This window comes from Meriones unguiculatus, chromosome 11, assembly GCF_030254825.1.
Source record: "Meriones unguiculatus strain TT.TT164.6M chromosome 11, Bangor_MerUng_6.1, whole genome shotgun sequence".
Lineage (NCBI taxonomy): Eukaryota > Metazoa > Chordata > Mammalia > Rodentia > Muridae > Meriones > Meriones unguiculatus.
Window position 1 is genome coordinate 60336579 of NC_083359.1, and position 71295 is coordinate 60407873.

At 42.8% G+C, this 71295-nt stretch overlaps 2 protein-coding genes across 11 annotated transcripts; both read right to left on the minus strand.

The window, feature by feature from the left end:
- Positions 1 to 10119: 10119 nt before the first annotated feature.
- Lhx9 (LIM homeobox 9) lies at positions 10120 to 33389 on the minus strand. 8 transcript variants are annotated; one of them, XM_021649454.2, is made up of 8 exons: positions 33220 to 33388; positions 32224 to 32330; positions 31946 to 32009; positions 26685 to 26803; positions 24750 to 24952; positions 23379 to 23734; positions 17545 to 17747; positions 10120 to 13605 (listed from the first exon to the last, which is right to left on the minus strand). In XM_021649454.2, the coding sequence occupies exons 3-8, from the start codon at positions 31971 to 31973 to the stop codon at positions 13549 to 13551; spliced, it is 966 nt and encodes a 321-aa protein (XP_021505129.1). In that variant the 5' UTR covers positions 31974 to 32009; positions 32224 to 32330; positions 33220 to 33388; the 3' UTR covers positions 10120 to 13548. The 8 variants fall into 8 exon arrangements, with proteins under 8 accessions (XP_021505129.1, XP_021505128.1, XP_060220372.1 ...); XM_021649453.2 differs by having other exon boundaries at positions 26685 to 26918; XM_060364389.1 differs by lacking the exon at positions 10120 to 13605 and adding an exon at positions 15839 to 16491 and having other exon boundaries at positions 23379 to 23731; positions 26685 to 26918; positions 33220 to 33389.
- Positions 33390 to 35628: 2239 nt separating this feature from the next.
- Positions 35629 to 41440, minus strand: C11H1orf53 (chromosome 11 C1orf53 homolog). 3 transcript variants are annotated; one of them, XM_060364390.1, is made up of 3 exons: positions 41226 to 41439; positions 38301 to 38402; positions 35629 to 36003 (listed from the first exon to the last, which is right to left on the minus strand). In XM_060364390.1, exons 1-3 carry the CDS (start codon positions 41415 to 41417, stop codon positions 35761 to 35763), a joined length of 537 nt encoding a protein of 178 aa, XP_060220373.1. In that variant the 5' UTR covers positions 41418 to 41439; the 3' UTR covers positions 35629 to 35760. The 3 variants fall into 3 exon arrangements, with proteins under 3 accessions (XP_060220373.1, XP_060220375.1, XP_060220374.1); XM_060364392.1 differs by lacking the exon at positions 35629 to 36003 and adding an exon at positions 36557 to 36758 and having other exon boundaries at positions 41226 to 41440; XM_060364391.1 differs by lacking the exon at positions 35629 to 36003 and adding an exon at positions 36557 to 36758 and having other exon boundaries at positions 41063 to 41439.
- Positions 41441 to 71295: the final 29855 nt, after the last annotated feature.

Here is a 71295-nt window from a genome sequence, read left to right on the forward strand (position 1 = left end):
TATTCAAACATATAAGCCTACAGGGCCACTCTCCTTCAAGCCACCACGGTGGTATAGCTGTATTATGGCTTACAGTCCTTACAAACAATAGTTACCTAGCAGGGGGACACTCAGTTTACAATGATAAAATGTTCATGAATAAACACAGTCATAAGTTTCAGATGCTCATGATATGATAACAATGTTCAGGACAACAGCAATGTCACACTGCTGCTTCCTACTGAGTCTACCCTCAACACAAACACAAATTTCACATTTTTTTTTCCAGTACGCTCTGGCTTCCATGTAATAAGCCCTCCTTTTTTTTTAGATCTTTATTTTCCCTCCTTCTACCACCTCAGAGGCTAAGAGTCCCCAGGCTGCTACACAGAACCTCCACAGGGGTCATAGAGAGAGGTGAGGATGAGCAGGGTCGTGGTTCCCCACTGTCTCTCTTCCACAGCAGCCAGAGAAGATTTTTCTTATGTCAGAGAATACTGACATTTCATAGGCTGGGAGCATTCCATGGTAGAGTATTCCATGGCAATAGCATTGCCACAACTCCTATCTGAGCCGGGGGAACTTCATGGGTCCATATGAACGTGTACATTTTCTTCCTCCCGTATTTTACTTCACAGGTTCATATCAGCTTTCAGACAGCGAGTGCCATTTCTATTCTAATTTTTGCTATTACTGCATTTTCTGTCCCTCCCAGCTTTGTGCCATCTGCAGAGGTGACCCACCTGACAGCTCCATCCGCAAGCTAATTCCGTAATAAAAACGTTGAAAATTATTCAATCCGTGAGAAAGCCCCTAGACACCTCCCACAGGTGTGTTAATTCATTCAGTGGCACAGAATGGGGACTGACTGTCCAAATCAGTTATCAGCCAACAGAACTACGCACACCAGCCCTCTTACCTGGAGCCTGAGGCGGATGCAAGCGAGTCTGGCAAAAGGGACAAGCCCGAGAAGAGAAAACTCGCAGGAGTCAGGTGTCTAGGAACTTCCGGCTGGGGTCTGAACTGGTTGTGCGACCGAACACCTTGCTATGACCAAACACCTGACCAGAAACAAGTCAAAGGAGGAAGAGTTTATCTTGGCTCGCGTTTGAAGAGGAGACAGCCATCCTGGGCGGAAAGCACACAACAGGCAACTCTGTGGTGCAGTAGGGTGCGGGCCTCCTCAGCACCTTTCTCGTCCTAACAGGAAGCAGAGTGGCCAGGACCTGAGAACCACCTATAAACAGGACTCTGTTTCCCTCGCAAAGGAGCCGTCTCCCGAAGGTTCCAGCACCTTACGAAACAGCACCACCCACCAGGGCCCAAGTGTTGAAACACATAAAAATATGTAGAATATTTCACATTCAGACCACGAGAGGAATGAGGAAGGACACTGTACGCAGATGCCAGGCGTAAAAGGGCTGGAAAAAGAATAGCTTTCATTTCTTCAGACTCTCCTATTTCCACAAAAAAAAAAAAAAAGCCTTATTCTTACCTATTTCACATATTCTCTTCTGTGAAAAAAGTTCACCAAGAAAGGTTTCTTGCTTTAAAAAAAAAAAAAAGAAAAAAGAAAAAAGAAAAAAAAAGGAGGGGGAGAGGAGTTTGAGAGCTAGAATTTTAAAATATTCCCCTCTGTAAGCTTGGTTATATTTTAAAAGTTCACCTGTCTAAAACAAAACGCTTCAGAGCCTCTTATTTTAAAGTTCATTCCCTGTTCATTAATCCCCACAGCTAGCAACGTCCTCACATATTTATCTAAAGGTCATATTTATTCAATTAATGTAGAAATGACCAATTATATTGGTCACCATGTATCTCAAAGAGGTCATGCTTAATAAGGACTATTAGCTTCAATTTGGTAGAGGAAATTAATGCCTGTTTTTTAATGTGAATAACGCAAAATCAACAGCAATCCTTGGGAAAACAATGGGCTGCAGAGGCAATGAGCTGCTGCAGGGGTGGGGAGGGGCCCAGCAAGCACCTGCCCAAGCACAGCAATTCTCAGCTAAGATGCTAAGGCCTGCAGACGCGCTGCAAGGACTTCGCGGCTATGCTTGCACTCATTAAAGTTTGATGCCAATGTTTGGTCAATGTGTAAAAATTTCTGTTTTTTTTCCTGTGTTATATATTGATATGCCAATGCTGTTGGTTTGAGATTTTGTGGTGTCAGCTAACACTTGCTGCAAATTGGGAAGGGTCAAATGTAGTTTAACACTATCCTGGTACCCAAGAAACGTTTATGCCTACTGAATACACAGGAATGTGTATGCCTTATGAATACACAGGAATGTCAACTTGAGGAAGCCCAAAATCTCACTCAAACCAGTGCTCATGATTGAAGGACAGAGATGCTAAGAAATAACTACTAAATGCCTCTGTTGTTGATGGAAAGCATGCAGCAGTAGTGAAAAACCATTTAGGTTTTGGTGGGATGGTTTGCTTTTTTTTTTTATTAGTATTATATTTTTGAGACAGGATTTCTCTGTTTAGCCTTGGCTGTCCTGGAACTCACTCTGTAGACCAGGATGACCTTGAACTCATAGAGATCTGCCCTTCTCTGCCTCCTGAGTGCTGCGATTAAAGGCACGTGCCACCACTGCCTGGCAAAACGCGTAGTCCAGCTTGGCCTTGAATTTGTGATCCTCCTGCCTTCACCTCCTTCAGCAAATCCTACTAGCGTGCACCACCACAACTGGCAATTATCACTATTGTGCCTTAATGTTTGTCTGAGTCTTACTTTTTTCCAGTGAGCCTCCAAAAGTCTACAGAGGTAAGAACCCATTAAAAAGAAAAGAATTAGCAGGTGGTAGAACTACTAAGATTTAAGACAATGAGACGCTGCCTCTCCTGTAAGAAGACTGAGACTAGCCATCGAAATGTGACACTGTCATCCATGACGAATAATGAAGCACTTACTGGCGTTAGAGACATCATCAAGAAGGGTGAGTGCCAGCAGGAGAAAAAGAACACATCTTCTGTCACAAGAAAGCTACTGGGCTAGGGATGTAGTGCAGCTATCACAGTTCTGGCTAGCATGCCTGAAGCCCTGCGTTAGAGTCCTTGTACCACGGAAAATGGAGTGTGCTGGTGCACAACTGCAGTGCGAGGCAGAGGACCAAAAGTTCAAGTTTCCCTTAGCTGCATAGCAAGTTCACGTCAGCATGAACAACATGAGCCTCTGCCTCAAAAAAGAAAAAAGGTATGTTGTAATATTTGGAAATTCTTAGAAAGTGATTAGACTTGTGGTATGCCTATGACGAAGGCCCATTATTACTCTTGTCACAATGTTGTGAGGAGGTCAGGAAGGAAGGCTTGTGTTGATGGGAAGTGTTGATGGGACAATTTTCGTGATAAAAAGAATGAAGGTAAATGATGGACGCTTTGGAGATTCTAAGTCAATTTGCACTGATTGCACTTTTAAGTTGAATACCAGACTACCAGCTTTAAAATACATGACCATGATTTTACTTGAATAGAACTTGGAAATTGTATATGGTATATACTTATATATAAAGTATTTTAATGTTTTATTATATAATAGAATTATACTGCTATAATATATAATATATAGTATAATAATATATAATGAAATTAAACAGTATATAATATATACTTATATATAATTTATATTATATAAATTGGGAGGAATTGTTGGTGATTTTTTTCCTAATTTTTTCATTATTAGTATCCTATATGCAGAAAGTAATGAAAAAAAGAAAAACTTGGAATCCTGTGTGATGGTAGAACCCTGTAATTCTAGCATTTGGAAGACTGAGGCAGGAAGATCATGAGTTCTTTTGGCTACATAGTGAGCTCCAGCCATCTTGGCTAAGAGGGGAAAAGAAGAAAAATGTGTAAGATAAATTTTGGTATATGAAAAATAGTGTAAAGTGTTTCATAACTAGAGAAGATAATGTGTATAAAAACAGGACTAAGAAGCAGTGTGATATGACATGAACAAGGAGAGTTAGTGCTGGGAAGGAATGCACAGTGGCCTGGAAAGGCAAGATGGTAATCAAGGAAGATCCCTGAAAGTCTCAGAAAGGTACCACAAAGGCAGAGTCACCAGAGAAAAATCAAGGAGTTGAATCAATCTACCTAATGTCAGAGTACACAATTTTATAAAAACAAATGTTATTAAATATAAATGAAGAGAGAGGACCTTACAGTGGGATTTCAATGGCTCTAATTGACTCAACAGGCATTTACAGAATGAACATTCTCTTCAATAGCTGCAGAATACATGTCTTTATTAAAATATGGTCTTCATAATAGACCACATATTAGGCTACAAACAACCCTTAAGAAATTCAAATGCTCTGAGATCATATTTTGTCTTTTTTTCTCATCACAATGGAAGGAAACTAAACATCAACAACAAAAGAAACTGTAGAAAGCATAAAATAAATAAGAATGAAAAGGTGAATCATTGACGAAGTCAGAGAAAAAAAATATGAATCTTCTCAAAACAGATGAAAATGGATAAACAACTTAGCAAAAACTTAGGGACAAAACAAAATCAGTAGTAGGATGGAGATTAAAATGCCTCATTTAGCGCCTCTTACCGAAAACAAAACAAACAAACGAAAAAAAAAAAAAGGAAACAGAAAGACTGAACTGAAGAGATGGCTCTGTGGTTAAGAGCTCTTCCAAAGGACCTGAGTTGGGTCAGTTTCCAGCATGAAAGTCAAGCAGCTTAAAACCAACTGCCGTATCTCCACTTCCAGGGGGATCAGATGCTTTTAGCTTCTGCAGTATCCAAAAATTTTTTTTCTAAAAAAGGGGAAATATATTTCAAATAAACAACCTAACAATGTATCTCAAGGAATTAAAAAAAAAAAAAACAAGAATAAACCAAACATAAAGTTAGAAGGAAAGAAATAATAATGATCAGAGCAGAAGTAAGCTGATGAGAGTTCCCCAACCATCCCCCCACACACAAAAAAAGGAAATCAAACAAAAGATTAATTAAGTAAAAAGTTGGCTCTTTGAAAGCATAAAATGAATAAACGTAATTAAGCTACAAAAAAATGCCCAAACAAACAAATTTAGAAATAAAAAAAAAATCAATTTTAAAAGAAATAATACAGAAATAAAAAGAATCAGGGATTATTTCAGATAAATATTTGCTAACAAATAAATGAGTTACAAGTCATTTGATAGAATCCATGATAAAAATTCTGCAAGAAAAAGCCCAAGGCCAGCTAGCATCTTTACTGAAATTTTACCAAACTTTTAAATTGTTAATGTAACACTTAACACCAGCACCAAGCCAACACTACAGCACCAAGCCAACGGAAGAAGGGAGAGTACAAACGTGAATAGGGAAATAAACTGCCATGATTTGCTAGTGACAGAACTTCTAATATAGAAAGAAAACCAAAAAAAAAAAAAAAGACTGAACCAAAAGATCTCTAAGACTAAGAAATTCAGGAAAGATACAAAATAAACATACAGAAATCATAGTTTTTCTATACAATAGCAAATTTACTAAGAAATCATGAGAGCAATCTCATTAACAATAGTTGACAAAAAATTTACAACTAAATAACTAAGACTATGTTTAACTGAGGAGATAAAGAAATTCCAGAACATGAAATTATACATATTCATGAAAGAGATTGAGGAAGACCTCAGCACAGTAAACCAAAGCAGGCATTGCAGAGTGAGGGGGGCTCTTCCCACAAGGTTGCTGCCAGATGAAGAAAGTGGTCCACAGGGAGCAGGCATCCACCAGAAGCAGGGAGCGTTGGCCACCTCTTCTGACACAGCATTTGTGTATTGGCTTAGGGTCCTACTACAGTGATAAACACAATGACCAAAATCAATGTGGCAACAAAGGGGAGTATTTGGCTTACCTGTCTAGATCACACTCCGTTACAGTGAGAAGTTGGACAAGAACTCAGGGCAGGAAACCAGAGGCGAACCGAAGCAGAGAGCAGGGAGAAATGCTGTCTTGTGACTTGATCAGTTTGTTCCTTGTACATGTGTGTTCTTTGGGGGGGGGGGGTGCACGGTGTAGTGTGTGCTTGAGACAGGGTCTCACTGCATAGTCCCAGCTGTCCTTCTATGTAGACAAGGTGGGCCTTACAATCACAGAGATGCCCCAGCCTCTGTCTCCTGAGCGCTGGGATTAAACACACGTGCTACCACACCCAGCACAGCCCTTCCACATCAATCATTAATCAAGAAAATGGCCTGCAGGAATGCACACTTGTCAATCTTATGGAGGCGTTTCCCAGATTAGGATCCCTCCTATAGATGAGCATGGTTTGTGTAAAGCTGACAAAAAAAGGAAGTGGGAATATTTCCTATTCAGACCGTATATGGGACTCAATAACTTAACAAAAAAACGAACTCAATTAAAAATTGAAAAACAATTTAAATAGTCACTTCTCAAAATGGCTAATAAATATGTGAAAATGATCAGTATCATTAGCTACTGTGGAAACGCAAATTAAAACTATCGTGAGACCATCTCAACTCAGATAGAATTACTATTACCAGAAATAAATAAATGACAAATGTTGGCGAGGATTTGGAGAAAAATGAATTCTTATACACTGTTGGTAGGAATACAAATCAGGACAGTTTTTATTAGAACCACCTATGGTCTGGCTTTCCCGTTCCTGAATAAGGGAAAGTCACAGGCAAGCATAATATGGGTCCCGTGGGCAGATGAGGGCTTGCACCAGAACCGCAGTGAGAGAGATAAGATGCATACCCAGGTCTGTCTCTCTGAAGCCTTGCAAGTCTTCTTCACAGAGTCTGCTGCCGACAGATAGAAGCAAAAATCATCCTTGGGCTTACTCTACTTAATCTACCTTCTCCACAGAAGTAGCCTTAGAACTTGGGCACACTACTGGGAGGTCTGTCTGTGACCCTAAACTTCCCCAAAGCAGGGGGCTTTACATTGCTAATTCAAGCAGCCATTGTATTGTATTGTATTGTGTATTTGCCTTTGTTGGGATACGGATTAGTTGTTACTTGTAGACAATGGGGGGACTCGACATCACTTCCATAGAACCCATTCAAAACCTCTAGCCATTGGTTTTGCTCTCATGAAAAATCAGAATACGGGAATTCGGAGCACCACATGTCTCAACAAAGTTTACAGCTTCAAAAGGAGAATGTCTTCCCAGAAGCTGGAGAAAGCGTAGCCCTGTGGGTAAGATGGCCAGAGGTGCTGTATCCTGCATGATTCCAGGAAGTGGCCTAACTTGTACATGGAGGGAATGAAGAAATGACATACATATGGACACTGGGATCCGGTGGCCTCGGCCGTCTGATGGAGAAGCAATCTCAGTGTGTTTGATATCCACAGTTGAACAGGGAAGGAGGCATGGTTCTTATACACAACCGAACAAGGAGGTGAGGCTATTACATACAGATACACATGGAGGCAGTGCTAGTACATATAGCTGAACAAGGATGCAATTTTAGGTTATGTATGTAGGAGCACTCTTTGACAAGAGTAGTCTTCAGGCTGGAGGGAGAAAACTGTGAAGATCATTTTTCTACAGGAAGGTCAACATTTACTCTCAGACCCAATGACAGCTTTGCCACCCCTCTGAGCCTCACCCAGGGTTTGCCATTTTCATGGGGCTAAGGCATATGACTGCTGATATCAAATACTATGCACTCACTCAAGACTTCACTTGTTCCCTACAAAAAGGACTGGCCAAGCACAGATGGAATATGACCAGGGTCAAAGATATTCGATAAAGAATGAATAGGATCTGGTAAGTGAATGAATGACAAGAAATGGTTTTAATAGGAAAAGGGGGAAAGAGAATGTTACAGAGAAGTTGTCTACTTTTACTCTGGGTGATTAAAGGAAACTTCAGAAATACCATTAGCAGAAATGAAAAAGTCCAGACATTTCCTAAAGAGAAAACATGAGCTGAATTTCACCTATGCTGCCCTTAAAGCAATAGCAGATATGTTAGATGGAAATGTCCCAAAAAATATATTTGGAGTCATTACTGAAGAGTTGAACCTTTTGGAAAGAATGTGGCTTTCAGGGACACTCCTAGGCCTGACTGGTGGGCTGGCTCCAAGTCAGCAGAGCTGCAGGGGGAAGCAGCAGGTGCAAGGCCTGAAGGAGAGTAGTTCTCAAGAGAAGCAAGTCATGGGGTATAAAATCTGGCACAAGAGATAATGTAAATAAATATAGGGAAAAATGCTGCAAGGAAAGATCTGAAGAAGGCAGTTTTCACAGTGCAGTAGGAATAGAAGCTAAAAGCAAGATCAAAGAATTTAGGAGAAAATGATGGTCATGGATGTGCTGAATAAAGGCTGTAGAAAAGTCTATGAAGTAATAACTATCTATGCTTTGCAATAATCATGATCTTTCCAAATTGGGCTAGTCATTTGTTTGCCATTCCCTTGATCTTTACTCCATCTTTATCCCTACATTTCTTGTAAGCAAGACAAATTTGGGGTGAGAGGTTTTATGGGTGGGTTGGTATCCCCCTCCCTCTACTGGGAGTCTCACCTGGCTACAGGAGGTGGCTACTTCAGGCTTTTTAACCCCAACTACTGGGAGTTTCAGCTGGGGTCACCCCATCAACTGTTGGGAGCCTCTTTTGTCCCAGAGATGCCACCCATCCACCCCACCCCTACCAATTTCCATTCTCTCTCCCTCTCTCAGTCCTCCCTCCACCCCAGTCCTGCTCTCCCCAACCTAATCCCTACCCCTGTTACCCTCCCAAGCCTCCTCTTCCACTCAGTTTGATTTCTCTTTCAAGAAATGAGAGGAGGCAAGAAGCTTCAACCACACTGGTGTGTGCTTGCTACATACATAATACCTGGAACAGGGATGAATGCTTGTAATTCCAGCACACTGGGAGCAAAAGTAGGAGAGTCACAGGATCAAGGTAATTCTCAGCTATAATTCAACTTTGAGGCCATCCTGGGAAATATGAGACCCAGTCTCAGAAAGGAAGAAAGAGGTGGGGGAGGGATGGAGGAAAGGAAAGGGGGAAGGAGGGAGAGTGGGAGAGAGGGAGAGAAGGAGAAAATTAGAGAAAGAGAGATGAAGGAAGGAAGAAAGGAAAGAAAGGAGGAAGGAGGGAAGGAAGGAAGGAAGGAAGGAAGGAAGGAAGGAAGGAAGGAAGGAAGGAAGGAAGGAAGGAAGGAAAGAATTTGAACCAACCTAGTAAAGCACCTTTCAGCACTCAGAATGATTCTATGAATTTATCCATATCTGAGTAAAAAAATAATAAAACTAAACTTCAGCCTGGCCTGCTGGCCAGGGTAGCCTGAAGAAAGACACACAAACAAGTTACTTAATAAAATGTAGGCTTGTTACTGTACCTGAATCAAGTAATCCCCATTATTTACCGGTTTGTTTGTTTTTTTTTTTTTTGCTTTTACTTAACAACAGGTTTTAATAGATATTAGGAAGAAAATATTCAACGCATACACATGCACACAACAGGCTAATACTGTTGAGTTTAAGAGGAAAATCAAATTAACAATTAACCAGTATCATTAGAAATATAAACACATCCTTGTCATTAAAGTGTTCAAATGTGCATACAAAAAATAAGGCAACTTTATGATAATGTTTTATAGCGTAAACTATCCCAACTTTTGGTGTTGACAAATGTCCCCATTTAATTATTTACTTCACAACATGTTTGGAGGTCTTTAAAAAATGTCTACAGCCTCTAGTTTACTCATGTAAAATGCTATGAATATTACATTGAAAATAATTTCCTACCGTTTTTCTTTTAAGAAAATATTCTCGCTTGCAGAATTCAAACAACTGAAATTCTAAAATACATGTCTGCTTTTCAAAAATCACACTTCATAAAGTGCGTTTACTCTATAGAATTAACGTTTACTGAATAACAAATCTAACTTTAAGTGATAGACGTTGTCAAAAGCATTAATATCAAAGCTAAAGCTGACAGCTTGTCATGGTTTTGCTTCTTTGGAAAAGGAAAAGAAGAAAATGATCAAGTAAAGGCAAACTCACTTTTGATTTTCTTCATTTTTGTCTATTTGTCAAAAACAACAATTTAAATATTTATCTTCAAATGTTAATGTTTTCTGGTTTTATGTGAAAGTATAAAAAACAATTCTTTCATGCATGATATGAAACAACAGAGACCAGAGTGCCTTATTTGTAGCAAATTTTATTTCAAATAACCATAAAAGGTATCCAGGTACTCTTCCGAGTAACTTATGAGATCATGCATGTGTAAACAGAAAAGTCCAAAGGAAAGAAACATTCCCGATGGTTCTAACAAGTGAGCTGAAGGGACAAAGAAACAGACACTAGAACTTTCTATCCAGGGCTGATGCCTGCATCTTCATCCCTGTCTGTTACTTGACATTTCAGCATAAGATAAAATGTAATATAGAGAAGCAAAACTCAACAGTCCAGGAGAAGAGAAACTTGCCAGTGGGATACATGTTTGTGGTGGTTAACTCTTTATCACTGTTCACAGAGAAATGTAGCAAGCAGGAGATGGTTTCTGAGGGAAACATCTAGTTTGCAACACAGTTAACAAGGAAATAAATCCTGGCAATCATATCGCTGCTGCTTATATCCTATTCAGAGATCTCCTTGAGCATCATGCACAGTTCTGAACTTTTTTCTTTTTGCTACAACATCCAGCCAAATAAAATAGAAATGCTTCCAGAATACATTAAAAAGAATATTTTAACTTGGTATTTTATTTTAAAAATAAAGGAAATCATATTAATTTCAAAAGAATTACAAAGACAAAATAGATATGACTAAAAAAAACACCTAAAAATCCATAGTAAAATCTAAAGAGATTAAGCTCCAGTTTTTTGACATTGCCTGTAAAGCAAAGAATTGTACATCAGAGATTTGTTGTTTTGTTTTCATTTCAGTCTTCAGAATTGACTTCCCCTTACTAGAAACAGAAAATAGACTCACCCACAGGCCAATGCAGGCCTTCTCTACATGCACAGTTTCAAAGAAAATGCAACATTACTTCCTTAGTTTAGACTAAGCCACAGTGTTCTTACTGTACCATGATGTCTAGTGACCATAAGGTGTAAAAGGTGTTAAATCTCCTTGACAGTTCATAATTTTCCTACACGTGAAGAAGCTACTGTGCTAGCAACACAGTTAAAAATGGAATAACAAAACTCCATTCAACACGTATTATTTTGATAACAACAGCATTATCTCTTGTATTTCCTTAAAAGCCTAAAATGATAAAATGCCGTGTTTCTGTCCCAGCACTTCCCACTTCTGATAATTCATACCACAGCGTTCTTTGCAGACATACTGCAATAGAAAACAATGCTATTTTAGATGTGGCTAATAAAAGAGACGTCGACTCTGAAAACTGAACAGCAAATTCCACTGGGATTCAGCTAAGTAAAGCTATTGACTTTTTAGGTAATGAAAATCACCAAGGCTTTAAGAGTCGTGTGCTTTGGTTTCTCTGTTATGAAGTTTTGCCCTATGTGAAGTATCAAAAGCCTACCTACTAGGTGAGCCAGTATCACGGTGGTATTCAACCGCGGTTCACAGACACTGTCGGTAAGAATTTGTGTGCCTAGGATCAGTTTGTCAGAAGGTACACCCATCTAGGCATTTGGGGAGGTAGAAGCTATAAAATCTGGTACCCTGCACCCATCTAAAACATCCTCAGTCTTCCAGTCTACACCAAGCAATCAATCTGCTGTTGCCCGGGCTGAAGGCTGCCATCCATCACAGGAAAGTGTGTTGGACTCTCCAAGTCTGCCTCACGTGATTTTTCCTCTTCCCTCTCACATAATTAGTGTTCTTTTCCTCTCCTTTAAAAACAAATGTGCCTGTTTCAAATTTGTATTATTTTTTTCAGATGTCTAATTTCAGCTACGTTCTTTCTCTCTTTGGTCTCTTCCCGCACTTCACATACCAGACAAATAGTTAAAAGTCTGCAAAACCAGGCAAACTTCCAAAATATTTCAAAATGAAACTGCCCTCTAGGTGACAGAACAGGAAAAGAAGGCAGAGCTTACAGGACCAAGATTTCAACACTCTGGCTGAAAATGGGTTGGAAAATCCATTCAGGCTGCAAGCGTCATGGATGAGAGCTCGATGAGGCAGAAACATCCAAGGGACTGACAAAACCAACATGTTCCATGGTCACTCAGAGTAGTCCACTTGTCATGGTGCATTGTGAGTAAGTTGGTACCTGTCCTTTAAACTTTTTTCCCCCTCTTGTTTGGCATTCAGGAAGTGAGAGTATTTGAGAAAACATTCAAAATTCTGAGAATAAATATAGGTGAGGTTTTTTTTTTTTCTTTATGTCTGTCATTTGTAAAACTTACACCCTTTACATAGGGATTATTTGTAGGTAATAAAAATTTCATAAGGAATTTTTTTCTGGAAAGTATTCTATATGCTAATTTGTTTAACATGTGCTTTGGATATATAGCTAAGGAAGGGGAGCTTTACAAAATTCTTCAAGTATTCCCTCTAACAGTGAAAAGAGACCTCCTCCCTAAATAATTGCTCTTCTCTCTCATTGATCCTTTGTTTCTGATACCATATGCAACCTGAAGTACACAAAGATCAAAATGTCAGCATTCAGAATATACTCATATACTTCAATAAATTTGTTCATTGCATAGTGAACATGTAAACTCACAGAGAATCTATAAATGTTACCATAGAATCTAAAAAAAGGGTTGCTGGAATCTTACATAATAATTTTATTTTTGTTTTATTCTTGTTATAATTTGGGCTTACTCTTTTATGTTCATCCATGTGTCAACTAAATATAGTAAGTGGAAAATAAGCCATAAAAAGTTAAAATCAAAGAAAACAATTTCACCTGATTCTCTAGTCTGGACCTTTGTTCCTGGGCATAACAGGCTGCAGGTGTGCTGTCCTGCCTCTTTCATACAGTGTTCAAAATCAACTTCAACAGTGTGTGCTTAACATAAAGTTAACTATGTTTGCATCAAGTAAAATGTTTATTAATGAAAGCTATTTATCATACAGGAAACAGCAAGGTCATCATTACAGAGGTGTACACTGGAAGTGACAGATGCAAACGTGCATGCAGAGCCTTCTGGTTAAAAAGGAAGTATAGACAATAATACTAAAATTACTGGGTTTGATCCCTATCCTCTCGTTAATGAGTAAACGTTATTCTTTGAATTTACAACTGGAAAAATGCCATTAACAGATAGGACTGATACACATTAGCAAGCAGATGAAATGGATGCTTTTGGACTTTATTTTACAGCTATTTTGCTTGACAAATGTGTGGAATTGTTTCGATAGTAATTTTCTCCAAATGTGGGGAGGGCGTATTAGTGCCAGGTTGCTCTGGGTTTAGCCACGATTTATCTCGCTCTTTTGTTAAGCCACATGAGGCTAAGCCTTCATTTGCGTCAGACATCATAAAAACAGAGGTTTTGCTAGCATTCAATAAATGACACTTAAGTCTCACTCTCTCTTTCTCTCTCTCTCTCTTTTGGTTCAATAAACTTTTAAATGTATGATTATCATAACCTAATAGTGTCTTTGTCTTCACTGCAGTGGATTTCCGATCAAACTTTTCCCCTTCTTTTAATACTTTAGGGAATTTTCAAACGTCGGGATGTTTGGCTGTAATGCCCCAAGATTTGTTCTCCCTGAAAAAAAATCATAGTGACAATTTATTAACTACAGAGCAACTTGGCTTTTAGGGGTCTGCAATTTCTATTTAGTTTTACAAATATCCACTTGTGCTCAATAGACCTGCTATTAAATCTTAATCATCTTTAAGGTTTCTTTTCATGCAACTACAGATATGCTAATTTATTTTTATTCTAAAAATTGAACTGAGTCAAATCATTGGGGCATTTCTTTTATTATAAGCAAGAATATTTAAGGGTAATTCAAGATTGAATCACATTTTATATACAATGGTGTGTGCATTTAATATGAATCAGAAGTTTGGAAACCTAAGAACTTATTTGTTTGATTTTTTTTTAATTGCACAGCTATTTCTTAGCTTTTACACAAAGATATTGAAAACATACTAATACAAGTTAAACTTAAATAAAACTGGTGGGAAATAAAACTCCTTAGATTCAAAATGGTTTATTCACACAAATTTAATAGGATATATCACAATTGTTTGGTCCATAAATATTTAGGGGAAATAGTTTCTATACAATGCATTTATCAATAAACAAAGGAACATGGACAATTTTGCTAGACCACTTACTGTACTATAAACACGAAGCTCAATATATAAGATTATTGAATTTATCAACTATATTTGAAAGAGTGCACAACTGCTTTCTATGACATGTTTACCCCTCTAACAGGATACACCATAAAAAGAGTTTCAGAAATAAGAGGTAAAACAGTACAAAACTAGTGAGGTGTCAAAAGGGCTTAAAACAGTTAATTTAACAAACAACACATATATCCTGATTTTTCACAAACTTACTTCCAAGTTATATCATAAGGCACATAGGAGAACTGAGTTATAATTAGTCTACTTAATAAAGTAGGTCCGTAGTACCATATATTGTTCTGTCAAAGAACAAAATTTATAAGTATTGATATTTTACCTGTAAAAGTGTGTTAATAAGATCTCAGCCTTACCAAGGTTGTTTGGTCTGGTTAGTGGTAAATGCCCAAAATGTAAGAGAAATATGAAAAGTCAAGATTTAAGCTCCATAGAAGATGACCACGCTTGCGAAATATATAATGGCGATCACACTTTTCTTCTGTTACAGTGTTAACTTCTCTTCCATCATCTTTTTTTTTAAAAAATAAGCTACTTTCTGTGCTAATTTTCTAAAGACCCTGAGCGAAAGTTACAATAATGCACTTTAATGTGGGCAGTGAGCTGTCAATATGTAACCACACGTTTACACAGCCAGAAGGGCACCTTTAAAATCCAGTAAGTCGCCACTTCCACCACCAGGGGAGATTTAAGGGGTGCAAAAAAGTGGACAGCATGTGCAAAGTTATTCTTAACAATTCAGTAAAGCAAGACATAGATCTTGACTTCTTTTTTTTATTATTTTAGGAAATCCACAATCTAGTTGGTTTTTTAACTACAACAGAAGCAGATAGATGAACATTCACCACTGCCCAGACCATTAAGATTTCACCTTAAATTAAAAGGAAAAAAAAATGCTACTGTAAACTAGGAAATATATTCAGCTCTACACCCACAAGGCTTCTGAGTTTATCTACTTTAAGAGTCATACTTTCACATCTGTAAAGTTAAAAAGATTTCATACATAAATCAACCCGTGACAAAATAAAATAAAGAAAAACCAAATAATTCTCATTGTTGGTATTTGTTTACTAAGTTGGTTTAAAAAAAAAATAAGAAAAGACATTATGTAGAATGCCAGATACAATATCATGGTACAGCTGAAGCCAACTAATTAAATTATGCCAATTATTTTTACTTCTTAAAAAATTATATTTTGCTTATTTCCATTTCTCTAGGAAAAATGTTAAAGTAGAAAGAATAGTTTCAGAGAGGCTGGCTGAGTTTCTCCTTTCTTATGTTTTAGAAGGTCAATATAGAATTTCACTTTACACTTAAAGTGTAAATTTCACAGATACACAAGGAGTTTAAGGTTTTGTTTTGTTTTTTAATTTTGAAAAACAGTAAAAAGTTAGGGGGCAGTTGTACATCCCTAACATCAGGAAAAGTTACATTAAAAGTAACTTTAAAAGTCAATCATTACTTTTTAAAATTGATATTAATGTTTTTGTTTAATCATATCCTTCACTCAAATTAACAGTTCAAGTTTTAAAAAGACAGTAATAATACATTTGTTTTTAATTTTTTAATATGAAAAAATTTAGTTATAGGATTTAAAAAAAACAACTAATTAAGTGTCTGGTTAATTAATAACCTAATCACAGAAACAGGAATATAATTTGCCCATCATAATACCATTTGTTTGGGGTTTTTTTTCCCCCCTTCGAGATTCTGGAAATAAGTAACATACAATTTTAAGAGGCACTTATTAGAATGATTCAAAATCTCCCCTTACCAACTGAAAAAAAAAAACTGATTAAAGAAAAAAATCAAATACATCTTGCAGACAAAATACGTTCACTTAAAAGCGACAATACTGTAAACTCATAGCCAAGTGGTGCGGAGGTACACACCAAGCTGCTGTTTGATTCCCCAAATATCTTGTGGGTTAGAAGAAAAAAAAAAGTCTTGTAAATAATAAAATAATAATATTAGAATAATAATAAAAAGAGGAAGAATCCTTTAAAAAAAAAAACCAATGTTAGAAAAGGTTTGTTAAGGTAGTTTGTGAGGGGCTTCCGGATTCGTGGCTGTCCATGTTAGAGGTCACAGTTGTCACTACAGTGACAGTGGGATTGGTCAGGTCTGTTAAAGTGGTCGCAGTGCCGGGTGGAGGGAGAGCGCCGCTGTCTGCTGAGGGCGGGGCCGGAAGCGACGTGCCGTCAGCTTTATCAACACCCCCATTCTCCTGCCGCAAAAGGTTCCTTCTGAATTTGGCTCGTGCGTTTTGGAACCAAACCTGCAAACCAATCCCAATTGATTTCTTTATCGATTTTTTTAAGTTCTTTTCTCTCTTCTTTTTTCTTTCTTTTTTTTTTTTTCCTTTTCTTTCCTCTATTTCTCCTTTTAAATATTTTTTTTCTTGGAAAGAAAGTGGACTTTTTCTACTTCTTTCAAATGAAGTAATTCAAATAGTAGAATAGATTTATTCTCTCTTAATTGTACATATTCCTGCATTAAATGTGCCACTTCGGATAAGTGATGCTGGAGCAAAGACACCACAGAACAAAGCCATGGAGACTAGGGGAAAGTAAACCATCCCCGGAAAGAATAGGGAAAACTGGGTCACTAAAAATGTCTCAAAGCAGGAACTGCTCACTTGAAGGGAACAGCAGAGAGCTTAAGCTGTTTGGTGCTAGTCTGACACCAGGCAAATGATCCACAGATAGTAAACTCTTCCCAGCCACAGACCCCAAACAGCCAGAGAGACACTTGAAGGCTATTTGTCACTGAGGACAGGGAAATCACAGGTCACTCACTGCAACCTGGTATAATTTTGTAATTCTTACCATAAGTTTGGGAAAGCCAATTCAACACCAGGAAGAACTTGGGGTTTTTAACTACAGCTTGGTAAAATGGAAAAAAGATCTTGCTCTAACTGCTTGCTCAGGAGCTTACTTTCAGCTGTTCAAGAGGTGGGGGCCGGCCACCTGAATTTGGAAGGTCATAAGGTATGAGTGGGCTGCTGAGAGTTTGTGGACATGGGACAGCAGATCCTTAGAAAACAGTACACTTATCCCAGTGTGAGTGCACATCTCTACAGGCAATACATGTTTATATAAAATGAATGCCATTTATACAGCAGTGAGTCTTTGGAGCCCGCGTCTCCATCTGTAGGGAGAACGTGAGTCCTGGATGCCTCCTTCAGTACCCTCCAGAAAGCCCCTGTAGGAAGATAACTAAAAAAGGAGACAACTCCGTAGCAAAATAGGAAATAGCCATATCCAGGTGATTCGGGAAGAGAACTAGTCGCTGTCAAGGGGAGGACACGTGAACGATGGATAGGTCTTACCTGCAAAACTCTTTTGGTCAGGCCTGTTTTTTGAGCAAGCTGTTTGAGGTCCTTGGCATCGGGGTTGTGGTTGATGGCAAAGTAGGATTTCATGGTCCGGAGCTGGTGGTGCTTGAAGGAAGTTCGCATGCGTTTGGTCTTCTGTGAGGGTGGGTAAGGCTGCTGGTCCCGGTCCAAGTGGTCTGCCTCGTTCTCATTACAACCTGTTGCAGTAACAGTGAACAGACAAGCGCTCAGTGGAAACTTTTACATTGGCTTGAAGGGTGGAGGGTGTGTGATACCGCTGCTGTCCTCCTAAAGCAGAAGGCTGTCAGCCCAGTGGCGAGCGGTAGACAGGAAGACAACGGCTACAGCCAGCTAGCCTAGGCTCTCTGGACACAGGTGGTTTACATACTAGGAGAGATGAGATAAATCCTTTCCTCTGCTTGCTGTTCACTAGAAAACCTTGGGGAAAGGTAGGAAGTCAGAGTAAGAGCAACCTCAAAAAATAAAATAAAAAAGGAAGAAATCCTTTTGTGGTGGTTTCTGTGGAACTGCACCCAGGTGTCCACAGTCACATGTTTTGTTTGTATGTTTGTTTTTTGTTTTTGAGACATTTTTGCCTGTTTCTTGAATTCCATGTTCTGTGTGAAGGCACTGCTCTTTATCCTGATGAATATAGCACATGTATATTTCAGGTCTCAAGTTTCAAGTTATCTACACACGCATGAACACACACAAACACACACACACACACACACAAAACTAAAGGAATAATCTAAACCATTTTCTTATATCCGTGGAGCTTTCTCGAGCAGGAAAAAAAAAAAAAGAACATGGTTGGAAAAATGAAGAGACGTGAGAAAATGACTTTTTTTTTAATGTCTTAGAGAATCATAAAAGCATTGTATTTGAAGAGTTTTAGCTGTAGCTGGTCAGTCTGGGCTATGCCAGGAAGAAAGCACTTTTCCCTTGGAGTTATTCTAATAAATATTTCTGAAAGAAAATGGCCCAGCCTTCTCATTCACTCGTGCCTGAAGCACTCCCCTCAGCTCACTGCTGAGGCTTACTGATGCTTTCTCTCCAGCTCTGTCCCCTGTGCTCTGGATGTGTTTGAGTCAGGTTGTGCCACGGACTGTCCTGGCAGTGAGAGGGCAGACTCTTCTCTGCTCCTGGAAAACCCTCCTTGGCAGCAGGGGTGAAATAAGTCAGACTTTAAAACCAGGGGGAAAGTCCTCATCCTCAGGATGTAAGAGTTCATCATATTGAAAGCTCTTCTCTGGTTCTACGCAAGACATATGACTACAGATGAAAACATTTTACCGAACTGACTTAGTCACCTCTGTGAATTCAAGGACATGGCCGTCTTTGGCTCTTTCAACCCTAATTTCATATGTTTATCAGATGTGTTTTCACATCTGACCACCCTGTGCTTCAATGAATTATTTAAAATGAGCCTGATCTTGTCATTCTGAAGGAAAAGCTTAAATCTTGGCGGGGTGGGGTGGGGTGGGGTGGGGCATCTCTTAATAGTACTCCTCTCCCTCTGCTTTTTAAAATGTCCTCTGCCTGCCTGGCTATGGTTGGAATTCCTTTCAATTTTTTCTAGAAAATCAGTATGTATATACACACATAAGTGCTCAGAAAACAACATATATGCAGTTCTGCAGTCATCAACAGGAAAACCTACATCCCAAATATAATAAAATGAATTATGAACTTCTGTGTGCCCTAAAACAAAACTGAGAGGCCATACAAGAGTGCAGTCATACAAAAGAGGAGGTGTCCATGAGCTCTCTGAGGGAAAGGACTGTATCATGTTCTTGGGATAGTTTATTGATTTGGGATTCCCCAAGTCAAAAATAAGGCTATAAACTCAACAACTATGATCTCAAGTTTTTTGTTCACCAGGGAAATTATAAGTGCATGTTAATACAAAGTCAAATCAAATTGTGATGGTGTCCGAGTCAGACATGTATTGCCAAACGTTGAGCTTAAGCTGCTCAGGCCGGTCAGAAGGGAAACATATACCACAGATAAGAGAGAGAATATGTTTTACATTTTACTCTATTTCATCTCAATGGGGAGATGTCAACCTCAAACAGTCCGCACAATTGCACTTTCAGATCCTCAAATGGATAAACCAGCATCTGGTGACTAAAAAACTAGGTTATCTCCAGTAAACTGAGCCATATTTCACAGCCAGATTACAAATATACCCTCAGCAAATGGTCAAAGAGGATCATTCCAGTCATTGGAGGTTTCTTCAAATGAGACATCATGCCTAGCCTGTGAGAGCAACTTTTCCTGAACAACACATCAATTGTGACAAGAGTACAAACTTGATGTTTAAATAATGCACTTACTTATTCCATCTCTCCCAGGATAACATTTTCTAGAAATGAATATGATTCTCAACCTAGCTATCTAGCTATTCATCATTTGAAATGAATCTAAGGAAAAAATAATAATTAAAATACAAATTGAGGAAATTGCTTCTCTGACTATGTACTTCCTTTTTGGTTTTGCTCATTGCAAATTCAGGATAGCAGTTTAGAAATTAGAAAGAATCGTTGGGTTTGCTGTCACATACCAATTTAGTGTGTAAGAACACAGGTATCAGGTCTTTCTCACAATACATGATTTTCATGTGGCTACGCTTGCACCTACATCATGCAACTTGATAGAGAGATCAATTTCTGCCACAATATAAGTCAGCTTATCACAAATTGCTTGTGTTTAATGACAAAAGCTTTGTGTAAAATTGTCAATTGTTGTGTTTTCCCCATTGCTAAGCTTTTGGGACATTTCTTCCTGAATTATAAGAACAAATAACTCCCTTTAGATTGCTTCACATCTTTACCTTCAGCCGCACATGTGTTGCTACTGAAGTTATCGCAGAGAGATAAATGTTTTCCGTTGGCTTACTTGGGAGCCGGTCACCTGCCTAAAATGAGGCTCTGTTCTTAAAGGTTCAGAACCCTCTGAGAATTAACGAATTCCTGGGAGACCACTAGGGGTCAGTGCCAGGCTAATTTAACAAGACGAAATCTTGCACATTTGGAGGAAAGAACCTCAAGAGGGAGGTTTTGAGAAGTAGCAGAAATCCATTTTCTTAGTTAATGGTCAATTACCCATATAGGACCTGTCTACCCTAGGCTAACTCCTTTTGGCTCTAGAGGGCTTTATTTAAAAACCAACATTTCAGATAAGTTATCTATGCTTCTTCCAAAAATATCAGCCTGAAATTTTTGATTAATATGTACAAAGAGGTAGGAACTAAACTAGGAACATTCTCGTTGAGAGGTACTAACCCTATGGCAGGCCCTAACAGTCTTCAAATCATGAGCATGTTTTGTATATGTGTTTTTTAAAACTCATCGTATGGATTTATTTGGACCTCATTAATGCTCTTGCTTATGATGCTTTATACAGAAACTGCAATAGAAAACCCAGAGAATGCTAAAACCAATGGGCTTAACATATAGGTGACTTGTATGTGCTATATTTTAATATGTTTTAAATTTACTGACCTATGCACCCCTGTTCCATCGGATTGTGTGCAAAGCTAACATTAGAATCATAAGCACTTTTTGTAAAAGAAGGTGATTTTGATTAAGTTCCTTTGATTAGATTCTCTTCACCTAATCTTAAAGAAATGTGCACTATTTGCTCTTGCCTCTGGTAATGTCCAGGAAAGGTAGTGCATGTCCAGAAGCTGTAGAATGTTAGGCAGCCTGGGCCACTTTTCTGTTCCAGAACAGGAAAACTTACTCAAAGACTGGGTGGCCTTAGGGAGCAAACTAGTAATCTAAGCAGCTCCCCCTCTCCCCCCCCCCCCCCGCCAACTCTATTTGTCCTCAGGAAAGTTAAAAAAAAAAAAAAGTGAAGAAGTGAAGCCAAATTCTATTATTCTGAAAGTTTCTCGGATCTGTCTAACATAACATAAGAACCAAGGCAAAACCAAGTTTAGCTAATTAGATTAAATTAAACAAGCAAACAGCTGAGCTTGCTCCCAGTTCGACTAGAAATCCCACTGCTCTGGGTTTCATGGGGTACAGGCATCATTCTTTCCCTACTAGTTGTATATAACCCTGTCTCCCTCTCTCCCCTTCCTGTTCCCCTTCTCCTCCCCTATCCCCTTCTCCTCCCCTATCCCCTTCCCTCTCTCTTTCTCTCTGGTCTCTCTGGTCTCCGTAGGACAGTCAGGTCTTGGTGAGTGGCTGGAAATTCCAATGTCATCTTCTATCAATAAAAAATAATTAGTGTCCTGCCTGCCTTGTGTTGAGGGCCAGGCATGAAAGAATATGGACTGGGCAACTGGACCCTGGGCAAAGCCCTGCCTCAGCTTAGCAGGGGCCCTGGCGCCAGGCAAAGCCGCTAATGCCCTTGTCCAAGCCCTGGGCTGAGCCCTTAGCCTCTTTGTTGGTCTCCTTCCCTTACTCCAGCCACTGCCCAGATGTGAACTCCCTAGAGACAGATGTGGCCTCCTTGGGCTACATGTTCCTCCTTTTCTCTCTGAGATCCCATCTCTCTCTGATTCCTCTAAATTGGGAAGAGAATTCCATTCTGGGAAAACAATCGGGCAGAGCACTTTGGAGCTCTCTATGCTCTAGGGAGCACCTGAGAACTGGAGTCAGAGAAGGGCTCTCAGTTCAGATGTCCTCCATGTCTATGACCTCAGGGCAGATCACCTAACTAGGATATTTTCCACTATCATTGAGCTACAGGTCACATACCACACCAGACACTGAAAACCGGAAGGGGACAAGTAATGGATACTCACACTTAACTAGTGTGGTGCTTCCAGTAGCTCAAGTCCCCTGTATGCTGAGCACCCAAGTAGGTGTGGGTCAGAGCATGGGAAAGCAGAACAGTCAAGTTCCTTGGGCTCCCTCAAACCAGTCTGGCTTTTCTGGAAACCCCTTTTCCTCTGTGCTTACTCTGAGCAAGAGCTCAGGTCTTCAAGGTCTGCCAAAATTCTGACCTCGAGTATGGGAGGTGGGGATAGGCTATCAGCAAGCAGAATCCTCACTGGAGTGTGAGACAGATTGATAATAGATAGGCGTGTCCTCCAAAGCAAGGACATCTTTTCGGACTGTGGCCTGTACTTTCTTTAATGGGGAGGAGGCTGGCAGAGGCAGGGAAGCCACGTGGGACAACACTAAACCACCCCAGCAGACTTCCCTGGGGTCTAAGTGACGGGACAATCTACCTGGCAGGCAGGGAGGCTCAGGGAGGGAGGCGCAGCTGCCTCAGCTGCCCAGAGTGAGACCCCACCCTACAGTTGCTCTTTGCAAAGATCAGAGATTCAGCTTTTCAATACCCTCGCCAGCCATGTTGCTGATTAACTTTGGGCTGGTGACCACAGCCTTTGCCCCCTCTAGACAGAGTGGAGCTAGGCTCTGAAGTCTTTCTTTCCCCCCTATTAACTATTTAGGAAAACCTCCTCCAGGATCTATAATTTGGCTCCAACAAAGGAATTGCCCTGGGGCTGTTTTGCTCCAACTGAGAGCCAGAAACTAATGGGCTCATTAACTAATGGGCAACAAGGATTTGGCTTTGCCTGTTTGGGGGAAGTCACTTCAGCACCATGGCCATATATATATATATATATATATATTTTTTTTTTCCACAAGCTCAATAACCAATAGCCCATCCTCTCTCCCCTTCCATTCCTTGACTCCTTTGACTCCTTTCTCTTCTCCGACTGAGAGAGGAGTGTGGTGAGAGCAGGGTCAGCTTAGGAAAAGCACTGTCTTGGCGACCTGGTCTTGGATAGAACCGGCACTGCCAAATCCTTCTCCAGAACTGTGAGATCTGAGTTGTCGGGGTGGGTAAGGTTAGGGGCCCACCTGAGTTGTAATTCACGATGTCCACTCCCAGAGCTGGGCTCTTTCGCTTCCGGGGCCGCCCCTTCTGCACCGTGCCAGTGCCATTGAAGTAAGGCAAGGCCAAGCCGCCGCTCTTGGCTGCCAGCTCGGTGTAGCTCAGCTGAGGTGGATATTCCCCTTGCAAGAGGGTCTCAAAGTGTGCGCGGCAGTACACCAGGCTGTCCTTCATACCGAAATGGTCGCCCGTGGTCAAGGTCTTGTTGCAAGTGGAGCAAGTAAAGCAGCTCAGGTGATAGACAGAGTCTCGGGCGCGCATGACCATCTCAGAGGCGGAAATGCCAAGGTGGCAGCGGGCACATCTCTGCACAGAGAACCTTCTGGAAGCAAAAAGGAGAGTCAGGGAGCCAGCTGGTACAAGGAGGACCTAGCTCCCATTCGCAGCACCGGGGCCCAAAGACTAACTCGGGAGTGCTGACTGAGGGCCACTTTGGATATCAGCTTCATTTGCTCAGTGACCTATTCTGGTTCTGGTGAACCGAAATAAAAGCATCCTTACATTAAAGTCCAAGGAACCAGGAACTAACCTTCGATGTATTTTTTAAGCCAACAAAACAAAACTCTGAACTGCCTTACACACGGAGTTTTTGAAGAAATACTAAATTGCAACGCCAAATGGGAAAAAAAAAAACCTGATTTTATTGATGAGCAAAGAACCCCACTCCTGCGTGTACGCGCGTGCCGGGCAATCCCCGAAAACGGTCATTCCACAAAGGAAAGGCTAGGCTTTTAGCGCTCCTCCCGTTTCTGCTTAGAGAGGAGCGGGGTCACCTCCACCAGCTCAAATCTTTCCCAGCTTGCTGAGATGTGTTTGTTGTTTTCCTTTGCTTGTTTCTGCTTTGTTCTGCTTTGTTGACTTTTGTTTTCTTCAGTCTGGTTCTGGCTAGCCGTTAGGGGGGCAGTGGCCTCTGACTTTTTCATTGTCATCGACCTGGTTGCTGCTGCCCGGGCGGGCAGCGGGGAAGCTGACCAACTCGTATCAAGGGGGACCAACAAAACAAAACAGAACAACAACAACAACAAGAAAAAGCTTGTCTTATTTGGCCGAGACACGTTCACCTTCTTGCAGACTTCTCCCGGGGAGCAGTGAGGAGCTAGTGACCCCACTGAAGCCCTCTGCACCCTGGGAGCCCTCCCGCCCACGCCCACCCTCACCAGTGGCTATGCACACTTTCAAGGCGTACGTAACGAATTTCCCCCAACTCAGATATAGCTAGACCATGAAAACAATGGGGACAGAGAGGCGACCCGACCCGGGATTCCCGCAGGGGGCTCTGACCAGGAGTCTCTGACCAGGTCAGGGGAGGCTGTGAGGGGGGCGGGGTGGGAATATACCTGTAGTAATCCTCCTTGCAGTAAATGCTGCCGTCCTTGGCGAAGCAGGTGAGCTCGGACTCCAGGGCCAGCTTACATTCACAGCACTTGAGGCACCTGAGGTGCCACTGCTTGTCCACGGCCAGCAGGTAGTACCTGTCGGAGATCTTGCCCCCGCAGCCTGCGCACAGAGCGGGTTTCTCGGGGCTGAGCGGGGGCATGCCCTGCGAAGCAAACACAACGAGGCTGAAGGGGGCTGTGGCGACGCCCCACAACCCGGGACGCCTTTGGCAGAACGAACCCCCAGCGCAGAGCCGGGCGCACCGACTCCAGGGGCCACAGCACACAAAAGCAAAAGTGGGGGCAACATCAGCCATTTCTCCCTTTTCTTCGAGCAGCTCCCCTCCTTAGCGTCCCGGTCCTCCTGGCCTGAAACCCTAAAAATATCTTGACATGTTTGGGGCTTGCTTGGAGCCTACAGGATGTTTTGATAGGCGGCCCCAGAAGTAGAACAACTAAGGCTAAAAAATTGTGACTTTCAAACAATATACAAAATAAAACTGCAGGAACTGTTTCCGAGAAGTAGAAAGAATCCTTAAGTACACGGTTGTTGTTGCTTTTTTTACATAAATGATTCTATACTTCTATTTTTCAACTTGTTTTACAGACGGAATGATTCGGCCGGCATTGTTGTGATTGGACAGACTTAGCAGCTGTTGGTGTTCCCGCAGCTCAAGGCCGTGGCCCTGTCCCTGGTAAGGAAGTGAAGATGCCGAGGACGGACCCTCGGCCAGCCCTTTCTGCATAGCAGCTCTTCTCTCTAGCCAGCATAATCAGCACAAACATTTCTCTTGAAAGTTTGATGCCCAAACTAACTGAGGCTAGCTAAGGCGGTAAATTTCACTCTGAGGGTCCCAGGCGGGTTTGGTCGCTGCTTTATTTTATTTTAAAAATAAAATAGCCGCGAAACTCGCCGCCAGATCTTTTCCTCGGACTAACAGAGTTAGTCCGGGCTTCCCCTGCTACGTTTGGGCGGCATGGGGGAAGGTTAACCTTCGCCTTTGACTCCAGTACTGGATTATCACTAAATTAACGGTTCAAACGGCGAGAGTGGGCTGTTTCAGGAGACCCCAGACCTCGCTGACCGCTGGGGCCGCTCTGCTCAGTCCGAGCTGTAGTCCCGGCTAGGCTACGGAGGGTTTGCACAGCATTTCACGCGGAACCGCTTCCGCAGACCGCTGCAGCTTCCTTCCCTGCGGTCCGTAGGTGGAAAGGGGACACGCTCAGGCTGCCGGGGACTTCACGAAGACGAAAGTGCCAGTACGGACAGTACCAGCACTCGTGGGTGATTGCTTCTCTCTGAGGGTCGCGGAGTTCGTGTTTTTGCTTTTAGACTACGGGCCGCTCCTTCTCATTTTTATTCCATTTCCCGCTACACATGACACCCGCCCCGCAAGGAAGAGAGACGCAGATTTGTGAGCAGGGGAGCTGACCCGGCATGCCAGGGCCCCTTCCAGTAACCTCTGCTCGCGGGGAATGAGACGGAAAGGGACCAGCGCGTCGGGTTCTACTGCGAAGGTCTGGCCTTCCACCCCAGGGACTGGGCAGTCTCGGGCACCAGGCTGTGCCGGACGCGGTGCCCTCGCCCGGCCCCGAGGCTGGCCCTCGGGGCGGCGGGGCGGGCCGGGCGGCGGGAGAGGGCGTCTGGGGTTGCCGGGACGCGCGCCCGCTCCCTCCGAGGCCCGCTGCCCGCCAGCTCGCCGCCAGCCCCGGTACAAAGGCCCGTGAGCCCCGGGCCGCAGCGCCCGGACGCCTCGGTTCCGAGGGGAGCCCTGCCTCGCGAGCGCGCCCCTCGACGAAAGCCAGCGGCCTCCCAGCCGGCGTCCCGGGCTCCGCCGCCCAGCCCGGGGGCCGGGGACCCGCTGCCCGCCGGCGCCGCGCGGGCTTCGTCCTTACCGCGTCGCGGCCGTTGAGCTGGGTGCCTTTGGCCAGACGGGCCTCCGTCTTGGATCTGCGCTCCATCTCCTCCATGATACCTTGGATGTGGCCTCCGGAGATTCCGTGGAAGAGCATGGCTGGGGGGCGGAAAGGACACGAATTGTTTTCGGCTCGGCACCCCACTATTTCCATAAACACACGCCTGGGGCTCTCAGTGCATTCGAGTGAAGAAGCAAAAGCGGCCGCAAAGCGCTGCGCGGCGGCGGAGCGTGGAGACGCGTGGAACAGGGAGAAGAGAAGAAAAAGACAGGGTGGAAATAGATCTACTTAGGAGGAGAAAAGATCGGGGGGGGGGGAAGCGACGGGGAACGGGGGGGGCGGTGTCCAGGGTTTTCCAGAAGGAGATGTGCAGAAAACAAACAAACGCGGACGGAAGGGAGAGCAGGCGAATCTTACTGCAGTGGGAGATCGAGTTACTAATGGGAAACAACTGCCGCAGGGTGGGGAGGGGAGAGAGAGAGAGAGAGAGAGAGAGAGAGAGAGAGAGAGAGAGAGAGAGAGAGAGAGAGAGAGAAAACAAAATCTAAGGAAGAAAGAAAAATAGTTTGGAACACAAAGGAAGAAAACGAAGAGCTGTATTCAGCGGTCCCTGGCTGCCGGCAAGTTCCCAGTGCCTGTAGGTTGGGTTGGGGACTGCTTCAGCCGGAGCTGTGTCCAATTTGTTAAGAGACTAAAGCCAGCCCATTTTTGATAATTTAGTAGGAGGAGTCCTCTCCCCGGAGCTGCCACGGATTTTTATTCAGACAACAAAGACCTGTCATACCTCCTCTCAACCCCCTGGTGACGGGCAAGCAGGGACAAACATTACAAAGGGGGGGTCTGGGGGGGGAGGCAGGAGGAGGGGAACCTTGCCCCCACCCCACACGCGCGCCTGCACACACACACACACACACACACACACACACACACGCACACGCACTCAAGAACACATCCTTCCAAGAGTTCTCAACAGCCGTGTTTTAAAGCGGCAAGGCAGCCCTTATTGTCCGGGTCCTGGATGGAGCAGGAGGCAGGGCCAGCTTAACTTGATCCTAGTTCATCAGCCCCCAGCGCGCAGAAGATCAGCTCCGAACCTTAGGTTTCCTTCTCGTCCACAGACTTTTTAAAATCCCCGGTTTACAAGGCTGACACCAGAAATGTATAAAAACCCGCAGACTTTGAAACTCTCCACAGAAACGGTGGTTTTAGTGTGTACCCATCCTCTTCCTCTCTCTCTCTCTCTCTCTCTCTCTCTCTCTCTCTCTCTCTCTCTCTCTTTCTCCTGACAGTTGTCTGCCTGTCTCACCTCCCCGAGGGCAGGAGGTACGCCAAGCTGTGAAGCTCCCTCCAAACTGAAAAGGGGCGTGGAGAACCTACTTTTCTGGGTAATACTTTTGGAAGGAAATATGTTTTTTTCCCCCAGAAATTTTCGAGTGTAGAGGCCAGGGCATGGTTTCGTAGACCTGGATACTCAACAGAACCTCGTCCGTGGAGGTTCGTCCATCTGTTGCTCTTTTACTTAAATCTAGATGGAAGGTAAACTCTAGGACCTCGTAGGGTCCCGTTTGGAATTGGTCAGCGTGCGCCGAGCTGGGCGCCTGAGCCGGGGAGGACCGGACAGTGGCCGCCTGCACTCCGCGCACTTCGGGGAGTGTGGAGGAGGCTGGGGTGGAGGCGGGGAGGTGAGAACGAACAGGCGGGGTGGCAGAGCGCTCCTCACAGGAGATGGTATTGTTCTGGCGTCCTCTGTTCTTGATGGCCGGGCCCTTCCCCTCCCTCTGGACCCGTTAACAACTGTCCACAGTACCCCGATAATGTGGATTCACTGACACAACCTGAGAAGTCCTAGGACGGTGGGAGCTGTAACACGAACTTAACCCGAAAGAGAAGAAAGCCTGGGCGCCGCCGCCCCTCTCCTCGGCTTCGCCAGCCTCTGTTTCCCCATCGCCCTGCCGCCTGGCCTGGGTACAGCGGGTTTCGGTCTGGACGCACGAGCGGCGGCGCAGCTTCCCTCCACCCGGGGCTTTGCACTTTAGCCCAATCTCAAAGGAAGGCTGAGGAGAAACAGGGAAGAAAAGGGAGAAGCGGAGGAAAGAAAAAAAAAGGAAAGAATAAGGGATGAGAGCAGATGAGAGGGGACTTTGGAAGGAGGGAGGAAAAACCAGGAAGTGAAGTGGGAAGGAAGGAAGTGAACGAGGAAGGAAGCTACGGGGAAGGAATGCCAAGAAGGAGGAAACAACCCGGAGTGCAGCAGTCTAACTTCCTGTCCCAAAGCTTCGCTTTCTGAGGCTCCTGGGGTCGCCTCTTCCATGAAACCCAAGCCTCCAGTGTTTCCCCACCTTTCTTTTTTCTCAGGGTCAAAATGATGTTATTTGCAGACTGGACGCTTTTAAGGTCCTCTGGGTGCCAAAATACAGCTCATAAAACACAATTTCACACAAAAAAATGAAGCCAATCAAGTGAACTAAGCTGGAGACACCCTCCTCCCCATTTTGGCAGCCCTACCTGACAGCAGGACGGCTATTTACTGTAAGTAATGTAATTAGCCCCTTTGGATGGAAATCAATGAGCTCTTCAAACCCACGTGCACACAGGAAGGGCCCCAAGGAGGGGCTGGAGCAGGGGCCCTTTTAGAGACAGCAGCAGGTCCTCTCAGAAAGGGGCAGATTGCCTTCCTACAAGTCAGCAGTTAACTGACTCAGAACCCAAAGAGGAGGGGTCTACCCAAAGAACTAGTCATTTACCCAAGAAGGTTCTCCCTAAACCCTTCCCACCTTCAAACAGGAGTGTTTGGAATTGCCCTTGGCTGGTGGATTTTGGTCTGTACAGCAAGAGCATTAAAAAACAAACAAACAAACAAGCAAAAACAAAACAAAAACCCAACACTTCATGAAGGAAAACTTAAAAAACACCTCTTGTAAAAAGCCATAGCTTTGGAAAGAGTCAGGAGGAAAGCCAAGCACAGACATTTTGTAAGCCTGCATTCATTTGTTCCTTCATTCATTCATCCATCCATCCAATCTACTTTCTCTTCACGTATCATTGAATCATCTGTAAGGACGGGCAGGTTAGAGCGTCGCCTGCAATGAGTTTCCTAGCTGGAGACCAGCTAGGACTGTTCTTTCTTATAAAACTCAGGTTATAAGTTCCAGGGTCCACGGGGGTTGGCTGCTTCCGTAAAAAAGCAGACTGCCAAGATTTTTCTTGCTCTGAGAATGCAGGAAATCTTTGGAAAAGTGGGACTAGGGCAGGGGTCTTATAGCATTTGGGAGGTCCTAGTTAGTTCTGGGGAAATGGCTCCCCAAAGCTCTAGCTCACCCTCCTCTCAAGCTTCCTCCAAAAGAAGCCCCAAAGGAGTAAAGGGTGAAATGGCCTAAGAATTAGGATTGCAACAGAATATGCTAGCTAACCTTTTGTCTAGGAGCCCTAAGAGACTAGTCACCGCCTCCTCTTCACCCAAAGGACTCTTAAAAGGGGAAAACATCGTGATCACTTTGCCAGGTAAAAACACTCCTGTTTCTCTCCCCTTCAACTCGAGGCTGAATGTCTCATCAAATATGTTCCCTGAGTTAGCCAGCTCACTTCCAGACACACACACACACACACACACACACACACACACACACACATCAATAGGACAGGTGCATGGGGTGGGGGCTGGCTGGCTGGCATTTCCGGTGGGATCTAGAGTCTTCTTTCCAGTAGGCAGGTCCCTGGCCTGGCGCTGTCCCCTCTGCCCCAACATAGGCAATCTGCTGTGCTCTCTCTCTTCTGTGGCTGGCTGTCCATAGCGCTATTGTTACAACTTTCAGTAGAGTGTGAGTCTGTATTCTAATGAGACAGAAGGTTTTAGATTTAGCATACCAGATTACAGCATTTTCCTGAGGGCAGAGGAGACTGAAGGGCCATTGTCTGGGCTCAGGCAGTCCCACCTGGGGAAAGGTCCCTGCTTTAGTCAATTCCTTGGGGGTTAGGAAAGGAAAAATAGAGATGGCCTGGATTGCTCCAATAGCTGCATGGCTTTAATCTCCAGAGAGGAAATAACCTAGCAAATGCTCATCATTTATCTGTAAGAGACTCAAAGTCTCTTTAGACCTGAATTTTGGTGACCGTGACCCAATGCTTGCAAGTGTGGCCACTGGAAGCCAGAATTCCTTTCCTTCAGATCCTAAGAATACTGTTGGCCTGAAAGGAGAATCTTCTGAGAACCTGTTTAGGCTTTGGCATGTAGGAGTATCTCAACAGCCAAGAAAAGTCAGAGGTGTCGTGAAGCCAGGCATCCTGCTTTCAATGGTGGCTCCAGGCCACTTTGGATGACAAGACTCAGGGCAATGGCCCGCAGTCCCCAAACCCTTCTCTGGACAGCCGAGACATATCTTTCTATGGCAGGTCCAGCCTGCTTCTGCTTCAGAGAGTATCTCTGATTCAGTCCTATGAGTGAAGCTTTCCTCAAGACAAATGCAAGCAGAGTTGTGGCTGCAAGAGCCCGGTGGCCGCACTCCCGCTGCCACGCCCGCGCTCTTGCCTGCTGCTCTCTGGGACAGATGTCTATGCCGGGGTCAGGGCCCAGGAAGTCTACACCTTGTTGGGTGCACAAACACCTGAGACCACAAAGGCCCATATCAAGTACTTGCTTTCTTCAAACCTACGTTTTTGAATCTTGCCCCCACCTCTACCCCCACCAGGGCTACCATCTCGCCTAGAATACCGTGCTTCTGCAACTTAAAGCCCTTTTACCTGAAGCTTGCGGTGCCGGTGGCCCTCAGAGGCTTCAAAACAAAAAGGGGAATTCTACGCAGCGCCACGTATCAGGGATGAACAACAAAAACAAAATGTGAATAAAGTACGTTGCCATTAGGACAGCTCCGACAGGCGAGGATCACAAGCCCCTGGTACCTGTGCTTTCTGACGGGCCGATGACACCCGGACCTCTACCCGGAGCCCAGACCTCCTGACACCAAGGAAAGTCAAAGACAGTCAAGAAGAGCCAAACCGCGCAGGGGTGGGGGTGGGGTCCTGAGTCAAAACACTTTCCAGCCTCCAAAGACAAATACGATTCTTCCACTCAATGGAGGCACGCACACGGTCCGATCACAGACCGGGTCTCTCTCTCTCTCTCTCTCTCTCTCTCTCTCTCTCTCTCTCTCTCTCTCTCTCTCTCTCTCTCTCTCTCCTGGAACACATGCGGGCCCAAGGAAACGGTGGCCAGGAAAATGCCAAGGAGCCTGGCGCAAACTCACCTGCCTCTAGAGTGGTGCCGTTCAGCATCCTTTCTGCAAGAGGGGTGGGTCGCAGAAGGTCGTGCTGTTGTAAAAAGAAATCCCGGTGTGTCAGCTGGACGGTACGGTCCCAAGAACCTTCTCCCCCTGGTGGGGCCGGTCTCAGCCTCTTGTCTGCTGAGATTCGGGGACCCACGCGGTTATGGCCAAGCTGAGTTTCCCTTCCCGGGCTCAGAGTGGACCCTCCTCCCCGGGAGAGTATAGCACTCCCCACTACGCGGGACCTAAAGGGATGTTACCTTGATGTCCTGGTGTCAGCGGTTCCTCTCAAGAATTTGATTCTTGGAGAGGTGGTGGCCAGAGGTGACGGTCAGGGGTGCGGGCCGGCCAGTCCCCACGTCTCACTCTGTTAAGCAAATAAATAAGCCAGTGAATGAACATAAGCTCGCTCGCTCGCTCTCTCCCTCCCTTCCTTCCTCACTCCCTCCCTCCCTCCTTCCTTTCTCTCCACTCCTCTCTCTGCCCTCCCTCCCTCCTTCCTCTTCTCCCTCCTTTCCTCCCTTCTCTCCCTCCTCCAGTATTGACCTGAATCTCTCACCTCTGACCTTCAGCCTCCTCCACCTGTCTTTTATTTTCTGTTTATGCTTTCCCAAATCGGAAAAGGCGGGGGTTGGGATGGGGGTGGCAGAGGGCTCAGCCTCCGGCCAGTGCCCCGACACCAGTGCTGAGGACAGGCTCAGCCCTGCCAACCTCTCAATAATCCGAGGAGGTGTTAATGGAAGACTTGGCGGCAAGGGAAGCTCATAAAGCGACGAGCACCTCGAGGCTTGGGCGCAGCCGAGGTGGAGAAGAGGGGAGATGGGTCGGGGGGAGGGCGGTTGGAGCCCCACAATGAGCCCTGGGCTCCCTGACCTCTAGCCTGCCTTTGCCTCGCTGAAGCTGGTACGTAAAAGATGCTGCCGCCAGCTGGTGCCTGCTACACAGACAGCAAATGAATGGGTGGTAGCTCTTGGGGAAACTGGGCTAAGCTATCGACTGCTCATACACCATCCCCGCCCTCCTCCCCGTCTTTCACTCAGCGTCGGTGCTCCGTAGCCGGACACTGGAAACCTAGCAAGTTGGAGAGCGTTTGGCACTGCCTTTGTGACCGTCTGTGAGGGGGGCCAGGACACCTGTCCCTCTTGGGTCCTTACTAAAGCGCAAGGACTGAGATTCCTTCTGGAAGGAAACCTGCGCCCATCCCCGGGTAGAAGACTATTGCTTTGGGACCCCGGACCCGGTGAGGACCCTGTTACCTGGTCTCAGGTTCTGCTAGGGCTGCGTAGCCCCGAGTTCCCTTGAGCCGCTGGGAAGTGGAGGAGAATCGGAAGCCAGACCTCTGGCCAATTATTTACCCCACTCCCCACCCAGGGCGCCCCTCACCGTCGGAGATGGGGAGGCGGGGGATTAGGCTGGGCTCCCGCGCCAGTTGGGAAGGAGGTGTGAGCAGAGAGATTGGCAGCTCCGGAACGGTCAGAGCCGGCGCCGCCCTCCCCCACCCGTCTGCTCCCGAAAGCCCGGGCGATCTTAGCGGCTCCTTGACTTGGCACGGGCCACGGATTGGATGGGTTGAAGGCATTTGTGTGCCTCGAAGCCACCAGCGAAAACCACGGAATTGTGCGGGGCTGGAAGCCAGCCTGCTCTCCACGGTTTGGGGGCTTTAAGGGCCCGCTCAGGAATGACGAATCCCAGCCCCCTCCCTTGCGTGCTCACCCTGCACCCTACACGGCAGAAAGTCGCCCGGAGAGGCCAGGGTTCCACCAGGCTTCGTGAACTAGTGGTCTCTTTGGCCAAACGGACTTTGCCAGGCTCAACCCTGCCTGTTCAGCTTCTTTTCTCTATTATACCCTCCTGGTGGGTACAAAACTCTTGGATTCAGCTTTTATGCTAATCACTGAACTAGAAACTCTTAGGTGTTCGGGAGTTCTGTTCTATGCAGCGCCTTTTAATTCTTCGGGTAACCTTTTTGGGTATCTGATATATATGCGCCTCCCCCGACTCCCCCCACACACACCCAGGGGGGAGGGCCTTTTCCCCCTGAAAGGAGAAAACCATTTCGGAATCTGGAAATACATCTTAACTATTGTAGGATAGTGAAAAAGTAACGGGAGCTTTTATTTCTCCACCATTGACGTGTCAGCTCACCGGCTTCCACCATCACTGAGGTAGAGAAGATGAAGTGGCTGAAGTAGGCGAGGAGTGAAAGGTGATGCGTGGCGGGGGGGCAAGGTTCCTTTCGGGCTGACCTGGAGCCCTGAGACTTCTAACAGCTGAGGAACGCAATGTGGCAATTGTCATTCATCAGGTAGGTAGGGGGCCTCCTTCCCTAATCTTGTCTGGAGATGAATCAAAGCCCTACCAATTTTTGATGTTAGGACTTTGTTGAGCAAAAGAACTTTGCAAAAAAAAAAAAAAAAAAAAAAAAAACGCCTTTGGAGAGGGGCACTTTGCTGAAAGACCCTTGGTGGAGCCTGTGAGAACTTCAGGATCTCCTCTGTTGCAAACACCCTATTTGGAACTTCAGGTTTTACTTGAAAGATAACAATTCTTCTTCTCGACCTTCTTAATCAGGGGGGACAGTGCGGCCCCTGAAGAGAGAGGAGTGTGTATTACCATCTAGGGCTAGGGAGGGTCTTCTCCCAGCTGAGAGAAAAAAATGTAGCCTCAGAAATCTATCTACACCTCTGCTCTGCTAACCTTAGTTTCCCTCGGGTCATTCTGTGTTAGAAACAACCCAAAAATCAGTCTCTGTTGATTTATGGTGCCCTGGGGCAGAAGGAGCCTCTAGAAACCTTGAGAGTAGAGCTACAGGAGGGGTGATTTATGTGGGGACACTGCTGTTTCTGGGCATCTCCATATGTTTGTATCTATGCACCTAATAAGAGAGCTGAGTTTTTACTTTACAATGTGTGAAAACAATATAGCTTAAACCCTCTTCCAGCAAAGTCCATTTATGTGGCAATGTTGTGTTTACTGCGAGAGCCCTGGCCTGCTGCACCAAGTTCTAACACTGTTTAGATGAACCAAAGCCCTACCAACGGTTGATGTCAGGACTGTGCAGAGCAAAGGACTGTACAAATGCCTTTGGAGAGGGGTGCTTTGCTGAAATAAAGACCCTCAGTGCAGCCAAGGTGGCTCTCTCCAGAACTGCAGCAGACCCTTACTCCCTGGCATCAGGTGCAGACAAGAACAACTGCCTCCTCCTCCCTCCCTAACCCAGCAGCTACTAAGCTGCAAGTTGAGATCCCAAGAATTGCCAAACTCCATGATAGCCATGGCTTTTGCTGTTCGTTTGGAAGAAGTGTACCAAGAGGAAGAAAGAGCATCCTCTGGAGTGCCTTCCATCTACCAAGGGTCTTTTTCTAAACACTCCCTTGAGTAGTACTCCTTTTCCAAATAATCTCCCCTTCTCTAGATTCTTCAGAAAGGTAATCTTTTGAGGCAGTATTTCTTGGGGCTTCAGAAGAAAACACCATCCATCCTCCACCCAGAAAACTATTTGGTTAATCTTCAAACTTAGGTTTGAAAAAGAAAAAGGAAAAAAGTAAGTAGTTGCTCCTGTACCTAAGAGTGGGAAAGAAAGTGACTGCTAGGAATCCTTAACTGCACCCACAGTCACAATTAATCCCTTCCTCAGAATAACTTGTAGATATGACCATACCAGGTCCAGTAGAGCAGCATTTTAATGCAAGGAAGCTTCAGGCACTCCCAGAGTGCTTCCTAAAGTAACCAAAGGGTTAGAGGACCAAAGAACCCAGCTATCAACATGGTCAATAGGCTTTGGAGGCAATTTAATGTCAGGCATGAAAAACAACAAAATAGTAATAAAAAAATAAAGAGTCACTAGGTTTCTTTTCACATATTTTACAGCTAAGAAGAACTTCCATTTTGTAATGAATATTGGCACTGGAACCTTTTTGTTGTTTAAGATCTGAAAATCTATGAGTGGTCCAAGCCTGAGGTCCAGCTCTGGGCAGCAGCCTTCTGTTACTGCATAACTCTTCCACTGTCAGACAAAGGGCCTCCTGGTGGCTGCTGTTCTGCAGGAGAAGCAGAGAAGGTATGAAAAGAACAAATCCTTGGAGATCCTGTCTCCCTGGAGGCTGGGCTCTCATAGCGGAATCACCACAGTGGAGAAAATGGACACAAAGCAAGAAAGATGTCCAAAGGCAGATTTGCCCGAGAGGTATCAAAAGAAAAGGAGGAAAACTGGGTAGAGGGAGAATGAGGAATGGTCTAAGGGAGGCATGTTTAGTGGTCTAACCCCCATACCGAAATGGTGTGAAGTTTACAATGAAAGAACAGAGGGAAGATGACGGGACCATCTCTTGCTGAAGGATGGTATTTCTTGGGTATTCAAATGCTGCACTACATGGTACTGTACCCATCTCCTTAAGCTGAAAATATAAATAAAATAAAGACTGTGCTTGCTATTTGCCAGCATCCTTCCTTGCACTGATGAGAAAACAATGGGAGAAGCAAAGCTAAGGAAAACCCAAAGCTGCTCCTGTGACTGACTGCTACTTTCTTATAATAGGACAGCCATTATTTTCACCTTCAATACATGCGTGTGGTTTTGCAGCGAAAATAATGTGCATTTTATGAATATGTGTATTTAATATTAAATCACTGTTCAAATATTCATAACAGATAAGAATTCTAGATTAGGGCTTTATTTTCCAAAACACAAGTTCAATTTGACAGAATAGCTATGAAGGCATCATCAAACATAAAAACAGGAGTTGAACTGCTTCTTCTTAGATGGATCTTTCACATTGACTTGTCCATATGGACACTGAAAAAGAAGGACAACAAATTATAGAATTATTTAACAGTCACTGTGGGAAAGCACATTTCTCATGGTGGTTGTGTTTTAGAACACTTGATCAATCATGTCTTGGGGACTAAAGAGCATAGGAACCTCAGGTAAACAGCCCTTATTAGGGTCTAGGAACCATTTCCTGAGTACATCATCTCAATCTAAAGAATTTTACTATCAGAGCCCCATTCTTAGAAAATCCATGTGTGCTAGATTTACACAAATCTTATGCTCTTATGCATTTGATTAGAAACAGTTCATGGTATATATAGGAGTATCCATAAAAGTGAAAGCTGACTTTTAAAACACTGTCTATGTCTACAGTTCATGAGTGCATTTGGTGTCTAGTCTTTAATGAAAGGAAATAACATCTTAAAGGAAAAACATACAAAGTATTCTATAAACAGATGTTACCTGGTTATAATCTTAACTGAAAAATACTGCAACTCAGAGGTAGGCCTCCCAACAGAAAAAAAAAATCTGATTTCTTCTTAAATCAGAATAGAGGAAGGAATAAACAGTTCATTCACTTTGATCATTAAACATAGGCATGTATCTCTTGAAATAAGCACACTCAGACCTACAGCACTAACTATGGAGTAATTTAGCCTCACAGACTAGAAGAAAGCAGAGAAAGAAGTGTGAAGAACAGAAGGGAGGAATAGGAGACAGAGACAGGCAGACAGATAGGGAGAGGTGGGGAGAGAGAGAAAGAGACAGAGAGGGAGAGGGAGACAGATGGAATGAATGAGCAAGAAGAAAGTAGAGCACCAGCATTGGATATCTGCCCAGGAAAGGGGAGTGGGATAGAAGGGGAGGAAGAAGTCACACCATTTGAAGGAGATCCATCCATCCACCTCCTAATGCGGGCAAATTTCTGTTTCTGTTTCTTTTTTCTCCTTTCTTTCTTTCTTTCTTTCTTTCTTTCTTTCTTTCTTTCTTTCTTTCTTTCTTTCTTTTTCTTTCTTTTTTAAATTAAATATTCTGCCTGCATGTGTGCCTGCACACCAGAAGAGGGCATCAGATCTCATTATAGATGGTTGTGAACCACCATGTGGTTGCTGGGAACTGAACTCGGGAGCTTTGGAAGAGCAGACCTCTGAGCCATCTCTCCTGCCCCCACATTTCTGTTTCTTAAGGTAGCAGTATTTCTATGATCTGGTCTGCAACATTTTTTGTTTGTTGTTTGTTTCTCTTCCTGCCCTCTGTGCTTACCTAGTGAATACAGTTTCTTTCAGACTTCATGAAAGCTGTCCACAAAATAAAGAACTCCCCTGAATTTCAAGTCTTAGCATTTGGAGGAGCTGATGCTTGCAGGGAAATGTTACAAAATTCCATTAACTTTAAAGGTCCTGTGTCGGTACTAACAGCTTCATTGTCCTTTGCTAAAACAGCTTGTGAAAAGCACACTCTAGGTCTATTTGGCTTTTTTATTTGACTTGTTGTTCAAATAACACGTATTTATGAAGTTACAGAAGCTCAGCACACTGCTGGGGTAATTCGAGAATTGTTACTCACGTGTCTGCAGGCAGAACCACAGCAGGAACCTCTCTGCAAGTGGGCCAGCCTTGTGAGAACCACATAGCCGGTAGCTGGGTCCACATAGCTCAGCTGCCCAGCCTGAAGAGCAATAAAACAATGCATTAATCTTTGTTAATGTTCATCATATCTCCCTAGTAATATTTTTAGTCCAAACTACTGTTAAAAAAAGAACATTAAATTTCTTTCCCAGTAATTGTAGTGGCATTTGCAATTAAGGAGTGAATGCATTTCAACGTTATATTCCATTTAACTATATGTGATTAAAGGGGAAAACATATAGTTTGAGTAAAATGAGAAGCTGATGGAAAAACAAGAACTCCTCTGTACCCAATAACTATGTGGGCACTGCTCTGATATTTTTCATTCCATCTCCAGGTAACAAGCTTAGGAACAGGTGATTTAGATGAGTTTAAGAGCTTAAGTGGCTGGAAATGAACTGCACTCAGAAGTCTCAGTACTTACAGTATGTGGACAATGATTTAAACTCACAGAAAAGGTGCTAATCAAAGCCAAACAGCCCTCACAGAACAGCACTGCCTTTGTGATTATTGAACACTTTCTATACCGTCATGATCTGTTACGCCACTGCAAGGGCCACGCTATTTTCCTGTCCTCTCCCTCACCAGTGTTGTTAGTTCTATCTTAACTGAAAAAAAGTATTGCTTTGCCACATTAACACTGACTGGTTTAACAAGCTTGATCAACAGCAACTTCCAGTATACCAGGTCAAATGTCAGGGAAGTATTTTCCACCTACATCCAATTGTGATTTAAAAAATGAAGTCTCCAAAACACTTTCTGTGACGGGAAAGGTAAGTTGTAACGTCTCTGGACTGGTATGGCTTTAATGATGTTTCTTAGCCTCCCGATTTTATAGAATCTCCCTATGGGCTTTTATATAACACATTCACCATTAGTGACTCAGCGTGCCGCTCTTGCATATAGATTTTTCATTAGAATATGCATGAAGATCTTCTAGAAGACATTTTTCCTTTCCTTTTTTTTTTCTTTTTTTTTGGCATGGATCTCACTATGTAGTCCAGGCTGGCCTCAAACTTACAGCAACCTGCCTGCCTGGGATGAAAGGCATGCACCAGTACTACCAGCTACGGAATGCATTCTTTAATTAGTCATGAACAACTTCAGCTGTTCAGTGTTGTATTTAATGATGTCACTCATTATGGTTGACATTTAGGACACCTCACTTTGGCTCAAGTCTGGGTTCACTCTAAGGCATCCCTGCACTGATAGATCAGGGCAGTCAGAATCCAGGAAATCCCAGTGTTGGTCTCAGAGGCCTCCCAAATCCTGGGGCCACAGATACACTCAACACTGCTTTAGAAAGACCACTGTCAGGACCTCACTTTTTTTCCCTCTTCCCCCTCCCCAACAAAGCTCATATTTGAAGATCTGAAAGGCAAATAAACAAACACTGTGAAGTCTTTCATAGTCTTCGTTTTTCTTAGCTTCTGTGTGTTGTCCGGGGACAAGTATCTGGCAACCTGGAAGGCTAAGGGTTCGCTCCTGCATACACACTCCCCTGTTCTCCCCGTGGAGGGTGACAGCTTACACACATAGTTCGCCCTCTTTAGATGAGCCTCAGATATTGGTGGCAACAAAGATGAGGTAAGTGTGCTGACAGTTTGACTGGTGAGCAAGATGTCCACTGATGCCCAGCAGAAGCAGGAGAAAAAGGTAAGGCGGCCATCTGGCTGGACACATGGAAAATGCTGTTGTTTGGGTGCTCTTGTTTGTGAAAAAGAGAAATGCCAGGCTTATTTTGGGGTTTGCTTATGGTCTGGACATTCATATAACCTGTGAAACCCACACTGATGAAAAAGTTGTGGGTTCCCCAGCGGAAGGCAGTCCCCCACCCCATGTTGATTGAACCAGTCTTTATATGCTACTCTTGGTTACTCTGAAAATTATGAGGCTTCTTGCTTTTATCCACCATATTTGTATGGTGACTTTGGAAAACAAACTGCACGTGTTAAATTTAAAATAAGAGCATAAGCAAGAATTGTGCAGTGCTGCCAATAAGCTCTTGGTGAATCTTCATTCACTTTCAACACATGAAAGGGTCAGAGAGTGGATTCTCAGGGCCTACTATAATCAAGGGAAAGATTTAACCAAAGAGTTAACCAAGAGTTAGGAAAGGTTCAGGGTTTTCCTCTTTACCTCTGTGGCTCAAACCAAACCAAATAATACTCAGTGGTCTTCTCAAGTACTAGCCAAACACAGAGCTTAATATACAGGTTTATTACCAATCACGTTTCTATCATTATAGAAGTTAAAATATAAATAATGCTATCTTCAAACTCCTGTAGTCTGAGGTGTAACGATACTGAAGAGAGATAAAGATATTGGTGGTGACAAGCAACTGTCAAATCCATAAACCAGAAGAAAAGGTTATTCTCGATTGCCTAGAGGAAAAATGCAAACTTGCCGGATTGTAATTTCCTCTGCTCACTTGGACTGGAGGCAAAGGATGAGAGGACATAGGGCAAAAATGTAAAGAATCTGTCTTATGTTTTCATTATTAAAGTCACTGGACGGCAGGCTGCTCAAGCTATCACGTACAGGCAGCATGTCTGTACAACATACTTTTCCTGTAACTGCTCATTCCTTCCGCCTTCAGTTCTTAAACAGTCCCATTTCTCCACCCAACACACTCACACACAGGAGGGCGCGCACACAAACAGACAAGCCTCTGGCTGGGACACAGGTCAGAACTGACACCTCTATCCGGAACGCAAAAGTGCGGCCAGGCTTCTCGCAGGACCCTCCCAGAGAACGCAAGGGGCCGACCGCCCGAGGCCGGGGGTGTCGGAACGCCCCTGGGTCCCAGGGGCCGGTCATGCGCAGGCGCAGAGCCCGCGGGGCAGGCCGGAGCGGGCCTCACCGCGCACGCGGCCCGGTGCAGCTCGGCGATGTACTTCTCGGCCGCGGTTAACTCTTGGCTCGCCGGAAGCCTCGGGTCTCCCTCCGAAGCCGAGCGGAGGGCGGAGCTGATCAGCTGTCGGAAACTTTCGGCCCTAGGCAGTGGCCTCCCGGAGGCGGCTCTGGCTAGCGCCGGGAGACCCCGCGCAGCCATGGCGCCGCCGCGGTGGTGGGCGGGGCCGAGCCTAGGGGGCGGGGCGGAGGGGGAGGCGGAGCACTGGCCCTCGGTCTCCAGCTTCCTCTACCTGGCCGTATTGTGGAGAAAAACCTGCACCTGAGGACTGGAACAGTGCCTTTCCTGTTCTTAAACTCTCTGCCGTTTTCTCTTCAAAACTAAGGCGAGTTTTTAATTTCCCGTCAGGCTAGATCATATTCAGCATCATCATACCTGTTTAAAAAAAAAAATAGGAAGCACCTTCAGCCCATATAGAAAAGGTTGGGTGTTTTCTGGTCATGTGTGAAGGGAATAAAGCTGGAAGCAGTAGCTTGGAGACTTGGTTCATTGTCTCGCCCTCGAATGAAAGTCAAGGAAAAGTTTCACACTAAGGGTGCTGTTTTCATGTAGTGAGGTTTCCACAAAATCAAATCTAAAATCCTGTCCAAAACAGTGACACGCGTACTCCCACAAAGTTAATGTGAGGAATTTAGCAGAAGCCCAGGAGATAATTTCTTGTGTTCATTGCATTAACACCACCCCCAGGCCTGCATCCCGCAGTCTGAATTTCAAGAGAGGGGTTATTATTGAGTAGTTTTGCTAAAGCTCTTCCGTGTGAAGAAGTAAGGGCAGGAGTGGATCCTTGACAGCAAAAGTGGGTTAGTTGGACAGGAGAAAGGTCTCTAAGAAACCACGGGCTGTCGCAACTCCGTTTATACAGTATCTACATTTACAACGTAACCCTGAATTCACAGCTTGATCTTAGCACACATTGCAGCAACTCTATTGTTGTATTGTAAATCTCAATGAATCAATAAGTTGGAATCCTGTATTCAAACATTCAAATAAAATACATTTGAGATTTGGGGACTGACTGTCCTGTGGTCTGAGCGACCCTAAGGAAATCTGGATGGGTGGGACCAAAGTTAAGCTCACCTGAAATATGTTTAAGTTGGGTTCCCGTTTTATCCCCAAACACCTCAAAATTAAATTTATCTGCTCAGGTTTATTGTACTGCAATTGAAAATCGAGGATCAAGATGTCAACATAATATCAACTCAAAAGATGGAGACCACATTTTACAGAAATGGAAAAGACTGGGTGGAAATAGAAACCACAGAAGAGCAGTTCCTCTCTCTAGGAAGAAAAACTGTTACCCTGCTTCAGAAGAGAGGAGTGAGTGAGCATGAGAGATCTTTGTATGAACATAATAGCTCCTCATATTGGCTGTGAAGTTTACACAAATTTACATGTGGGAAGATAACATAGAACTGTACACACAGTGTTCCAACACTTGGAATTCACATTGTTGGTTTTCATATTGTAGTACATGAAGGATGTAAGCATTGAAGGAAATTGGGTGGAGGGTATATATAGAATCTCTCCAAATATTTAAAACTTATGAATCCAAAATTATTTACAATGTAGAACAGTAATAAATTAGATAAAAAATGTTTTCCAGGTTACTGAATACACAGAACCTTTCTTCAATATCTCCTTTCTTCCCAGTTTTAACAATCACCTGATGCAGGTGTGGTGCTTGAGAGATAGAGACATGAGTATTATAAGGCTGTGGCCCGCCTGGGCTGCACGCTGAGTTCCAGACATAACAAGATTCAGTCTAAGAAAAAGAGGAATAATCATCCTGATTGGTCTATGCCCCTGCACGCAAGCTGAAGATGCTCTTGTGTTCATCACATGTTCCCGCTGTGGGCATTCTTACAGATGCATCCTTAAGTACCAAAGCTGAACGCATAACTAAAAGAGGTGAGAAAATATCTCATGATAATCCCCAAGTATTTTGGTAGTTTAGTTATGACATCATTTAGATACTGAGTAAATATCTGTCTTCAAGTTTCATTTGATCTCCTTATCAAATCACCCTTCCTTGTGTCACTTGTTTTGAAAGGCCCCTGCTGGGACTGACTTTGAATTCATTCTTGTATGTGCTTTCCTTTTCAGATTCTCTCAATTCATATTAGCCAAAACTGTTTGAAAGTGAGAGCATCAAGTCCACCTCAGATGATAGAGTTGGCATCTAAATGAGAGTGATCCCCGTAGACTCCTGTGTTTGGACACTTGGTGCGCAGTTGGTGGAACTATTTGGGAAAGAGTAGTTGACCAATACAAAATAGAGTCAATGGTATTTTTGTACACTTTTTCTTTTGTTTTGGCTTTTTCTTATACAACAATCTCATTCTTCTTTTACTTGTCTGTTTTGATTTTCATTTTTGTGGGGGTTTCTTGATTTTTGTGTTTTTGTTTGGAGAGCAAGGAGCATAAAGTTGGATAAACGAGGAAGTGAGGGAGAGCTGGGAGGAGTTAGGGGAAGGGAAACATGATAAAAATATACTATACAATTTTTTTTTTAATTCTTGCTTTCAATAAAAAGAGCACCAGAGCCTCAGAGTATAGACACTGAGGCAGTTTATTTTACAACTTTGCGAAGTCTGACATCAGTCCAGAAGGGCAGGAGTGTGCTGACTGGTTGCAGAGAACTGAGGACAGGCAGTTTTAAACCACAGTGAAAGCAAAGCCCCTTCCTTCCTGTCCTCTCTGCTGAGAGGACAATCTTACTGGTCCTTTCTGGGAGAGGACAATCTTACTGGTCATTTGTGTCCTGTGTTTCTTTCTTTCACTTACCTTTGACTCTTTCTCAAGAAAACATCCAACCCAGGCGTCATCTCTACATTTTCTATACTTTTGATTTCTTTTTTTAAATTATTCATTCAGTTTATATCTCTGTCATAGAACCCTCCCTCCCTCCTCTTCTCCTAATCCCACCTTCCCTCCTGCATCCCTTTTCCCCTATTCTTCAGAATAGGGGAGCCCCCCTACCCAGATACCCCAGCTCATCTATTTATGTGAAGACTGAGTTCTTTCTCCCCTGTAGCCTGGAAGGGAAATCCCATCAGAGGGAAGTGACCAGAAAGCAGGCAACATAGTCTGTCAGAGGTATTCCCCACTTCCCTAACTAGTAAGCCCACATGAAGTCTAAGATGCACATCAGACTTATCTTCTTGGGGTTTGTGCATTGTAGTATGTCTATCCTGTACTATATGACTAAAATCTGCTTATAAGTGGGTATATACCTTGTGTGCCTTTCTGGGTCTGTTACCTCACTCAGGATGATCTTTTCTAGTTCGATTATCAGATATGTGACCTTGAAGGCAAGCTTGGCTATTAGAACTTTTTTATTCTAACTTAGTTTTTGAATGTGGGAAATTAGCAGAGTTTGGATGACTGGGGTGTAGCTACATTATCAGGCTTTAGAAAGGGTCTAGTATTTTCTGGCTTGAGGCATCTCTGAACAGATTTTATTTATTATAATCAGCATCATGTTTATTCTTAAATCAGTCTTATGAAAATAGGTTCCACTTAATCCAATCAGGGCTAATCTGGACCTGCCTGTGAATAACCCACCCATCTCTGTCTCAAAGTGGACTTTATTAATGTTAGAGGCACAATTAACAAATATCTGCTATGTGTGGCTTCCAAAAGCAAAATAAAATTTTCAGCCCACCCAGAGATTGTAGTGCTTAAATTTTCATGTTAAAAATGTTTTAAATTGGACTGGAGAGATGGCTCAGTGGTTAAGAGCACTGGCTGCTCTTCCAGAGTTCCTGAGTTCAATTCCCAGCACCCACATGTTGGCTCACAACCGTCTATGATGGTATCCGATGCTCTGTTCTGTAGCGCACATGTACATGCCCCTAAAGCTCTCATATACGTAAAGAAATATATTTTAGAAATGTTTTAAATTGTCCCTCTGGTTGACCCTGGTTGTCTTTCCTTGGCACCTCACAATTATACATGTCCTTCGAGTTTTTGACATTGTAGCCCCAGAATACTACAAGCAATAGAGAACATGCCCTCTCCATCTTTCCATCTCGACCGCCCATCATTCTACCTTGTGTACAGTACTATGAAACACAGTAATCACTAGAAAACTTGTGACTGCATAAATAAGTCATTGTGTGTCTTTCTCCTACACACTTGTCAGAAATGCACCTGAAATTATAAGTTTCTATATATGATACTACACATTTGAACAAATATCTATTACTTGTAACTAAATGTCTTTTAAAAACCTGAGTAAGATAATATACTAAATTTGAAAAGTTACTAAATAAATGGGTCATGTTAGTGACAGTACACATGTGTAACTTATTATGGGTCTGGTCTGAGCCCCTAAATTGCTGCCTCATCAAGTTTTTTTTTGTTTGTTTGTTTGTTTTATTTTTGAGACAGGGTTTCTCTCTGCAGCCTTGGCTGTACTGGACTTGCTTTGTAGACGAGGCTGGCCTCAAACTCACAAAGATCCACCTGCCTCTGTCTCCCTATGTGCTGGGATTACAGATGTACGCCACCACGCTCGGCTCAAATGATGTTTTTAATTGTGAGTTACTGAGCTGTGGGTGGACAATTAGTGCTGGAACCACCGAGCAAACAACACACTTTTACCTCTGTGCTGCCGGTTGCATTCATTCATGTTGGATAAGTTATGACACGCCATGCTGCATGCATCTTCACTGTCCATTCCCGTGATTGAGAGCAAATGTTACGTGCCCCTAAGGTTGCCTATGGAGAATTTTTTACCTTTTTTCTTTTTCCCATTTAATGAGACATTGAGTAACACACACATTTATTTATTTATTTATTTATTTATTTATTTATTTATTTTTTAATGGAACTGGTCTTAGAAAATTCTTCAGGGAATTCTACCTATTTCTATTTGCAAGCTCTGCTGAGTTCCCGGCGGATGCTGCTCCACCAAGCGTTGCATGCCTGGAGCACTGCTGCACTTGACTCTCATCCTGTTTGGTTCTTGTTCGCCTGGACACAGGGAGATGGGCCACATAACACAGAGGAATCTCACTGTTTCATCTCCCTGTCCCGTCCTCTCACTTGACTGTTGGAAGGAAGAGCAGTCTGGCATCTACCCCCATTGCCTGCTTCAGGTCTCTCAAATGACTTGACTGGTCAATCTGGTACACTCACACAGTTCCCACTAGACTGAGAGATCCTGAACTCTCCACACGAGCTCCCAGTAGAATCGTCAGCAGGTGCTGCCAGTTTTGTTTGTGTGACATCTTTGTACCTGTCTTTCCTCAGGCCCAGCCTGTGCCTGCTGTGGTCGCCTCTCTGACAGTTCGCTTTCTTTGTTCATGGTGTCCAGCCTTTTCTGCAGGGTGTGTGCACACTCCCTTGCTGCTCCCCTAAAATCTGAAGCGCAACTACATTTGCATTCTCCTCTTATATCACTTCATGATGTGTCTTTTCCTATTCCTTTCACTGTTGGGCCTTTAATGATAAAGATAGTCTTGACTTATTTTTTTTTTATCTGTAGTGGCACAAATACATAAGAAATGGTGAAAAAGAGTGGGAGAGGTTGGAGAAAAACTGGCCTAGTGAATGAATGGATGAATAAATAATAGCAGTGAAGCCCAGTTGTGAATCACATCATCAAGAAGCAATATGAGGGGCTGGAGAGGTGGCTCAGTGGTTAAGAACACTGTCTGCTCTTCCAAACGAACCTGGGTTCAGCTCCCAGCACCCACATGGTAGCTCATAACTCTCTGTAACTCCAATTTCCAGGTGGTCTGACACCCTCACACCAATGCACATAAAGTAAAAATTAAATAATTTTTTTAAAAAGAAGCAATGGGTTTGCATTTTTTGCTAATACGTTATGATTAGGAATCAGCTTTGTACTGTCCCAACATATCAGTTTATGTTAGGCTATTGTTCTGAGTCATAGTATACTAAGATAATAAAGTAACTGTGATTTTATTTGGCAATCTTTTTAGTAAGTTTCCCTGAAACCGTCATTGAATTAATGGTGAGCATAGTGTATGGGCTGCAGTCCAAATGAAATAAGTACATGTTGACAGTGAAGTGAAGCCTTGGTAACCCCGAACAATCATTCCAATTATAAACTTCACGCATGCAATCACTGTCACATGGAATATCCACACTAATTACTTCTCTCCCTTTTGTTATGCAAGCATTAGAAATGAAGCCTACAATTGTATCTATTCAGTATGATAGTAGAATCTCCCAAAAGAGCATTGCTAAATTAAAATAAATAATTTTATTAAAATAGATGGATTTGATTTGTGCTTTTAAGGTGTACGGATATCACAGTTTTACAGGCTTTCCCACATGACAACACGTTTGTAACAGGCATCTTGGCTAAGTCCATAAATGCAGCCTGCAAATCAGAGAGCTGTTCTCTGCAGCCTTGCTGCTGCCTGAGGGGGAAGCATGTCCACTGTTCCATGACTGGAATGAAAGGCACACTGAGTTTCAGGTCAAATATCCATGACACTGACATGTACGACTAGTCTACTGAGTATGATACATGTTCATATCTTCCCAGTGGTGGGGAGGAATGACATGCTTCAGTGATCAACACTGCACATGCAACCCCTTTAGGTTTTCCACAGGTGTAAAGCTAATGAAACTTCAAAAGCTGTGGAATGTATTCAGCTTCTGCAGTTAAATGGTAGTGTGTTCATCTAAGTACTAACCAGGCCTGACCCTGCTTAGCTTCTGCGATCAGATGAAATTGGGTGCATTCCGGGTGGTATGGCTGTAGAAGCTGTGGTCATATCTGTATAGTTTATTCAAGATGCCATCCACATTAGTTGCCCTGTCTGATCATATTTCATTCATTCATTTATTTTTAAATTTATGTATTTTAATTTCATGTGCATGAGTATTTTTACTGTACATAGGTATGTGTTCCATGTGTGTGCTTGAAGAGGGCATCAGATTGCCTGAACTTGGACAGTTGTGAGTGGCAATCTGGGTGCCTGGAACTGAATTCAGATTCTCTGCATCAACAGTGAGGCCTCTTAACCACTGAGTCATCTCTCCAGCCTTTATTTATTTATTTTTGAGACGAGGTCTCACTCTTGTAGCCTAGTCTGACCGTGACCTCTCATTGCAGTTAGAAACGATCTCAAACCCTGTCTCTACCTCCCTAGCTAGAATAACAGGCATGCGGCAGTGTACTAGGTTTAGTGTAGTACCGGAAGCCAGACTAGCGTCACAGTCATTTTAGGTAAGCAGTGTAACAACTGTGCTTACCAGTTGTTATCATCCCAGCTCTGGTAACGTTTCCTTATGGTTCGCCTTGGGCAGCATCCTATGAACTAAATTGTTTCTATGACTTTATGGGATCAATAATAAGGGAAAATCCAGAGCTTCATGACTGACTGAGCACTATAAAATATGTGCTATATGCACAGTGAGTTCTGAAATTATGGACTATTTGATCATAACTATGTGATATCATCTACCAGGTGTAAATTCTATGATTGTTAATAAGAATACATACATTCTGCCTACAGTTTGTTCTGCATTTAAGGATAATGGCTAAGCTATGTGTGGTGGCACATGCCTTTAATTCCCTTCACTCTGACACAGAAGCAGGCAGACATCTCTAAATTTGAGGCCAGCCTGGTCTACATAGTGAATTACAGGCCAGTCAAGGCTACAAAATGAGACCCTGTCTCAAAAATAAATCAATAGATAAATAAATAAATAAAAACAGTGACTAAGCCATCCTTAAGTCCATGAGTAAATAAACTCTTGAGTGGTGGCAAGACATGTAGAAAAGGTAATGGTGAAGTCTTGAAGACCTGGAATTTTCTTGTAACCTAGGTAGCTACTTTCTCAACGTCTGAGAAGGAGATCATTAAAACCCTGCAAGATAGGGTCTTTTCTGAGACTGACATTCAACCAAGGACCATGTATGGATATAACCTAGAACCTCCACTCAGATGTAGCCTGTGGTAGCTCAGTAACCAATTGGTTTCCCAAAGTGAGGGGAACAGGGACTATTTCTAACAGGAACTCAATGACTGGCTCTTTGGTCTCCCCACCCCCGAAGGGAGGAGCAGTCCTGTTAGGCCACAGAGGAGGGCTTTGCAGCCAGTCCTGAAGATACCTGATAAAACAGGATCAGATGAATGGGGAGGAGGTCCCCCCTATCAGTGGACTTGGAAAGGGGCATGGTGGAGATGAGGGAGGGAGGGAGGGACTGGGAGGGAATGAGGGATCGGGACACGGCTGGGATACAGAGTTAATAAAATGTAACTGATAAGAAAAAAAAAAACCTGCAAGAATGTGATCCTTCCTCTGTGAAATATAACAAATGCCCAACTCCAAGTTACTGTGAGCATTAAATTAACTATTATGTAAACACTCGGGAGGGTGCAGGCCCACAGTGTGGGGCCGTAACCGCCAGTTGTGACTACTGCACTGGAAACTGCTTCTGTGCTTTGCTGCTTAGTACTTCAGCTGCCGCCTTTACCACTGATCCTTAAAAGCACGAGATTTAGCTTAGTCAAATGACTATTAGTTTTTATTGACAAATGATAAAAGCTTGCTGTATGTGTTAGATTACGGTTTAGAATTCTAGAGATGGTGTTCCCAAACTAGCTTACTTATAAGAAATTAAATTATATAATCATTCAACAAGCCTATATTCAACATGTTATAAAGCCATTTTGAAAACCACTTGGTGAGGAAAAGTCTATGATAAAAGTAAAATTTGAAGTAGTAATAAGGGATATCATGAGTATTTATAATAAATATAAGGAAAGTTTATACTTTTGATAGCATTGTGAATGACAACCTTGCAGGCAAAAGGGAGATTTCTAGAAGAGAGCTTTAGTGCAGGTTATGAGTTGGAAACTTTTGCTCATAAATGGTTATAAAGACCAACGTTATTTACTCAAAGACATTTAGGGTAAGAGTGCAGCTAAGAAGCAGGACACTTGCCTAGTGTGTCTTAGACCCTGGATTCAATTACTACCACAAAAGAAAAAAAAAAAGGAGAAGAGAATGAGAAGAGGGTAAGAGGAGGAGGAGGAGGAGGAGGAGGAGGAGAAGGAGGAGGAGGAGGAGGAGGAGGAGGAGGAGGAGGAGGAGGAGGAGGAGGAGAAGAAGAAGAAGAAGAAGAAGAAGAAGAAGAAGAAGAAGAAGAAGAAGAAGAAGAAGAAGAAGAAGAAGAAGAAGAAGAAGAAGGAGAACAAGAACAAAAAAGAACAAAAGAACAAGAAGGACAAAAAGGGGAGGATGAGGAGGAGGAAGAGGGGGTAAGGGAGGAAGAGGGGAAGGAGAGAGGAAAGGAAGAGACTTTAAATGTTGATCAAGTCTTCCAAAACAGTAAGTCTAGAGATGGGTCTAGCATCTTGGATTGGTTCAGTAGCTTTGTGACAGCAACAAGGAACAAAGTCATTTGCATCCTTCAGCTGTGGTTTCCTGCAGAGCCCAAGATCATTACTCCTTGTTGATATAGAACGTCAGTTTTGGTTGCTGCCACTTTAGGATCATAGCTAGGATCACAATGTCTAGTGGGGAAAGGGCCAAAATATGCTGTTCACTCAAAAATAGGAGATCCTGTAATGTGGATGAACCTGGGGGACATTATGGTAAGTGTAAAATCCAGCCTCAGTAAGAACAAAACAGTGATACCTGTCATGTGAGGAATCTAGACAGCCAAGTCAGCTCTGCTCATTGTTCATTCAGGAGTCTAAAAAAGGAAAATCAGTGGAGATCAGGAGTTTGAGAACAGCCTGCTCAACATATTGAGACCTTTATATGTAAACATCAAGCCAAGAAACAATGACAAATAATCAAACTGAGGAAGCAGAGAGCTTAACAGTGGTTTCCAAGGGCTGAGGAGATTGAGAAACAGAGGCACTAGCCAACTTTCACAGAATTTTAGGTATGCAAGATGAGGTCTTAGAAGAATACTCACAGTTAATAAATTTTTATATATTTGAAAATTGTTAGAATAGATCTTAAATATTTTTACTACACAGAAATTGTGAGGTTGTAGGAATGTTACTTTTGGCTTCATCATTAAAATAATCTCAATCACCTTGTTAAGTATATAAGAAAATGCTACACTGTGAATGGCAAATTCCACATTAGTAAATCTGGTGGGGAAAGTAGAAGGTTTAGTTGTCACTCATGTAATACCCATTTCTGATGTTTTTGGTCATCAGGTCTTCATGTTACTTCCCCTTTAAGGTGTGATCCAGAAACTCAGTATAATTTTTCTTTTTCCATGGGGCAACTTTTCATGTTCCACCTTTAGGTTTACCAAAAGACTGCCAACTTCTTTAGTCTATAGGTGACTACACAAAAGTTTTATCCCATCATCTAGATATAAAGATATAAAAAACCCTCAACTCTGCACCTTCCACTCCTTTTTTTAATTTTAACTTTAATTTTTTAATATTAATTACAGTTTATTCACTTTGTATCCCAGCTTGTAGCCTCCTCACTCATCCCCTCCCAATCCTACCCTCCCTCCCTCATCTCCTCCCATGTCCCTCTCCAAGTCCTCCTCCCCTTCCATCTGACCCTAGCCTATCAGGTCTCATCAGGACTGGCTCCATTGTCTTCCTCTGTGGCCTGGTAATGCTTCTCCCCCATTAGGGGGAGGTGATCAAAGAGCCAGCCCCTGAGTTCATGTCAGAGATAGTTCCTGTTCCCATTACTAGGGAAGCCACTTGGACACTGAGCTGCCATGGGCTACATCTAGGATATCTCCATGCATGGTCCTTGGTTGGAGTATGAGTCTCAGAAAAGACCTCTGGGCCCAGATTTCTTAGTTCTGTTGCTCTCCTTGTGGAGTGTATTCTGTAACCCTTTGCTCATGATGCCTTTCCTTCGACATGAAGAATGATGGTACACTTCTCCCACAGATCATACCTGAGATACACATCTTTAAGAAAACATACCCATAAATACTGGTTTCTATTGTAAAAGCCAAACTAGATTATTTTATGTGGCTAGGAGGTGCCCCGTGAGCATAAGGAGTTTTGCACCATTTTTGTATTGAAGTAAAAGACTCTGCTTCATTTAATTCTTCCAACATTTAAGACAGGAAATAGAAACGTTCTTGCTTATGCCTGCACATCGAAGTGTTTCTCCTGTGTTGTTTTCTGGCAGCTTCAAAGTTTCAGATATTACATATAAACTTTGATCTATTTTTAACTGATTTTTGTCCAAGATGAAAGACATGGATCTGATTTTATCCTTAAATGGGCAGATCCAGTTTTTTTCCATTACCTTTCGGTGAAGAGGCTGTTTTCCAATGCATGGATTGGAAACCGCTGTCACTGCAATTGTGTGGCGGTTTCCTATGTTCTAGTCTATTGATCTCTAGGTCTGTGCTTGTGCAAGTACCGTGCTGCTGTTGGTGCTACAGCTCTAGACTATAGTTTGAGACCAGGTATTGTGATCTCTCTAATAGTACTACTTCTGCTCAGGTTACTTTAGCTATCTGGGGCCTTTTGTGTTTCCATATGAATGTTAGGATTACTTTATCTGTCCTGTGAAGAATGCAGTTGAAATCTGGATGAAAACTGTACCAAATATACAGATTGCATTCGATAACATAGCCGCTATTACATTGGTAATTCCGCTACCATAAACCTGCCTGTCTTGGAACTCACCACAAAGACCCAGCTGGCCTTGACCACACAGAGATTTGCCTGTCTCTGATTACCTAGTGCTGGGATTAAAGGTGTGCAACACTACATCTGTTAATTTTTTAATTATGGGGGTCTTTAATCTTGAATGTCTTCAGGTGTGTGTGTGTGTGTGTGTGTGTGCGTGTGTGTTTAATTCTTTGACAGATTTCATGGATGTAAACACAGAGCTTGGCATTATGTTTCCCATTACTCTCTCTCACCCACATGTCTCTCACAGTGAAACTCATTTTCTTCCTAACAATCACCCTCCTACTTCGATGTTCTTTTCAAATTTTAATTAACTAAATTAATTCAGAGACAAGGTCTCACTACACTGCCCTAGGTGGTCTGGTGGTGTCTTTTAAAGTTTGACCCACTAAATTTAAACAAAGTTGCTTTCTGAGCATGAGCTGGGAGTTGTTTTCTCATATACAGGCAAATTATTGGCGGCTACATCACTGAGAAAGTGATAGTTCCCCCCTCTCTCTTTGTGCTTTATAAAATAATCTGTCATACGTCTAATTTAACTATCAAATTCTACTTCCTCCTTTTTTATAACGTACCCCCTCCTTTGAATTTTTGTTGCTACCCAACATTGCACAGTCTGTTATCTTTTCATATCTGTATTATGACAAATGTTTCCTAAATAAAAATTACTGCTTGAAAGAAACTCCTCTTTCTCTAATTCATACTTAACACTGTTGTCAAAATAGCAATAGTTACATGGCAGTACTCACATACGATAAAGAAATAAAGAAATAAATACACACACATATATGCTTGAGGAATTTTTAAAATTTTCTTTTTAAATAGGTTGTTACTGTATAACCCAGTCTGGTTGAGATTCATGGCAATCCTTGTGTTCTGGCCTCCCAAGTACCAAGTTATATGTTCACAAACCATTTTCGTTATCATTTCTGTTTCAAAACTCCTCAGGGTTGCACTTTTCCATGTAGGGTAAAACATGAACTCATTAGCTAGGCATTCGTGATGCTCCCACACTTTGACCCCTGCAAAACCTTTCCAATCTTTTGTCCTATTACTCTCTAGACCAAATACTTTGCTGTAATCAGACTGGCCTCCCCAGTCTCCTCTAAATTATCCCTGCTACCGACAGGCTATTCCATCTCCCAAACAGTGATCTCCTTGCTCCCCAATTGTATTTCACTGTCCATCCCTCCTCCATGTGTCCCTGAGGTAGATAGAGCAAAGTCTTAAGTCAATTTTGGAAACTCCACATTTCTGGCTGTTGATAGATTTATGCAAACTTGTGCCAGTGACCTTGAGAGGTTTATCTGGAGCCCACTGGGAAACCGTTTCCTATTCCTATATGGGATAACAAGGAATTTCCATTTTGAAGGTAGTGCTGCAAATATCCTTTAAAACACCCATTTACAGAATATCTCATTAGTTAAATAACACTGTATTTTTTTTTTAATACAAAGGTGAACCTGCCAAAAGTAGGGGAAATCTGGGCACCTACACCTAAAAACTGAACCAAATATCAGACTCTGTACTTGTCTCTGGCACCACTGCTATCCCAGAAAAACCTGACCATCTTGATGACTAGAATGGTTAGGTTTTTGCAGCTGAATGGAGCCAGGATACAGAGCATGACCCTTACCAGATGAATAGTTTGGACCAACATCTTTTGTGGAGCTGAGCCACTTAGCTCTACCGTAACCAGAGCTTGGCCATTTACCTTAACTTTGTCATGGTCCAATCTTGGCAAGAGGGAGGAGTATAAAATAAATCTCCTTCTCAGGGGTACGAAGGGCAGACATTTGCCTATGTGTGTTTGTGCTGCTTTGAACATGGACAAAGAGAGCAATGCTTGCAAATAAGCTTTGCGGTTAAAAATTATTTCTTTCCATGAACATCAAAATTAGGATAATAACAAGAACTTGTCATAGGCTGGTAGAACCCCTCTTAAGCTGTTTGAGACAACTGAAAATAAGTTCTTTCTACAGAATATATAATTTTACTTTTTAATTCCATAAAATTGCTATAAGTGTTTCATTGATTATTTGTAGTGTTCTCTTTGTTTCTATTTTAATGATTTCATCTCTCAATTTTATTATTTCCTGCTGTCTGCTTCTCTTGGGTGTGCTTATTTCTTTTTGTTCTAGGGCTTTCAGGTGTACTTTTAAGTTGCTAGTATGAGATCTCTACAAATTTTTTATGTAAACACTTATAATGCTATGAACCTTAGCATCACTTTCATAGTGTCCCAAATGTTTGTGTATATTGTGCATTTATTTTCAATGAGTTCTAGGAAGTCTTTCATTTATTTTTTATGTCTGCCTTGACTCAGTAGAGAGTCATTCAGGAGATTGTTGTTCAGTTTACATGAGTTTGTAGGCTTTCTATTGTTTCTGTCTTTGAAATTTAGCTTTAATTCATGGTGATCTGATAGGATGCAGGGGACTATTTCAATTTTCTTGTATATACTATCTGTTGAGACTTACTTTATAACCAAGTGTGTGGTCAATTTTGGAAAAAGTTCTGTGAGAAGAAGGTGAATTCTCTTGTGTTTGGATGGGATGTTCTATGTATATCTTTTAGGTGCATTTGGTTTATAACATCTGTTAGCTCCATCATTTCTGTTTAGTTTTGACTGGATGACCTGTTCATTGATGAGAGTGGGGTACTGAAGTCTCTTACTTCCAATGTGTGGGGGTCAATGTGTGATTTAAGCTTTAGTAATGATTTATTTGCAAAAACGAGTACACTTGCATTTGGAACATAGATGTTAAGAATTGAGATGTCATTTTGATTTTTCATTTGATGAGTATGAAGTGTCCTTCACATCTCTTTTGACTAATTTTGGTCAAAAATCTATTTTGTTAGCTATTGTGATATCTACCCCAGCTTGTTTCTTAGGTCCATTTGCTTGGAAAAATCTTTTTCAGGACTTTCCTTTGAGATAATGTCTATCTTTGGTGTTGATGTATGTTTCTTGTATGCAGTGAAATATTTATTTCCTATATTTCCTTGAGTATAGTTAACCTCCTTCAGTTGTTTTCCTTCTAGTGCCTTCTATATGGATTACTTTGTGGGTAGATATTGTTTAAATTTGATTTTGACATAGAATATCTTGTTTTCTCCCTCTATGATGACTGAAAATTTTCTTAGGTATAATAATCTGGGTTGGCATCTCTGGTCTCTTAGAACCTAAAAGACATCTGTCTAGTCCCCTTTGGCTTTTTGAGGCTTCATTGAAAGGTCAGGTGTAATTCTAATTGGTAAATCTTTATATGTTACTTGCTCTTTTTCCTTGGAGCCTTTAATATTCTTTGTTCTGTATGTTTAGTGTTTTGATTATTATGTGGAAAGGGGCTTTTTTTTTATGGCACAATCTATTTGTTGTTCTGTAAGCTGTATACACATCTCCTTTTTAAATTTTTTTATTTATTATTATTTTTTATTTTTTTACTATTAATTACACTTTATTCATTTTGTATCCCCCCATAAGTCCCTCCCTCCTCCCCTCCCGATCCCACCCTCCCTCCCCCTTCCACATGCATGCCCCTCTCCAAGTCCACTGATATGGGAGGTCCTCTTATTTATACATTATTCTGCCTACATGTACACCTGCACACCAGAAGAGGGAATGGGATCTCATTATAGATGGTTGTGAGACACAATGTGTTTGCTGGGAATTGAACTCAGGACCTTTGGAAGGACAGCCATCTCTCTAGGGCCAGGTCTCCTTTTTAAGGTTAGGAAAGTTTTTCATCTATAATTTTTTTGAAAATACTTTCTGAGCCTTTGAGGTGGGTAGGATTCTTCTCTTTCTAATACTATTAGGTTTGACCTTTTAATAGTGTCCCGGATTTCCTGGATGTTTTATCCCAAAATTTTTTTTAGATTTGATATTTTTTAACCAGTGTTTCTGTTCTTCTATCATATCTTCAGTGTCTGAGAGTCTCTCTTCCATCTCTTGTGTTCTGTTGGCGATCTTGTATTTGTAGTCCTATTTGATTATCTAAATTTTCCATCTCCAGCATTTCCTAACTTCGTCCTTTATTGCTTCTGTTTCCATTTTTAAATCTTGAACTGTTTTATTCATTTTTTTCAACTGTGTGTTTATTTTATCGTAGCTTTCTTTAAGGGATTTATTCATTTTCTTTTTAAGGACCTCAAATCATTTTCATAAAGTTGATTTTAAGGTCTTTTCCTGTGCTTCAGCTGTGTTGGAATATTCAGAGCTTGTTGTAATAGGATAGCTGGGCTCTGGTGGCAACATATTGCCTTGTCTGTTGTTGATTGTTTTCTTACACTGGCATCTAGGCATCTGGCTTTGGAATGATTATACATCTTGGTGCTGATTTTGGAATTTGTCTTTGTTGGATGGGTGTTTTGTTCCTTGGTTTCTGTTTCCTCTCTGGTCTTCTGCTCTGTGTGGCCTGTGGTTGAGCAAGGGTTTTCCACCCAAGCAGGTGGCTGAACTTCTGTTGGCCAGTTTGACCTTCAGTTGAGCAGGGGGTCTCCACCTGAGTTGGGTGCTGGGACATGGTGAGGTGGAAGGGGTAGGGATTTGGGACAGGATGGAGGGCACTGAGAGAGTTAAAAGTGTGGGGGACATCAGGGGAAGGAGAGCCTACTGGATCTTCTGGGGGCTGATATGATCTCTGGTAGAACAGGGAGTCCCTGTCCCAGTTGGGAGCCGAGAAAAGTTAATATTTTAGGCGTACCTGCACTTCATTTAAATTTAGAAGCCTTGAAAGTGACACTGTCTAGTTAACTGCCATAAACATATTCAATCAATGGTCAAGCTCAAAGAAACCCTGTTACAGAAATATGTAGGTGGGTTCAGCAATGATCTTAGCAGTTCGTTCCTCTAAGAACAACAACAACAAAAAGCAAAGTCCAAATCATTTAGAAATGCCACACAAACTTGCCTACAAATGGCAACTAAGAAATGGAATAAACAAAATAATCCACAATAGCAGACTAAAGCCCTTGCTTTTCTTCTAGTACCAGAGTCAAGCAAGCACATGCAACCCAGAGACCCTGCCATACTTCTGTATGGGGTTTTTAGTGCTTCGTTTTGTGTATTTACTGAAGTTAATTTCATCCAGTAGAAATCGCAAAGCACAAAGAAGACATAATTCGTAAGTGAACGCTTGACAAATGGAAATTAAATCAAACTTATATTTTAGCAATAAAAGGGGAAAGGGGAGGCTCACAGCTGCATTTTCTTGATATAGTCTATACAAGATCTAAACCTTTAATATGCAAATGTTAATTGTGGCCATGCTCATATTTTCATATTTTATTTCCATTTTTATTTCTTTGGTTTTTTGTTTGTTTGTTGTTTGGAGACAGAGTTTCTCTTTGTAGCCTTGGCTTTCCTGGACTCGCATTGCAGACTAGGCTGGCCTTGAACTCACAGAGATCTGCCTGCCTCTACCTTCCTGAGTACTGGAATTACAGGCATGGGCCACCTGTAATTCCACATGGGCTTTTGTTTCCATTTTTGCCACTAGATTTTTGTCTCTTCATTTGAATTTCTACTAATGATCTTTTTACAATAGCTGCAAACATTAGGGTGTTTTTCATGACTGTATTCTCCATCGGCTTTGAATTCCTCTGACATATTTTTGTATACTTGCCTCCTGAAGGTATCCTCTCATTTGTCATTCTGCCCCTAAAGAACTTAATCCCTAGGTATTTGAACTATTCTCTTCGGCAGTGACCGTTTTGTTGATGGATTTGACTGAGACTTTGATGATATCATAGCATTATGTTCATCTTTCCTATACTCTTATGTTTTAATGCTGGGGATTTGGTCCGTTCTCTTGCAAAACTTAGCCCAGTCTCCCATAACTGCTCATAATCCACTTGCCTTGGAGTTTGTATTAGCAAAACAAAACAAACAAACAAACAAAAACCTCCTTTTTTCTCGTGCTAGCGCTTAGGTGGGGTTTATGATCAGGTCTTTGTTAGGCTTCCGTGTTAAACACTCTCTGGCCTCCAGAACTAAAGTTTAGGGAGCACCTCATAACTATTTTTAAATATTTTTATTGTTATCTTATGTAAAGGATTTTAAGATAGGTCATGAAAATACGAGTAGTAGAGAGAAGAGCAACGCGGAATAAAAGCAAATCCCCAGGAAGAGACATTCAGCCCTGTGAGCGGTGGCATAGTTTTCTAAACCCGCCTCTGGGAGGCAGTATGGTGCAGAGGGTGGGTACGGTTTCCCGGTGACTTCATGTCCACCAGACTACTCACCAACGGTGTGAGCTGTGCCTCGGTTTACTCCGGGAAGCAGGTATCCTGGCAAGTCCTCCCCTATGGGGCCTTTGCTAAGATTAAATGAGATACTTCCTGCCATGCTCACACAGTTGCACCGGCACAGAGTAAACGTTCAATACAAGCTCACTTCATCCTTGTCAACAGAACGTCTGCTTCTGCACGGTCCACATCGATACAGAAGTATAAGCAGAGGCAGAACAAAAGATGGTAGGACATTTATAGGCAATATTTAAGCATTGAAAAGTTCCTACAACCCCGGAGATGTGTGTTTCTGTCACACATGGTGGTAGTCATGCTTCTCCCCCCACCCCCCACCCCCGGGTACCATTCTAGCTATGCAATCTCCTGTAGACAGTCTGAGAACCTAAGAGTAGAACAAAGAAACCACACTTAAGGCCATCCATGTGCTGACCCCATAGAGCGAGCCCGTCTTGGGTGCCAGAGACCCAAACACATGGAAAGCGGGCATCGTGACATATTGCCAAAGGGAGGAAAATGCACTAGTGTCTGCAGTGATTTAAAACCTATATTCTCTTTGATGTACTAACTGCACTCCATTTTTTCTTGTAGAAATGTAAACAACGTTATTGAAGGGTACATTGAAATGTCCTCATTGAAGCACTGATTGCGGCAGTAAGAAATAGCTAGTCTGACTGTGTAGCAACAATTCCATTGCTTAGTATTGCTTAGCAAGTGGTATACTCTTATTATGGAATGTTAAGTGATTTTTTTAACTTTTATTAGTTACACTTTATTCACTTTGTATCCCCCCATAAATCCCTCCCTCCTCCCCTCCTAATCCCACCCTCCCTCCCCCTTCTTCACGAATGCCCCTCCCCAAGTCCACTGATAGGGGAGGTCCTCCTCTCCTTCCTTCTGATCTTAGTCTATCAGATCTCATCAGGAGTGGCTGCATTGTCATCTTCTGTGGCCTGGTAAGGCTGCTCCCCTGTCAGGGGGAGGTGATCAAAGACAGGCCAATCAAATTATGTCAGAGGCAGTCCCTCTTCCCATTACTATGTAACCCACTTGGACACTAAACTGCCATGGGCTACATCTGTGCAGGGGTTCTAGGTTATGTTAAGTGATTTTACAATTGTAATTTAGATTTCTGTTCCCACAGTTGAGAGGGCTGGGATATATTAATAATTGTGAAAGAAAGTTTCAGCAACATATCTATAATACCATCAAATACAGACAGACAGACACACATCCACTGCGCACATATGCATGCACACATACACACACACCCACATGCACACAAACACACACACCACATATGCACCATATGCACTCACACTCACACATGCACACTCACACATGCACACACACACGCACATACTCCCACTCAGTCTCCCCATACCTCCTGTAGTACCTGTCTCTTTCATTTTCTTTCTCTCATTTAATGTCTGAAGAGTAATGATTCATGTAATAGCATCTAGTTTTCTAGTTGTGTAACACTGATGAGTTAATGTGGCCCCGACGCCCTGTTCATAGTTTGATTTTGCTTGTTGGCGTTGTTTGGACTACAGTTGCTATGAACTCCTGGGTTCAGGTAACTGTTACCTCGGCCTCCCCCATAGTCAGGACTACAGGTGCCTGTCATTGTGTCTGACTAACTATTTATTTTTTAACCTTAAAAATGGACAGTGTGCCAGGCTTTTCTCTGGTTTCTTCCCCCTGTACAGCTTCATAGTCCATCTTTTTTTTTTATTTTTGGCAGGTCTACACTCTGAACCCGGCCTTGTGTGTGCCACACAAGCCCTGTATCACTGAGCAGCACCCTAACTCTTCTTTTTCTTCCTAGTGTCACGAATAATCAATAATAAACCCCACTCGCATTTGTTTGCTTAATGGTAGGCAGGTCTGACTACCTACGTGGTTGTACCATTTTTGTGTACCTTGAAGAAGCCTTCCTTCCTTCCTTAATTACTGATGTTTCTAAAATAACAGGATCTGGATTATCAATAACAGGAAATGTGTTGTGTATCAATATCTAGTCCACTGCATGGAAAATTCCAACTAAGAGCCCAGGCTTGAGCACTACCCCAGAAGGAACAAGACCCAGAAAACCCCTGGAAAGAAAAGTGACAATGGAAAGAAAATCATACATTTCTTGTCAAGCTGTTCTTCATGGCAGAGTGGACCACAAGATAAACTACTAAAAGGGTCTGGCATCTGTCTTTCCTCTCCATGTTTGTAAAGGGCATGGGGGAAAAAAAACCATCTACTGATGGTGCATGCCAAGCAGGTGGATCTCTGTGAGTTTGGGCTAGCTTAGTCTACAAAGGGAGTTCGAGGACTGCCAAAGCTACACAGTGAGAGCCTGTCTCAAAAACAAAGTGTCAGTGGAGACAGTTGGTGCCAGTAAAATAGAATGATACCCGTAAACAGGGCTTATATCCTATATTCCCTTCTTGACTGATTCATAATAAACTACCCACAAAATGTGAGTAGAAATTGAGTAAGGGCTGGCAGAACAAAAGACAGAGGTAGTGAAGTTGTAGGGAGTAAAAAGTCAAATCTGAGTGCAAATTTTCTTGTGTTTTCAAGTGTTTTCTTTGTTTTGACTCTCATATATTACTATCATATTAATGTGGGAATACCTACTCCTATGACACAGTTAGGTGATCCTAGTGTGTGATTATAATAGTGTCCTATTGCCACCAAAATCAGACTTTCATTCTCTGCCAAGAACAGATCAAATCAAAAGTGGTTTCTCAAGTGAGGCTTGTTGCCGCTAAAATGTGACTTTGCTTTAATTTTTTTTTTTTTTTAGTAAGTTGGCCAGAAGCATCACAGCAAGCCATAGGTAACTGATTATAATTAAAACCTCATTTTGTCATTGCTTTAGATTTTTATTAAGTTTTTACTTCCTTCAGAACGCATGCAAAGCACTTAGCTTTTGGAGGAATCTGACAAATGGAACAGTATGTTTAAGTATAGTCTCTGTCACATCCAGTATAGTCTCTGTTCACCAAGCATTGTTATTTTCTTTATTGTAAGCACTGAGAGAATAGACAGAAACATCCCATTTTTCAGTCAGTCCCGAGTCAGAGGCAGATCCCTGTGTGTGAGAGGGTGTAGTTCCCTACTCCTGGAATATGAGTGTGTCATCAAGACATTTTGCATAGCTGCCACTGCGTAGATGGCCATGTAGGTGATGGGCACGGGCTCCTATTGGGTAAGGAGATGATCGCTATCTTAGTGGACCCCATCGTAACACAGAACTAGTGACTGTCACTATTCGGGAACAGGATGTCATAGGTGTTCTGCTGTCCTTCGGGGGGGGGGGGGCTGTTGCACTATTGAGATGTTACAAAGATGTAGAGAGAGGTCAAGGAACTCCCAAATACCTGGAACCTAGAAAGGACTGGGAAATCCTAAATTTGGAGAATGCAAAGGCATTGATGTTACTATAAAAACATGGATATACCAAGTTTAAACGTCTGTTAAATACCCATTTGTTGCCAAATTTGTATTAGATGTTGGAGATTCAAAGCTGAAAAATCACAAACTTTGTTCTTAAACAGCTTGCTTATGTCCATAGAAAGAGATCATGGAAAGTACTTAGCATCCAATATATGGTCACAGAGACTTTAAAAAGTGTGTATAGCCATTAAAAGAGAGCTTGACAGCCAGGCGTGGTGGTACATACGTTCAACTTCAGCACTAGGGAGGCAGAAAAAGGTGGATCTCTGTGAGTTGGAGACTAGCCTGGTCTACAGAGTGAGTTTCAGGACAGCCAGAGCCATTACACAGAAAAAAATTCGTAGAGGCTCCATAGAAGACATGAAATTTGAACACTGGGAGATATATATATATATATATATATATATATATATATATATATATAGTGTTATGTAGTGTTTACTTTGGTATTGAGAAAGTTGCTTAAGTAATACTTTGAAGATCCATTATTGTTCCCATTATCTATTTCTACACAGCAACTCGTCTGAAAGAAGGTAGAGAGCTGGGAGCAGAGCCACACAGTAGCACAGCACTTGCCTTGAGTGTGGAAGGTCCTGGGTTCAAACCCTACCACAAAGTGACTACAGCAAGGGTTACACCAGAACAGCCATTCTCTGTGCCCCTGTGCCAGCCTCATACTGTGGGTTGTTTGTTTCCCTAAACTGTGGTCCCCGGGACAATCCGGTCTGCTTTCGGTTTCTATAAATAGTTTTATGGGACTCTCCAAGTTCATTTGATTGCTTCTTGTGGAAGCTGTTACATGGAAACAGTCAAATGAGTGTTCATGGCAGACTCTCAGGATTGGAAGGAGTGAAAGGCCCAGCTAACCCTCTAGTCTAGCTCGGTGTTGTCAACAGAGCTTCTAGCACGCTGCCAATGTGACTAGATACCATTCAAAATAAGGCTGCCGTGACAGAAAGATTATCTTAAATTTTACGTGATCTTAGTTCATTTAAATCTAAATCAATACACACGACTAATGGCTACATTCCTGGAGTCCAGCAACCAATCTTTGCTCATAATTTTACCCTGTTATGTTCCATCATGCACTGCATTGTTTTATACACTGTCAAATCCTAAGTCCCAACAAACATTCACTGAACTAGATTTCTCATGTAATTTCTTATTAAACTTTGTGAATGACTTAAAGTTAAAATAGTTTTCTCAGAATGAGTAGTAATTTGGCTCAGCTCACATGACCAATGGCACTTTAAAAAGGTCTCCATTTGTTCTAAGGCCTTTGAGGATCTTAGTTATAGCATGGAGAATTCAACTATGAGTACTCAGAGCTATCCACATTGTAGATGCTGAGGCAAAAACTTCTCCCTCCAGAACACCAAGAGAAGAAAATTTGTAGTTTGCCTGGGGCCTGGAAAGATGGCTCAGCAGGTGAGATCATTTGCGTTTGCAGAGGTCCCGGGTTCTGTTCCCAGCACCTCATGGAGGTTCACAGCTGCCTGTTATTCCAGGTTCAAGGGGCCTCCACAGGCTCCTGAATGCACACGGTACACAGATGCGCACTCAGGCACACACGCAAACACACACTTGAAACACAATATGTATGTATACATGTAAAGCTTCTCTGAGATCACAAGGCCTGGGGTTGTCAGTGATTTTCTCTTAGGTTCCATACAAAGTTCTTTCCTTCAGGGCAGCGATTGGGCAGCAGCAACAAGGAAAGAACCATGGCTTCCCAACTCCCAAAGCTCCAACTGTGATAATAGTTTAAAATGCCACACACAACAGATCTGGAATGAAAATATTTATTGTGCAGTGGTGGGGGGAGAGAGCCAGAGACATAGATGGAGACAGTGGGAGCGTATAGAAGAAGAGAGAAAGGGGGATGGTGGGGTGAGGCACCTCAGAGAGGGAGAGAAAACCAAAGCAGAGAGAGCAAGACAGGAAAGAGAGAAAGAAGTAAGGGGGGAGGGGGAAGGCCGTTATCCCAGGCTACTGGTGGATGACAGCTGATAACATCACAGGATGCTAAGCAATCTAGAGGCAGCCTGCCTATCTGCTAACATTCCTCCCTTTTCCTATAATTAAAAATAAAATGAGCAACTAAGAAGAGGTGGCAAGGTGGGAATGAGGGCGTTGTCCTGTGTCTCATGCAAGGCAAGATAAAGTGTATAAATGCAGGTTCATGGAAGCAGCTCTTGGCTGCCATGCAAGGGGGTAAGAGAGAGAATAAAAGCAAGAGCACCAAAGTGCCCAGGTTATATGGTGAGGAGGAGAGGAAGTCCCCACCCTGGAAAGTTCAGGGTAGATGGTGAGGTTTGCAAGCCATGCCCAGAAGCAAATAGGGGATGGGGAATGCTGGTTGAACGTGGAGTTGTTTGTTCCATGCTTGAATCACACCATTCCAGCCTTTTGTTGATAATAAATGGATAATGGGCAAAGAATCTTTTATGGCTACTTCCTGCTGACATGGGGTAGTGGTAGGGAAGCCACAGGCTGAAATGTCGGCAGACTCTGGGGAGAGCAGACAGCTTTGCTGCTGTCCCAGGTCTGTGAGAACACCTGTGGCTGGAAGGCAAAGCGCAGGTCCAGCTTGACCCAGTCTGTGAGGGCAGACTGGAGCACCTCTAGGTAGTTACTTTGGCACTGACTTGGGTGTAGAATATCTGGCAGGATACTGGGACATGTATGTGGGCAGAAGACAAAGTTAAGTAGGTTAGAGAGAAAATTCTTTTAGGTGTACATTTAAAACTTGGGAAAGTGAGATGAGGAGATGGTTTGGAGTGAAAGAGAGAAAAAGCTTGAACACAGGAAACTTCTCCTCTTCCTTCCATTTACCTAGTTGCTGGCAATAATTAAAAAGGTCCCGTTTTGTATCTGTCATCTAAGGGATAGTGAGGCAAAGTCTGGTTGCAAGGGGTGTAAACTTGGAAGCTCATAAAGCAGCCACTATGAGTAGAGAAGACATCCCAGAGGAGAATCTGGAGAGGTGGGCGAATAGACTGTTCCCATTGGGCAGGTAGGAGTCAGTGACCTGTCGTCCAAGGCTTCCCAAGGGCAAGTAGATTGGAGCAACCTGTTCCAACAGTTCTTCAGCCCTGTTCAGAGACCAAGTGCACAGTTGTCATGGCAGACAGTTTCCCTAGCTAGGATTCCATAGATGAGTGAGAGAGAAAGGGAGAGAAACCAGGCTGGTAGGGAAAAAATATTGCCCAAGGGAGAAGGTCCGAGAAGAAGGGTTTGGTTGTAAGTTGGCAAGGGCAGCAGGAAGCATCTATACCAACCAGAAGGGAAGATTCAACTATCAGCTGCTGTTGTACGCAGGAATGTATCAATAGGGTAGCCAGAAAAGGGGAGTCCCAAAACCAGGGAAAGGGGGAGCAATCCCACGCTCTGAGATAGACAATAGGTGGAAAACTTAAGCTGTTGACTTGCAGTACTTATCTGGACTCCATTTGGCCTGAGAGGTGGATTTAGATAGATTTCCTTTAGCTTATAAGAATCCCTTTTTAAGTTTACAAAAAAGATAAACTTTAGACATGTTAGTATCATCATTGTAATTTGCAGTAAAATATACATTGTAGAAAAAGGCAGTAGACATACACTTTTGTGTTGTAGCATAGCAGAGGCTTGGGAAGTAACCCTGGGTTAAAAGCATGAACATTCTTTGGGATGAGCTTGGGGAAAGGCAGAAGCTTTCCACGAGGTAGGACGGAAAAAGCCCGTTTTGGTCTTGATTTTTAGTATGATTATACATCCTGGAAGAGAGGCAGCTTCTCTCTATCCAGAAGACTGGGTGTATCTAAATCTAGCACAATGGGAAACGAGTTTTAAGTTTATACTTAAACGACAAAGCAAAGGAGATTTGAGCTTGGAACCATGATAGTGGATCATAGAGTAGAATGTTTTTATCAGAACTAGTTAATAAATCAGAGCTCTAGTGATAAAGGCCAAAACTCTGGACAGTTAATACAACAGTAGCATAGCAACAACAACAACAATAACAAAAAAAGAAGCATTTTTACCTAGTTAGGATACCTTAAATCACCTTAGAACTTCCAACCTTCTTCATAACTTGCATTTACCCACCTTAATACACCTTCTTAGACTCTCAAATATTAGCTCAGAAGCCTTTACTTACAACTTAACCTTCTGTATCCTTGGGCCTTTTCTGATTTACCATACAGATAGGTGAAACTGCTGTGAGCATTCATTGTCCTTTAGCTAAAGGAATGGTAAAAGGTTACATCTGAGACCTGGTTTTTGATCTGGTAACAAGCTAGACTGTATTTAAACCTGACTGCTCTGGGAGTGAGGCTGAAGGCCTGGTCTGAGCCAAGAACATAGAGTCCTGAGAATGATAAATTGTAATCTAAATGAATCTATATATTTCTCAAAATGACAAGTCAGTATAGTCCATTATCTAGACAGTTGTCGCAGGTCTCCATTGGAATGCAGGCAGACAGTGTTTGTAAGGTTCAGAAGACCTGCGTTTCCTGTGGAAGGAGAAGTATGGGAGAGATTGACCTCACCTCATTTTCTGCAATGTGATACAGTAATTCTCCAGGTTTGTCCACAGTTCAGGCTGGCATTGGGGGTAGTCTTTCCCCAGTGGATTCCCACAATCCAGAGTTGAAGTCATCTGTCGTTGTGCCCAAATCTTCTTGGAGACCTTGGGGAGCCACTGTTAGGATCTGGGACTTTCTATCAGAATAAGCTTAAAAATGTTAAATGCCACATTCAGCAGACCGCTGACAGGCCTGAAGGCCAGCATATTGAGTTAAGCAATCCATGGCTGTACTTAGTTATCTGGTCTACACTACACCTTGAAAACATAAAGCACTACTGTGATCTATATTTATATCACATTTTGTAGGTAGGCATTTGAGGACCATGTCTATCATAAGTATATCGAAAAACTAAATAAAGCTTAATCCTGCAATAAATAAAAGGTCTTTAGCTTATCTTAACCATTGAAGACTAAGACTTTAGGGTTACCCCTGTTAAGTGGGAGACTTAAAAAAAAAACACAAACATTGTCTATAAAGAGAGAGAGTATAACAGTTTTTTGTATAATTTGGTTTAAAAAAGGTCTATAGCTTATAAAAGCCTAAGGGTATATTATAGGTTAATAATATTACCATATTCAGAAAACAAGACTAAACATATTTTAATCTTTCTGAGAGTGAAGATATAACATAATGACCAAGTTTTAATGTTATAAACAAATGAGTGTCTCTAAAGCTAATATTTCCCAATTTAGAATATCTTTGGAATCATATCACATAGTTTACGGGTATCTAGGCAAAAACTTTCACCTAGTAACCCCAAGTTAAGAGTTTTAGAATCAACAACACAGTAGAACAGTATAAAACAACTTTAAAGTTACATTTGAATCTGTTATACCGAATCCATTGGTCAGAAAGCCTAGTGCTGAACCCAGATCACAGGCAGCCGGTGGCAGGAGAAGCAGCATTCACCTCATTCATTCATCCAGGAACTGGTAAGGACATAAGCAGTCAGACACACATTTTAAATCAGCGTGTTAATCTGAATAGACCTTTATAACCTTGAAATTTCAGCATCACATAAAAATGATTTCGAACCAGGGTTGAAACAGCATGTTGTAAAAACATAACCTTGAATTTGTATAAAAATACATACCAACTTAAAATGAGACTTGCTGCTTTGTTAGTCTAAAAAGAGATAAAAATAAACAGACTTAATTATAGCTAAGAAGTTTTATAAATGTTGGTTCATACCACGTGGTCATCTTAAGATTTACAGTTTATTCTTAAGATTTTTTTTTTTTTGAGAGCAGAAAAAACAATGAAAGAGGATTTTTAAATTTATTTTTAAGAGTTAGAAAGTATAGTTACAGAGATAAGAGAGCTTAGGTATTAGGGGAATGATGTGTGTGTGTGTGTGTGTGTGTGTGTGTGTGTGTGTGTGTGTGTGTGTGTTTAAACAGCATACCCTGCAGAGAGGGAGGGAGCGCTCCCATGGGCTTCTGCAGACCAGCTGCCGGAGTGGGGGTGGGGCCAGCGGCCACGAGCGGCTCCGTGTGGAAAGAAGAGTAGAATTTAGGATCAAATTTAACAGACACCTTAGGAGTGGTCAGATTCCCAGCTGGAACAAGTGTTGTGCTTCTGCAGGGGACTGTGTGCCAGTAGCTGAGCCCGGGGCTGCCTCGCATGCTCACTCCTAGGAACAGCGGGCCAGAAGGCCTTCCGTGGCACGTTCTCGTGTGGCTGGGCCTGAGGCAGGCTCCAGTGGGTGTCAGAAGTCAGGAGGGGGCCATCAGAATGGGGGGGAATGGGGAGGGATTGCCAACCCTGCCCTCTGCGCCTGAGCAGTGCTTCCTGGCTCCGTGCTGCTGCCTGCTTGAGATCCAACAGGAAGAAAGAGTAAAAGCGAGAGAGGACCTGGTGTTTGGGAAGATGAAGAAAGAAAGTTTTTTGGGTCGCTTGGGCAGTTGATGGGGCAAATTAAAAACAGCTCAATGGGGAGAGCTCAGATGTCTGAATGGGTGAAGAGAAAGGTGAATTAGTTCAGACTCAAGGGCATCCTCTCCAGTACAGGGGAACTGTAAAAAAATAGCTCAGGCTCATGGCAGATGCCGCTGCCCGCTGAGCAGGTCTAACTTCACCTAGTACCAGGATTTTCGAGCCTGAGAAAGAGAGAAGGGGAACCGTGTTTGTAGGATGAAGAGAATCAGGGAGGTAGGTCCGAATGGAGGTAAGCAGAAAGAGCCACCGGTGGGGCCTACGCTCATTAGGCTAATTAGTCACACCTATCTGTCTGTCCGTGGAAGAGGAGAGGAGGCAAGTTTGTTGCAAACAGCATGATAGGTGTAAGGGTGTGACCAGACCAGACACTACCAGGACAGCCTTACCGGTCACGGCACCATTGCAATAATATATTTAAAAATTCCACACACAACAGATCTGCAATGAAGAGATTTATTGTGCAGGGATGGAGAGAGAGAGAGAGAGACATAGAGAGAGACAGTGGGAGAGAAAACCAAAACAGAAAAAGCAAAAGAGGAGGGAGAGGGGAGACTGGGGGTGGGAATAAATGGGGACTTTTATCCTGGTAAAATGGGCTCCTGGTAGGCGACAGCTGATGACATCACAGGTTGCTAATCAACCTAGAGGAAGGCTGCCTATTTTCTAACACCAACACTTGCACAGGCTCATCTAAGACATCTCTTTAAGGTTACTACATCTCTACTGTATCTTAAAGCCCATCTGTTTTATCATACAGGCCTTGTGGACTTTAAGAGACTCAGAGTTTTGGTCTACGTTATTCCTTCTTGGGAGGTGCAGAGGAATGTTAATTCAGAACATGGCTGTTCTGGCAAAAGATCACATGGCTGAAATACAAATATGCCTTTAATTCAGGAGACCGGGCAAGTACATCTGAGTTTAAGGCCAGCCTGGTGTACAGCAAGTTTCAGGTAAAGAAACCCTTAGGTCCAGGTGTGGTGGTACAGGCCTTTAATCGCAAACAATGAAGATAAAGTTAGTTTGTAGAAGGAAGCACCCAAGCTTGAAAGTGAAGTTTAATTGAGTGGCAGAAAAGGTGATGAATCAGAGAAAGAATTGAAAGAATAGGTTATGCACAACTCTTACAAGAAGAGAGAGGAAAACTTGAAAGGGAAACTACTTGAGCAATACAGAGAGTAAGGAGGCAGTTTTACCAGGACAGTGACAGAGAGAAGAGTTGCAGAGAGACAACTCAGGTGAAGACTGAACAAGCCAGAGAATGGGAGGGAGCCAGAAAATTAGAGCAGATTGCTGAGCTAATTTCAGGCCAAACATAGCAATTTAGAGACTGGGAGAAAAGCCAGACTGAATATGTCAGCTGGGAGAGGAGTTTGGGGCAGAAGAGCTGAGTTGAACCAGCCAGCCCAGAGCTCAGAAGGTACAAGAGGGTGAGCTTACTCAGCAGTAAGTCTCAGAGACTGAAAACATTCTAGGCCTACCTAAGATTGTATGAAGGCTAGAAGCTTCCAGGACTAGGCCTAGGTGAGCAGAAGGAGGCAATAATCTTCTGAGACAACAGAAACAGGAAAATAAAAGTTCCTTTTACAGGGATGCTCTAGTATAAATAACTTTTATGCATAGATCAAAGGAAGGAACAGTTTGTTAAATCAATGCTTCTGCCATGTTTTCTGCAGTCCAGGAGTCCTCTTGTATTTGTATAATTAAACAACACCAGTAAAGAGCAGCAGAAAGAGAGCTCCAAGACAACCCCCTGTGTTTGTTTATAATGCAGATGATTAAAAGAAAAAAAAAAAACTCAGTTATTTTACTCAAGAAAAATGTTAGACTTAGAAAAGAAAAGGAAGAAAAAGATGAAAATGAAGGCCAGGGAAAGCGGCTCATGCTTGTAAGCCAAGCACACCAGAGGGTCAGGCAGGCATATTGCCATGAGTCTGAAAGCAACCTGGTCTACCTAGGGATTACTGTGGATAACATGAACCACAGAGTAAGATCCTGTCTTGGAAGAGGAAGAGGAGTAGGAGGAGGAAGAGGAGGGAGAGAAAAGAGAAGAAAGAAAAAAATAAAGAAAAATGCTTTCACAGGCATGGTTATACATACCTTTTCTACTTTTATAAATCCTTTATTGATAATATCCAATCAATTATGGATAACCCTTTGCCTTTCCACTGCTTGCACTGT

Coding starts and splice junctions, on each gene's coding strand:
- Lhx9 (XM_060364385.1), bottom strand. CDS start 26,858: ATGGAAATAGTGGGGTGCCGAGCCGAAAACAATTCGTGTCCTTTCCGC. Junction 24,953..26,684: donor AGCTCAACGGCCGCGACGCG/GTAAGGACGAAG, acceptor TTTGCTTCGCAG/GGCATGCCCCCGCTCAGCCC. Junction 17,748..23,378: donor CATCGTGAATTACAACTCAG/GTGGGCCCCTAA, acceptor TTACTGCAACAG/GTTGTAATGAGAACGAGGCA.
- C11H1orf53 (XM_060364390.1), bottom strand. CDS start 41,417: ATGGCTGCGCGGGGTCTCCCGGCGCTAGCCAGAGCCGCCTCCGGGAGG. Junction 38,403..41,225: donor TGCACCGGGCCGCGTGCGCG/GTGAGGCCCGCT, acceptor ATTGCTCTTCAG/GCTGGGCAGCTGAGCTATGT. Junction 36,004..38,300: donor GTGGTTCTGCCTGCAGACAC/GTGAGTAACAAT, acceptor CTTCTCCTGCAG/AACAGCAGCCACCAGGAGGC.